Genomic DNA, 60948 nt, shown 5'->3' on the forward strand with positions numbered 1-60948 from the left:
TCGAGCTCAGTGAGGTTGGATGGAGAGCATTTGTGAACAGCAGTTTTCAGTTCTTTCCACAGATTCTCGATTGGATTCAGGTCTGGACTTTGACTTGGCCATTCTAACACCTGGATATGTATATTTTTGAACCATTCCATTGTAGATTTTGCTTTATGTTTTGGATCATTGTCTTGTTGGAAGACAAATCTCCGTCCCAGTCTCAGGTCTTTTGCAGACTCCATCAGGTTTTCTTCCAGAATGGTCTTGTATTTGGCTCCATCCATCTTCCCATCAATTTTAACCATCTTCCTTGTCCCTGCTGAAGAAAAGCAGGCCCAAACCATGATGCTGCCACCACCATGTTTGACAGTGGGGATGGTGTGTTCAGGGTGATGAGCTGTGTTGCTTTTACGCCAAACATAACGTCTTGCATTGTTGCCAAAAAGTTCAATTTTGGTTTCATCTGACCAGAGCACCTTCTTCCACATGTTTGGTGTGTCTCCCAGGTGGCTTGTGGCAAACTTTAAACAACACTTTTTATGGATATCTTTAAGAAATGGCTTTCTTCTTGCCACTCTTCCATAAAGGCCAGATTTGTGCAGTATACGACTGATTGTTGTCCTATGGACAGAGTCTCCCACCTCAGCTGTAGATCTCTGCAGTTCATCCAGAGTGATCATGGGCCTCTTGGCTGCATCTCTGATCAGTCTTCTCCTTGTATGAGCTGAAAGTTTAGAGGGACGGCCAGGTGTTGGTAGATTTGCAGTGGTCTGATACTCCTTCCATTTCAATATGATCGCTTGCACAGTGCTCCTTGGGATGTTTAAAGCTTGGGAAATCTTTTTGTATCCAAATCCGGCTATAAACTTCTTCACAACAGTATCTCGGACCTGCCTGGTGTGTTCCTTGTTCTTCATGATGCTCTCTGCGCTTTTAACGGACCTCTGAGACTATCACAGTGCAGGTGCATTTATACGGAGACTTGATTACACACAGGTGGACTGTATTTATCATCATTAGTCATTTAGGTCAACATTGGATCATTCAGAGATCCTCACTGAACTTCTGGAGAGAGTTTGCTGCACTGAAAGTAAAGGGGCTGAATAATTTTGCACGCCCAATTTTTCAGTTTTTGATTTGTTAAAAAAGTTTTAAATATCCAATAAATGTCATTCCACTTCATGATTGTGTCCACCTTGTTGTTGATTCTTCACAAAAAAATACAGTTTTATATCTTTATGTTTGAAGCCTGAAATGTGGCAAAAGGTTGCAAAGTTCAAGGGGGCCGAATACTTTCGCAAGGCACCGTAAGAATGGTGGAAGCCACTGTGTTCTTGGGGACCTTCAATGCTGCATACATCTTTGGGTACCCTTTCCCAGATCTGTGCCTCGACACAATCCTGTCTCGGGGCTCTACGGAAAATGCCTTTGACCTCATGGCTTGATTTTTGCTCTGACATGCACTGTCAACTGAATTTACCACAGGTGGACTCCAATCAAGTTGTAGAAACGTCTCAAGGATGATCAATGGAAACAGGATGCACCTGAGCTCAATTTCGAGTCTCATAGCAAAGGGACTGAATACTTATGTAAATAAGATATTCCTGTTTTTTTGTTTTTTTATACATTTGCAAAATGTTCTAAAAACCTGTTTTTGCTTTGTGATTATGGGGTATTATGTGTAGATTGCTGAGGATTTTTTTGTGTTTAATCAATTTTAGAATAAGGCTGTAACGTAACAAAATGTGGAACAAGTCAAGGGGTCTGAATACTTTCTAAATGCACTGTTCATCAATTGGCGCACTAGCGCGCATTACATAAATTCGCTCGGAGGTGGTTTAAACTGCATTCTAATGTTGACTTCGCTTAAAGAAAACGATATCAAGCGAAGCGTTTTATGCATAAAGAAAACAGTATCAAGCGTTTTATGCATAAAGAAAACAGTATCAAGCGTTTTATGCATAAAGAAAACAGTATCAAGCGTTTTATGCATAAGGAAAACAGTATCAAGCGTTTTATGCATAAGGAAACAGTATCAAGCGTTTAATGCATAAAGAAAACAATAGCAAACGTTTTATGCATAAGGAAAACAGTATCAAACGTTTAATGCATAAGGAAAACAGTATCAAGCGTTTTATGCATAACGAAAACAGTATCAAGCGTTTTATGCATAAATAAAACAATAGCAAGCGTTTTATGCATAAGGAAAACAGTATCAAACGTTTAATGCATAAGGAAAACAGTATCAAGAGTTTTATGCATAAAGAATACTGTATCAAGCGTTTTATGCATAAAGAATACAGTATCAAGCAAAGTGTTTCATGCATGCTCAGTTTTTGGGTCTGGGGGCTGATCGAGTGGAAATTGGAAATGGAAGTTAAGGGACATCCCCCTTGGGGTTTTTTTTATGGGGAAAATTCTGCAATGAAACTGACATTAAATGTGGAGAATGAACATTTGCATCTGTTGTCCATCAAGTAGCCTATTAATTTACTGTATATGCAAATGCAATATCACTGGAGTCATTGCAAATCAACTCTGCCACTTGTGAAGCCTACCTGGAGCTGGCAAACCTATTTAATAAATAGCCTATAACTTCATTTATCGTTTATTGTTGTTGTAGCCTTATGTTATTATGCAATTATAATGGACATGTTTTGTTAATTAAATTGGAAGTTATCAAAGATCTATCGCAATTGCCGATCAGTTGTTAGAAAGCATTAGATTGACTGTAACAGTAGACAGATTAGGCTACAGGAGCAAAATTACGACCCCATCCTCAGTAGCCTATTCCAGCAGGCTATTGGGAAACACAAGCACTTCTTACCTCGTAATCACCTTGCTAATCATGTCGAATACATGTGTCTGTTAATTTGAACTAAGCAAGCTGCTACGTCGTTGAGTTCACATCTTGCCTACATCTTGCCTAGCCTACTGCAGACTATCTGAAATGAGTGAAATGAGATGTAGGCCTACCAGGGGCTATAAACTATCTGCCTTTATCGAAGCAAACCATGGCAAAGTTGAATTACAATCATAAACTCAGATTTTACTCTGTAGTCTATGCCTATTGAAATGACAAGTCAATCTCGCAAATGGGCCATTTATAACTGTTTAAAGTCTTAACATCTGGCACACAATAACAGCACAATTGCCAGAAAACAGCCTAACATTAGTTTTTTATTTTTTCCCAAGGGTTTTTTGCTCAGAGATTTCGAGATCTTCTGTCCAACTTTCATAACTTCAAACTCTCCTGTCAGATTGATCTATAGTTATGCACATCCGCAAAGGGGATTTATTTACAACTATAAACCTGGCTCGAGGCCTGAATGCTGATTGGCTGAAAGCTGTGGTATATAAAACCATATACCACGGGTATGACCAAAAAAAAAACGTTTTACTGTTTTAATTATGTTGGTAACCAGTTTATAATATGAATAAGGCACCCCGAGGGTTTGTGGTATATGGCCATGCTTAAGAACAGCCCTTAGCCATGGAATATTGGCCATATATCATAACCCTTTGTGCCGTATTGCTTCATCATAGCAGCCAAATGAGTTAAGTTAAATTAACTTCCAATGATGGAAAACGATCTGACGAGTTTAATAAGGGCGATTTGTCTTTTCTCTTACGACATTTTCAAATGCCTTTATTACATCATGTCATAGCTCGTAATTATTAATATTTTGAGGAAAACCTCATTTTGCTTCTAACGTCATTACAAGTTACTACGATATTCCTTTTTTATTTGCCTCAACAGCGTTATGGAAAAATGGTTTATTGTATAAAAATGGCAACTCCTCTCTTGCTGTTGGCCTAGTTTCCAGGCCTTTTGGGCTGGTTTAGTAGTCAATGGGCTTGAAATTATAGCTAGACCTGGCAACTTTCCTTGTAACTTGCTGTTTGGACAGTCAGTATTCTGTTTGGACAGTCAGTATACTGATATATATATATATATATATATATATATATATATATATATTATAGTATATTAGCATTAAGGCATACAGTGTGAACAAGGCTTAAGTAATGTTTGACATCCAAAGCCACTGAAGCGTAGGAGAAATGGAGTGTTGTACAGTAGCACAGTGAATTTAGACCAATTTCTTCCAACATGAAGAGTGAAAATCAGGATTTTCCCTGAAGGGGGCAGCTGTGAAAAACAAGACGAAGTTCTCTGTCAAGTGTGTGAGCAACAACAGACGGGGAGGGACTTTGATGACAGAGGTTCAACTCGAGTGCATCAGCATCTCTCTTCTCTGCAGTAGAACGTCTAGAGAGCTGATTATTTTGCCGCACAATGACTAAGTTGTCAAAAACAGAATGCAATTCATGGTCAAGTGATGTGATAGGGAATGAAGAGACAATGATGATACAGACAATGAAGACCAAATATGCCAGACATAACAAAATGTGTAGAGGTTCCCATGCTATATCCAATGTATGGGACCAGATCACCAGTTGACCGAAAGTATTATGAATTGAGTATTAACGTTAGAATTAACTTGATTTTACTTCTACATATTGAAAGTGCAGTGCACTTCTTTATAGACAAGCCTGTGGAAATAGCCTAATAAACGTCAAATAAAAAAAGTAATCACACATTTTGAGGAGTGCAGCTTGGTCACTCAAAACTGGGCTGTAATCCTGAAGACAGAAAATGTTCCATGCAAAGATTTATCTACAGGGTATAGTTAACAGAAATGTCTCAATTTAAGTCACTCTGACATGGCCTACCCTGATTCCCCCACTCAGTGTAATCGTCAAAGTGCTAAAGTTGAGCTTCTCTACAACTCTGTGCCATTTCCCAACATGTATTTCTAATTAACAACATCTGGATCCTACCTCCTTGTGGAAAATAATACATTATTTTTGTCAGTTCAATGCAAAAGCGAGCTACATATACCACCTGCTGGTGGTAATTTGTACAACAAATAATTTACATTCGGAAAGTATTCAGACCCCTTGACATTTTCTACATTTTGTTACGTTACAGCCTTATTCTAAAATGTATTAAATAGTTTTTTCCCTTCATCAATCTACACACAGTACCCCATAATGACAAAGCAAAGACAGGTTTTTAGAAATGTACATACACTACCGTTCAAAGGTTTGGGGTCACTTAGAAATTTCCTTATTCTTTAAAGAAAAGCACATTTTTTGGTCCATTAAAATAACATAAAATTGATCATAAATACAGTGTAGACATTGTTAATGTTGTAAATGACTATTGTAGCTGGAAACGGCAGATTTTTTATGGAATATCTACATAGGCGAATAGAGGCCCATTATCAGCAACCATCACTCCTGTGTTCCAATGGCACGTTGTGTTAGCTGATCCAAGTTTATAATTTCAAAAGGCTAATTGATCATTAGAAAACCCTTTTGCAATTATGTTAAGCACAGCTGAAAACTGTTCATTAAAGAAGCAATAATACTGGCATTCTTTAGACTAGTTGAGTATCTGGAGCATCAGCATTTGTGGGTTCGATTACAGGCTCAAAATGGCCAGAAACAAAGATCTTTCTTCTGAAACTCATCAGTCTATTCTTGTTCTGAGAAATTAAGACTATTCAGGGCACTGCACTGCAGCGCTAGCTGTGCCACCAGAGAGTCTGGGTTCGTGCCCAGACTCGGTCGCAACCGGCCGCGACCGGGAGGCCAATTGGGCGATGCACAATTGGCCTAGCATCGTCCAGGTTAGGGAGGGTTTGGCCGGTAGGGATATCCTTGTCTCATCGCGCACCGGTGGTGGGCCGGACGCAGTGCATGCTAACCAAGGTCGCCAGGTGCACGGTGTTTCCTCCGACACATTGGCTGGCTTCCGGGTTGGATGGTCGCTGTGTTAAGAAGCAGTGCGGCTTGGTTGGGTTGTGTTTCGGAGGATGCATGACCGCCGCGCACCTGGCAACCTTGGTTAGCGTGCACTGCGCCTGGCCCGCCACAGGAGTCACTGGTGTACGATGAGACAAGGATATCCCTCCCGGCTTGGTTGGGTTGTGTTTCAGAGGACGTTTGACCTTCATCTCTCCCGAGCCCGTACGGGAGTTGTAGCGATGAGACAAGATAGTAGCTACTAACAATTGGAAACCATGAAATTGGTGAGAACAAAAAGAACAGTGTCTCTGTTTGAGAACATGACTTTAATTTGAGAACATGACTTTAAATAGAACCATGAGGAAACTTGTAGGAAATGTTATGCTTAAGTACTGAAATTCCCACAGAAGATCACTGTTTCTTAATGTTCTCTGAACTATTTGAGAAAATTCCCAATGTCAAACCATTTGGGAAAAGTTTCTAGAACATTACCAAAAATGTAATTAAATATAACCATGTTTGAACTCTTAGGAAACGTTTTGTTAAAGTAATGAAATACCAAGAAAATAATGTTTATTTTGTCAAGTTCCTTAAATTTGTGAAGAATGCTCCAAAGACAAGCAACAATTCTCTACCATTCCTAGAAAGTTGTGGGACGGTTGTATGCAAAATCGCCATAGGAGAACCCCACTCTTACCAAACTCTAGAAACATATGATTTTCAGAACGTTATGTGCTAGCTGGGTCATTTCAGATTAAAGTCTCCTATTGGACTGTTGGTAGTACTTCTGTGGCTTTCAGTTCAACTAACACAGGAAGTGATGTCAACCAACCCAGGCTCTGCCTTTCTGCTGTCTTCATAATGATGCTATCACACAGGACTCTGTTAAAAGACAGCTTTAAACCAATTTAAAGCCAATTAAAATTTGCTTGTGGTGCTTTCCCACTGGGTATACACGGGTTGAATCAACGTTGTTTCCACGTCACTTCAATTAAATTCTGTTGAACCAACTTGGAATAGACGTTGAATTGACATCTGTGCCAAGTGGGTTTCTTCTCTTATGTACTTACTGTACGCACCGCACCACCTTTCCAAGTAAGCACAATTCATTAAAATAATGTTCTGTTGCAAAAAGATTAGAGAATGTCAATCAAAAGATAATGAAATAATCCAACTATCTTGTTCAGTTTTCACTATTGACTGTGCCTGCTAGTTGTAATTGGTTGAGGTCATGTCCTGCGGGGGGGTGGGGGGTGGGGGGTGGGGGGGGGGGGGGTGGTGGGGGGGGGGGGGGGGGCATGGTAAGTTTTGCTAGGCTGCAATGTGTGGTGAATGTGTTGCCTTACAGGAAGTAAAATAAACAGAACAGTGTTGAGAAAGCTCCAACAGGTATTGGCAACATGCTTCTGCTCTTCTCTGGCTTGTGCCTGTGCTCAATTGGTAAGCTCTTTTAATTAACAGGATGAAATTGTGTGTGTTCAATTGAAGTTGGAAGTTTTACGTGTCATGTTTGTGAAGCCAATTGGTTGTCTTGCTATTCTGAGGATCTGAGGGTTTTGTCAACTTCTTCAGTTTAACACTTCTGATTACTTTACCATAACATAACTACACCAATATCTGTTATTACGAAACATTTAAATAACGAAGTGCCTATTTGATCAGTAGCAATGCATGACAGTTAATGATCATTCTTATGCAATGTAATGGATTTATATCCTGCTTGATTTCTGTGATCGTGTTCGGGTTAGGCCCTTATGGCTTGGCTTCAGTTTGTGTATGAGGAGTCAGATTTCTCTGCTCATGTTGACTGACTATTTATCAGTATGAGAAAAATATATTGTGTGCCACTTGTCTTTGGCTACAGTTCTGACTGTCAGTAGTAGCACACAGTCGAGTGTGTGTGTGTGTGTGTGCGTGTTTCTCGCGCAAAGGCTGTGAAAATGCAGTGTAGATAGGGATGCCAACAACCACGTAGATGAGTTACAACCAACAAAAAACAAGTAGGTCTATATAAATGAAAAGAATAACACGCCAGGTACAGTACATGTCCACTGCCCGAGCCAACACCAAACAATGGATACCTTGTTTATTTTTATTAATCATTAGTATTACTCTTTTTTTTAGTATTAGTTCTTAGGGTCAACAATTACCTGTCTCATGTTACTAATTATATTGCCTTTCAATATGCTGATTGTTGGCCTGTTTACTTATGTTTATTTAAAATATATATTTTTGTTTATTATGTTTTGTTTTTCAGGCTAATTATTATACTTGTTTTGGGGTGGGGCGTATATTTATTTTGTTGTGATTTTGTTGTGATCTAAAAGCATTAAACACAAAAATAGAATGTATATAAAAATGATTTACTGTTTGTAGGAGTGTAAACAGACTGTTACTCTAATTTAACAAACATTTGTGAATGGTGTTGAGTAAGCACTTTTATTTCTTTCTAGTCAGTTGCCAAAGGTATACGTCTGTGCCTGGCTCTCCCTATAACATCAGCACGGATAACAAGGGGGTCCTAAAGGCGGTGCTTCACGGGGCCTATTCATTTAACAACCAGACCAATGATGCTTTTCTCTTCAAGCCATCTGCAATTGAGAAAGCAGAAAGACAGGTATGGGGGGGGGCAGACAATAACTTTGACCTTCATGCTGAACTTCTTTGGCTAAAAACCTGTTAGTGATCATATATAAAATGTGTGGCATATGGTATGGTTCACAATATACTGTAGTTGGACTTTACCAGCGAGGCATAAACGTCTTCAGTTCAACATAGCTTTCTGTTACAGCTTGTGAAGGGGTTCAAATACATTCTGGAAGTAGACCTCTCACGGACTGTGTGCCTCAAAAAGGGGCACAAAGAAGCAGACCTGGCCAACTGCAAGTTCCAACCAGATGGTTTGTTACAGCAGGTATTGTACGGTACACATTATGTTTTTAGTGCAGAATGAACAAATGTTGGAAGAACCGCAGTGTGGATTGAATTTAAATATGATACAGTATGTCGAAGTTGTATGTATAGCAATTGGGTAAAACCAGCACTCATTTTGGCTGACAAGTGGAATGGATCATGGCTAAAAGTCATAACATTGTAGATTATTATTTTTAATAGAGGGCATGTTTGTCTTTCAGACATTCCACTGTGACTTTGAGGTTTGGACTATGCCTTGGCTCCGCTTCATGAAGACTACCTATTTTGTTTGCAGTCCATCTGACCGACCTTCCACTTCTTCATGAAACCCAATCCTTCCTCATTTCAATATTCTGAGAAAATTACTAAACTGGTTAGGTGCCTTTCGGTTGTTGAAGCTGTGTAAATTAGACTTGAAAGGCCTGAAAATCATATTGCTACTCAAGACATGGAAATGGCCATTGTTTGACTATACATTAAAGGAGTAGTTCACTATTTTACAAATTGATGTTAGATGGTTCCTCACCTTGAAAATAGTATACAGGCCAAGAGAAACTGTAATCCATGGTTCAGTTTTCTTTAAACAGCCACTACAAACTTCAGCTAAGTTTATCCACTACAAGATAACAATCAATGGAAGTGATGGGGTCATGTGAGCATGTTTTTTTGTTTGTTGAACTGGCCAAATCACCTTTAAGTAACATCAGAACAAATATGGAGTTGATTTGAATTTGGACATTTAAAAAATCTTCCATCACTTCCATTGATTGTTAGCTTGGGGTTGGTTAAGGTTAGCTGAAGTTTGTAGTGGCTGTTTAAAGAAAACGGAACCATGGATTACAGTTTCTCTTGTCCCATAGACTACTTTCAGGGTGAGGAACTGTAGTGTGATCTAAAATAACCTAACCCTTGCATGTCCTACATAGGTACGGATACCCCCAAGGGACATCCTACTACAGGAACCATCTAACATCAAGTTGTAAAATAGTGAACTACTCCTTTAATGTATAGTCAAACAATGGCAATTTCCATGTCTTGAGTAGCAATGTGATTTTCAGGCCTTTCAAGTCTAACTTACACAGCTACAACAACCGTAAGGCATCTAACCTTGTATTTTATCCTATAATAAAATGGTAGACTGCTTTGACCCTTGCAATTTATATACTGAATTATAAATAATCACATGTTGGCCTGAGTTAGGGTCTGCACAGACTCTAATCAACAAGCTCTGATAAAAATATTTAAAAAAACGTATTAACAAGGATTTGACAACCAAGCACGATTATATAAGCCCATGTAAACATAAACCTTCTACAGTGTCCATCTGAAGGCTTGCTCCACCGGGCTGGTTTAACAGCTAGGGTTATCATTCTTCCTCAGCACTCAGTGACCTGAACCCTGACCTTGTGTCTAATAGTCTGTGATACACCTTAATTATTCAAAGGATCTTATGAAACCAGTGCAGCAGCATCTGATCTTGAGGAGCGAGTAGAGAGCAGAAGAGGCTGACAACTGTAGCAGCTGGCGGCTCTTGGGGTCGGCACTCTCCTCTCAGAGCTCCTAGCACCCTCATTGATGCAGCACTCTGAGCACCCTCTTTTAATGAGCTTCACTGGCTCGGAGGCAGGGGCAGGTTTCGATCTGCTCTCATGTAGATGTCTCCTGTACTATACATTGCTGAGGCGTACACCGACACTCGTTTCTCTCATTTAAGACATGTAGTCGGTCAGTAACAGGCTAATCTTTTATGGCAGTAGTATGTAAACACTGGTAAGTGGCTAAACAAATTGTAGAAATGTGGCACCATGTTTTTCATATTAGACAAAAGCCCGTTTTAAAACATTACTGTTTTAATTCAAAGGAAACTCAGCTGAAGGCCAGCAGCATTCAACATCGAGCAAAACATTTACATTACGTAAGGTAGTTGACAGTGCAATATACAAAAGCAGATGAAATGTATCACAACAAGGGGAAATGATTCATACTTATTTTGGAATCTTTTTGCATCACCTTTATTATGATGAACAAGATCTTGGATTTCTAAATACACACAAAATAAATCAGTTCAAAGTGGCACTCCTAAAATAATACTCGGTGTGTATTTCAACTGATAAAATTAACTCTTTGAAATTCTCCAAGTACAATAATAACATTGTCAGTTATATTTAAGGGTGAGATGAGAGCTTAGTGCAAAAATGAAATTAAAAGTTGAGATACTGAATGGTTTAAACAAACAAAACAAAAATAAGAACAAATTTGGCACATTTCAACAACCTAAAACACAGACCTGAAAGACAATGTACTTACATGGGGATTTTTGGGCAAACTATTTGGCCCAAAGACTGTTTGGTTAAATAAAAAACATTCATTGAGAAACTACTGAGATGCACTGTCAACAGAAATTAAAGGGTTAATAGTTAATTGTAGGCTGTTAAGACTAGAAACGATGGATATGCATCCCAGTCAAATGCGCCTTAATAGTGCAGATACTTAATGAAGACTAGTCCATTTTTTCCTGAAGCTGGTGAAAAGCAATGCAAATGCAGCATATCAAGCATGAAGCCATTCTTTTCAATTCTGATGTATTTGCTGTTATTGGAAAACAGACTAGGTAGTGAGGTGTTAGGTAGGCAGACAGCAGTCTCATATATGGGTCGTGTCTGAGAAAGTGGTTGTGCTCAGCTCTCAGCTCACACCTTGCTGAGATCCAGCTTGCATAGGTAAGGGGAGCGGAAAGAGCCTAAGTAGAGGTGGCCGTCGTGCTCGTGTGCCTCACTGACGTAGGCCGCCACCATGCCGTGGGGGTCATGGAAGCTACGCACGCACGTCCCGCTCTCCTGCAGCTCTATCACCAGGCTGTAGCGAGGCACAAACTTCATCAGCATGTCTTGGCTGAAGAGCTGCAGGGAGAGGGAGGGAGAAAGGAATAAGTCATAGCACCAAAACACGACTGAAATAGACAACATCACACATAAACAAACAAACTGGTCTCATGGTCACAATGAATGAGGTATGTGTATTCCTTTAATATTTGTTAGGCAAGTTTCCAGCTGGCAAGATCCTACAGTGGCTTGCGAAAGTATTCACCCCCCTTGGCATTTTTTTTTTAATCGATTTTTGGGGGGTTTGTATCATTTAATTTACACAACATGCCTACCACTTTAAAGATGCAAAATATATTTTATTGTGAAACAAGACAAAAAAACAAAAAATGACAAGAAAACTTAAGCATGCATAACTATTCACCCCACCAAAGTCAATACTTTGTAGAGCCACCTTTTGCAGTGTTTAAAGCTGCAAGTCTCTTGGGGTGTCTTTATAAGCTTGGCACATCTAGCTGGTGGGATTTTTGCCCATTCTTCAAGGCAAAACTGCTCCAGCTCCTTCAAGTTGGATGGGTTCTCTGGAAGACAAGCAGGTTTCCAACAAGAATTTCCTTGTATTTAGCGCCATCCATCACTCCTTCAATTCTGACCAGTTTCCCAGACCCTGCCAATGAAAAACATCCCCACAGCATGATGCTGTCACCACCATGCTTCACTGTGGGGATGGTGTTCTCAGGGTGATGAGAGGTGTTGAGTTTGCACCAGACATAGCATTTTCCTTGATGGTCAAAAATATCAATTTTAGTCTCATCTGACCAGAGTACCTTCTTTCATATGTTTGGGGATTTTCCCACATGCCCTTTGGCGAACACCAAACATGTTTTCTTATTTTTTTCTTTAAGCAATGGCTTTTTTTCTGGCCACTTCCATAAAGCCAATCTCTGTGGAGAGTACAGCTTAAAGTAGTCCTATGGACTCCAATCTCTGCTGTGAAGCTTTGCAGCTCCTTCGGGGTTATCTTTGGTCTCTTTGTTGCCTCTCTGATTAATGCCCTCCTTGCCTGGTCCGTGAGTTTTGGTGGGCGGCCCGCTCTTGGCAGGTTTGTTGTGGTGCCATATTCTTTCCATTTTTTAATAATGGATTTAATGGTGCTCCGTGGGATGTTCAAAGTTTCGGATATTTTTATTTTTATAACCCAACCCTAATCTGTACTTCTCCACAACTTTGTCCCTGACCTGTTTGGGAGAGCTCCTTGGTCTTCATGTTGTCAGTTGCTTGGTGGTGTTGCAGACTCTGGGGCCTTTCAGAACAGGTGTATACTGTATATACTGAGATCATGTGACAGATCATGTGACACTTAAAGTCCACCTGTGTGCAATCTAACTAATTATGTCACTTTGAAGGTAATTGGTTGCACCAGATCTTATTTAGGGGCTTCATAGCAAAGGGGGTGAATACATATGCACGCACCACTTTTCTGTTTTGAATTTTTTGAAACATGGAACTTTTTTCATTTCACTTCACAAATTTGGACTATTTTGTGTATGTCCATTATATGAAATCCAAATAAAAATCGATTTAAATTACAGGCTGTTATGCAACAAAGTAGGAAAAACGCCAAGGGGGATGAATACTTTTGCAAGGCACTGTAAATCCTTGTATGCAAAAACACCGAAAAAAATCAGACTAACAGGAATGAATACCAGACTCAGTCACAGTAAATTGGACATGCAAATTGTTCTCCCTGTAGTATTTTTTTTACTTCCATGTAAATGGACAAAGCTATTGGTTTTATATAATATAACACCATATGATATCACGTCTTGTCATATCATCTACCTTAAAGATGAGCTTCTTGATCCAGGGCTTCTGGGACAGGAAGTCCAGCATGGAGAAGCCAGGGTTGGGCCGCACCGCTGACATGGCCACCCAGTACCCTCCAGAAGAGCTGCGACGGATATTGTCAGGGAAACCAGGCAGGTTGTCAACAAATGTGTCCATTCCTCCTTTATTTAGACCTGACACATGGACCCTAGGAGGGACACGGACACACAGTCAATTGAATGGAAATTCAGGAGATGAGGGAAAGAAAGTCCATTGCCTCATGCTTGCGGTATGTGTGACAGACAGAGGTATTATGGGAAACAATTCAAAACATTTGACAAAAAAAATTAAAATAAAACTCTTGTACGAAGTCTTCACAATATTTTGAAGTCTGTGTTATGGAAAGACCACCCAGATTCAGAGTTTTCAACAGCACCAGGGAATTTCTCTCAGCCAACTGCCTGCATTGATAAACCAAAAGAAAAATGACTTATGACTATTATAAACTAGTTATGGGAGGGAGGAAAGAATCTACTTGCTGAGAAAACCGAAAAGAACATTTCAAATAAATACAAAATAATGCCCCGTTTTTCAAAAATCAATTTACTTTTTTCCATTCTGCACGGTCAGCAAATAGAAAACGTCCCCAAACAGTCTGTATTACCATACAGGCTGAAATGAACAAAGAGTTATCACCTCCCTTCCACTCATTCCCCCTCACCCCCAAAACAAATTCAGCAGGAAGGAGCTGCCTCCCCCTTTCTCCCCCCTCTACCCACACTAGCATTACTACAAGAGAAAGGACAAGCTAATTTTGGAGCTTGGTGAAGGGGCTCCGTTACAGAGGTGTAACAGTACAAATTTAAACCGTCCCCTCGCCCATACCCGGGCGCGAACCAGGGACCTTCTGCACACATCAACAGTCACCCTCGAAGCATCGTTACCCATCGCTCCACAAAAGCCGCGGCCCTTGCAGAGCAAGGGGAACTACTACTTCAAGGTCTCAGAGCAAGTGACGTCACTGATTGAAACGCTATTTAGCGCCCACGCTAACTAAGCTAGCCGTTTCACATCCGTTACACTGGCAACAGTCTGCTTGCAATATTTATCCAGGCGAGGCTTGGGAGAATTGACTGTGTTCCTTGCAGGTTTTAAAAAGTGTGATATTACAAAGGCGAAATATACCCATGAAATATTGTTACGGTGGAAGGAAAATAATGAAAACCAGAGAAGAAGAAAAAAACCTTGTGGGCGCACTTTGAGTACGTTCAAAAAGCGGCCACCACAACAACTTAGCATCTGATGAAACATGAGATCGTTCCAAAGGAGGAAGAGAGAGAGAGATACGGGGGGATCCCCTGTGGGTAGCATTTCTTCACTCAGTGAATTAGTTAAATAAGGCTGGTCGTGTTGCTCAGGAGGATCAACTACAGTACCTGCGAATCCTAGCCATGGTAGTCTCAGTCACCAGCACAGACTCCTCATCAGGGAAAAGCTGGATCCCGTTGGCAAAACGAAGGTTCTCCATCAACACGGTTACCTCCTTGGTCTCTGTGTCGTACTCTAACACACTGAAAGACAGAGGGTTACATATGGACAGCTTTTCTCAGACTTCAGGTTGTTGTCTTTATAAACAGTTCCTTTTCTTAAAAATGAAAAAAAGTACCCACATCATGTACACACATGCTTTTAAGGCCCTATACTGATCTAAAATCTATAATCAACTATCAATAGAAACTATTTACAAAAGGAGACTAGACCTTGCTATTAGAATGTGCTCAAAGCTCTCCCTAAGGTAGGTGGTAACAGTTACCGTCCATCTGCTGTGGCCTCCATGATGAGATGAAGGTAGTCTCTGCGCTGCCACCTGCTGCTAGAATCTGTGAAGTACACTTTTCTCCCATCCTGTGTTACATCCAGGTCATTGACGAAGGAGAGCCTCCGGCCCCCAACCATCTGCCCAGCCGACACCAGGTTGGTCACCTCACCTTTACAATGAGTCAAGGAGTGAGAGTTACATCACTAAAATGTCTTGCATAATACCACACTTTTATTTGGAAGATATTATATGCAACGAAATTGATTATACTGAGTAAAAGGTGAAATTGTTGGGAAATTCATAAACAAATATTTAATTCCTTGCAAAAAAAAAACAGTCTATGTCACATTACTGATATGAAAATGTATCCTATAAAGGAAATACAGCCATTGCTATGTAGAAGCTTGCCCTTGGCTGTGTGTGCTGCTGACCTGTGACAGGGTTAACCTCGAACAGCCCCAGATAGGCGTCAGCTACAAAAAGGGTACCGTTAGGACCCACTCTGATACCCAGGGGTCGTCCACAGCTAGGCTCCTGCTCACGGGATCCATCTAAAACATACCACACAATCCCAGTGGATATGAGGTATCTGAAGTAATTCCTTATTTATTGGGTGCTATTTATTATTTTGATCATTTTGAACAGGCTAATCTGATTAATATGAGCAAATACTCGAGTTCGAGCTCGGCCTTTTCTTGACATGTCATTTCAGTTTTGAGCCACACTGCTAGGCCTGTAGTGCATTAAGCCATCCTTGTTGTGCAAGTATAAAAACAATCCATAAAAAGGCATGTGTGAAATGTAACTGCTAAGAGTTGCTTATGATTGAACTGTTGGGTCATTTCTGTCTAAATCATGTCATGTTGAGACAACATTGTGAAATTAAAGCTTGTGAAATCAGGTCTAACGCAATGAGTGAGGAATCAATCACAGCTCTAGTCCTTGCTCACTTACCACACGGTGGCTTGCCAAGTCTGGCTATAACAGTGATGCTCTTGCCTTCAATCTTCACTATCTTCCCATCAGCCGTACCTGTGTAAATGACATCTAGAGAAAGGAGATAGACAATAACAATTAGCATTTAGAAACGGAAAAAAAACACCAGGGCAATATGTAGGACACGGTTCACCATTATGACCTCAGAAAAGCAAAACAGTTGCAGAGGAATAGTAGTCAAGCACAAGTCATGTCATGTGTGAATACATGTGTCATCTCAAATATCCGTCTGTCACTAAGAAATCAAATCAAATGTTATTGGCCACAGACACATGTTTAGCAGATATTATATCTAACAAGTAATATCTAGCAATTTCACAACAATACACACAAATCTAAGTATAGGAATGGAATTAAGAATATATAAATATATGGAAGAGCAATGTCAGAGCGGCATAGACTAAGATACAGTAGAATAGAACATATGAGATGAGTAATGCCAAATATGTAAACATTATTAAAGTGACAAAGTGTTCCATTATTAAAGTGGCCAGTGATAAGACCACGCTTATCATAGCTCATTTGGAAAACCTAAACATCTGCTATTATTGGTCAACAGCGTGTCTGCAATCCAGACGACATTGCCCTATCACTTTTGATATATCAGGCTGCGTTACTGTGGTCACACCATACATCACACAAGCCCAAACAAACTGGGTGAAGGACATTGTCATGTGGCGAGACTCCAGCTGGAATGCTTTACCCCCATACTGACCTCCGAAGTTGGCAATGGACTCTGGGCCAACAAGCTGGTCCTCAAACAGCCGCTGTGCTTCCCTCAGCTTAAAGTTGGGCTCGTAACACCCAGACATAAGGGGAGGCTCATTGAGGCTAAAAAAACAAACAAGAGAAAACAAATTAGGAAACAGAATCAGTATGAATCACTGATCAACACCCTTGCCCTAGACTAGCCTGTACCCTGAAGCCTAGTGCTGTGGAGAAAAGGGAGAGAGGAAATCCTTGGCCCCAAGACCTCAGAATGGATCATTAACTGTGGATGCAGAATTTAGAAATGAATTCTAATGAGGACAGGGAGTTGCATGCTATTTGTTCTGAGGGGCAGACACTGGTGACAAATGAGATCAGCCACTGTGCAAGGTGGGGCAGCAAATCACTCAATCTAATAGCATTAGTAGAGAATGCAGTACGGAGAAATACAGCTATGCAGTTGTGGAGAGATCAGGGTTGTGGCAGAGGAGTGGACAAGCGGAATTCTGAACTGACTGGTCTGAACTGACTAGAGGCGCCTAAAAGGAAATCGCACCCGTGCATTCAGACTATGAGCAGAGTGCCTTATCAATCTTTCCTCAATCAAAAATTAATCAATTATTGATATAAGATCATGTTTGGCTAAGCATTTTGTATTTGCATCAGAACACTACATGATGAACTATATTGCTTAGGGACGATTGAATCCATTCTACATACTAACGTATGCATGTTATAAAATGTATCTTATACATAATCTATGTTATACAGGTAGTATAAGCCTAGTCATTCAGTGGCGTAACATCTGTGAGAGGGACTTGTGGTAGAAATGTACAGAACAGTTTCCACAAAACTATTTCCAAAAGCTGAAAAGTAAGCAGAAATGTTGACTATGCAGACTGACTAAAGTATTTTGCAGTAAAGCTGATTAGCCCAAACATTCCTTGAAGTCCATACATTTCTGAGCTATTAGAATTAACATGATTCTAAAGACCAGGAGAAAAAAAAAAAAGAGAGGAGGATTTCAATTCTTGACATCTCACCTGAGCAGCTCAGGGTGAATAGGAGACTCGAGCAGAAAAAAGACTACAAGCAATGGAAGGATCAGGCATCCTCCCAGGGTCACCAGGGTCACACGGAATACCTTTCCACTGTAGGTACTGGGAAAAACAAAACATAGATCAATCAAACCCGCCCGACACCTTTCTATAGAGCTGAGGGATGAGGCTGAGGAAATGTAACCTCTCAAATTCATAGAGAACTCTAGATGCAAGGACTGACATCCACATGATAAATATTAGGATGCTTTACAGTACTAGTCAAAAGTTTGGGCACACCTACTCATTCAATGGTTTTCTTTCTTTTTTAGTATTTTCTAAATTGTAGAATAATGGTGAAGACATCAAAACAATGAAACAACCCATATGGAATCATGTAATAACCACAAAAAAAAGTGTTAAACAAATCTAAATATTTTAGATTCTTCGAGAGATTGCCAAGAGTGTGCAAAGCTGTCATCAATGCAAAGGGTGGCTACTTTGAAGAATCTCAAATATAAAATACATTTGGATTTGTTTAACACTTTTTTGTTGACTGCATGAGTTCATGTGTTATTTCATAGTTTTGATGTCGTCACTGTTATTCTACAATGTAGAAAATAGCAAAAATAAAGAAAAACCCTGGAATGAGTAGGTGTGTCCAAACTTTTGACTGGTACTGTACATAGCTTATGTTCTTGTTGTTTGTAAACAATGGAGTAGGCTTATAACCTTTATGTTGTTGGTTAAATACAGGTTTGATTGCTGTGTTAAACTCCTGAATCATAGGCCTAAGTGAAATTCTTCAAGAATCAATGGGTATTTTGAACAGATTTCCAGATCTCAAACTGTAGTTTTAATAATATCAATATGTTATTGGGTGTTTGAAGAGATCCATGAGGTCAACTCAGGTCAACAGTGGATGATGCAGTACACAAACATACACACAGAATGCAAATGCATATATATTTTTTCCAGAGAGAATGCATCTACGACAAACCTGAATAAGCCTTACCTTCACTCAGCGCATGCTGGCCAATGCTCTCTCCGCTGACTGGTTTGGTTCATACCATGCACGCATAATGCAAAGTAATTCATCCACTGTTACCTGTCAGTGAGTGGAAAACTGACCTAGAAATGGATTGTGTTTACCTCTGCATCTGTCATCAGCTAGCAAGTGGAAATGCGAATCATGCAGTCTGAAACACAGTGGTTGTCTGCATCTGTGCGTAAGGCAATACATACTACATAGCAAGGAAAGCAGTATCTGATGTTAATATAAATAGCGTATTATTTAGAATAGGCTAGTTTACCTGGTGCCCTTGTATTGGGGTTCCTGTAATTCGTCTGTGATAATCTGTGGTCTGTTCAGCCTCCTGAACCGCAGTCCCTCTGGCTCATTCATACTGAAATGAGACTTCTACTATCACTCTATCCAAAAATGAGGTTTCAGGTAAGCAGCTTGCTACATGAGAAGGTTGATAATTCGATAGCTTGTAAAGACAGACACATGCAGGACATCGTAGTGATAGCTACAGCATTCAACGACGGGCTTTCCCGGCCGTGGACAGTTTTTACGCAATACGCATTTTTTTATTCTACGTCAGACGACAGGTGCTGTCTCTAATCATTGATATTCAACGCCACCTGCTGTTGTGGAGTGTGCGCTACAGACCATTTTTAAAGGTCATATCAAACACGAAAGAGGAAGCGAGACATCCCACTCCCTCATTGTTTCTATTTTAACGGAAGTCCAGACCCTGCTACTATCGCATTGGAGTCTATGGAGAGCCACCGCCTTTTTTTCAAATGGTTTACCACCTGAGTTAATGATCTTAATTTAGCCACCGTCTTTGGTCATATGATCTGAGGAAGGTCTACATTGGTCCAAGGAGAACACAGGGATAAGCGTGGTCTATAGAGTACCACAGTACGAGTCATTATACCCCCCAAAACCAAGCATTCAAACAAGGAAATTGTTCCAATCGTTTTTTCACAATTTATTTTTCCCATATGGGATTTTAGAAACACTTAAAATAATGGCTGTGTTTAGTGTAAGCTTACCCTGGCCTGACGTTTTGACAACAGTGTCAACCTCTCTAAAACAAGGTGACTTTTATCAATATATTCGCCTCTATTTACCAAATTTTGTAATGAATAAATTGGCTACATTAAAAAAAAAGAAGATAATTCTGTCATCTGTCTTTAAATTGAAGTGTATGCTGTCGTAATTCTACTTCACCTACATGATTTAAATGAATGAATATCATGATAAGTATCATGATTAGATACCAGACCAATGTTTTTGTAACATTCACAAGACTTGTTTTGTATTTTTGTGATGATTTTCTCAAAATATAACCAGGTAGTGAGTGCATGACCAAAAAGTTACTGAGTTACAGTTCATATAAGGAAATCAATCAATTGAAATAAACGCATTTGGCCCTAATCTATGGATTTCACATGACTGGGAATACAGACATATATCTGTTGGTCACAGATACCTTTTTAAAGTGATGTTACTTTGATTGACGCATGGGTGGGTGGGGGGGGGGGGGGTGTACTAAGATTACATATGGAATTGTTTTATTCAGCTATTTGATTTTGATTTTTAGGACCCCTTTAGGTCTCCCCCCCCAAAAAAAAATATTTGGTAAAATACTGAATTTGGCCATTACTACTATAGAAATGCTTTGAATAACACATTCATAAATGGCAAGAAATACAGTCACAAAATATATCATAAGGAATACGGTTTTGAACTGTCTGTCCTACATCTAGGAGATATAAGAAAGCTCAGGAAATAAACTCAGCAAAAAAAGAAACGTCCTCTCACTGTCAACTGCGGTTATTTTCAGCAAACTTAACATCTGTAAATATTTGTATGAACATAACAAGATTCAACAACTGAGGCATAAACTGAACAAGTTCCACAGGCATGTGACTAACAGAAATTTAATAATGTGTCCCTGAACAAAGGGGGGGTCAAGATCAAAAGTATCAGTCAGTATCTGGTGTAGCTGCATTAAGTACTGCAGTGCATCTCCTACTCATGGACTGCACCAAATTTGGCAGTTCTTGCTGTGAGATGTTACCCCACTCTTCCACCAAAGCACCTGCAAGTTCCCAGACATTTATGTGGGAAATGGCCCTAGCCCTCACCCTCCGATTCAACAGATCCTAGACATGCTCAATGGGATTGAGATCCGGGCTCTTCGCTGGCCATGGCAGAACACTGACATTCCTGTCTTGCAGAAAATCACGCACAGAACGAGCAGTATGGCTGGTGGCATTGTCATGCTGGAGGGTCATGTCAGGATGAGCCTGCAGGAAAGGTAACACATGAGGGAGGAGAATGTCTTTCCTGTAACGCACAGTGTTGAGATTGCCTGCAATGACAACAAGCTCAGTCCGATGATGCTGTGACACACCATGACGGACCCTCCACCTCCAAATCGATTCTGCTCGAGAGTACAGGCCTCGGTGTAACGCTCATTCCTTCGACGATAAACTCTAATTCAACCATCACCCCTGGTGAGACAAAACTGAGACTCGTCAGTGAAGAGCACTTTTTGACAGTCCTGTCTGGTCCAGCGATGGTGGGTTTGTGCCCGTAGGCGACGTTGTTGCCGGTGATGTCTGGTGAGGACCTGCCTTACAACAGGCCTACAAGCCCTCAGTCCAGCCTCTCTCAGCCTATTGCGGACAGTCTGAGCACTGATGGAGGGATTGTGTGTTCCTGGTGTAACTCGGGCAGTTGTTGTTGCCATCCTGCACCTGTCCCGCAGGTGCGATGTTCGGATGTACCGATCCTGTGCAGGTGTTGTTACACGTGGTCTGCCACTGCGAGGATGATCAGCTGTCCGCCCTGTCTCCCTGTAGCACTGTCTTAGGCGTCTCACTGTACGGACATTGCAATTTATGGCCCTGGCCACATCTGCAGTCCTCATGCCTCCTTGCAGCATGCCTAAGGCACGTTCATGCAGATAATCAGGGACCCTGGGCATCTTTCTTTAGGTGTTTTTCAGAGTCAGTAGAAAGGCCTCTTTAGGGTCCTAAGTTTTCATAACTGTGACCTTAATTGCCTACCGTCTGTAAGCTGTTAGTGTCTTAACAACTGTTCCACAGGTGCATGTTCATACATTTTTTTATGGTTCATTGAACAAGCATGGAAAACATTATTTAAACCCTTTACAATGAAGACCTGTGAAGTTATATGGATTTTTACAAATTATCTTTGAAAGACTGGGTCCTGAAAAAGGGACGTTTCTTATTTTGCTGAGTTTATATTTGTATTTTTGTACACACATTTAACCCCTTATTTTTGTTGGCATAAAACTACCTCCAATTGTTTGTATGGGTTACCTTCAGACAGTCCCGTGACAGAGAACACCATCGGAGAACATTGTGTTCATGAGAGTCTCCCCTTTCCAAAAAGTGGTCATAATAGTTTGTAGGCCAAACCGTTCGGACGCTACAGACATGTATTCCTGAGAAGACTGATTTTCCAGATGTCTCATGGTCTGACAAACTGACTGCTGTAGCTTGGTCACCATCCACTGCAGATGCGGAAGGCCGGCATAGGCGGATGCGGTGGATTGAGATGCATTGAAGAGTTTGATGGGGATTTTAAAAAATATGTTACTTATAGACTCTTAAGGACTTAATCTGTGTTCGGGAAACTGGCCCTTAATGTCTTATCTGCATGACATTTTATCCATTCAAGTGAAACAACATTTTATTTTATTTAACATTTAGCTGTAGGATACAATTTTGCGATATAAACCTCTTCACTCTAAAATTGGCAGTGTAGAAATCCCCTACAATAACCCATGTGTATAAATGTATTACATTTTATTCACACTTAAGACAATCAACAATAGTTGAATTTGTTTGACAACAATGTTACAGACAAGACAAATTACAGGCTTTAACATTACAGTGGCATCTACACTGAGTGTACAAAACATTAGGAACATCTGCTTTTTCCATGACAGACTGACCAGGTGAATCCAGGTGAAAGCTCTGATATTTTATTGATTTAATTTCTTAATTAAATCCACTTCAACCAGTGTAGCTGAAGTGGAGACAGGTTGAAGAAGAATTGTTAAGCCTTGAGATAACTGAGGCATGGATTGTGTGTGGCATTCACAGAGTGACTGTGCAAGACATAATATTTAGGTGCCTTTGAACGGGGGGGGGGGGGTATGGTAGTAGGTGCCAGGCGTACCTGTTCGAGCGTGTCAAGAACTGCAACGCTGCTGGGTTTTTCAACCTCAACAGTTTCCTGTATGTATTAAGAATGGTCCACCACCCAAAGAACATCCAGCCAATTTGACACAACTGGAGTCAACATGGGCCAGCATCCCTTGTAGAGTCCATGCCCTGACAAATTGAGGCTGTTCTGAGGGCAAAAGGCAGTGCAACTCAATATTAGGAACGTGTTCCTAATATTTTTTTACACTCAGTGTATAAATGAATGTGATATGAGACACACTAATTTATTGTAAAATGTACACACATTTGATTTCAGTTTGTGAGTATGTGATATAGATAGGGGTTGGAGGCATTTTTATTTCAACATTATAAAATACAACATTTATACACGTTTGACATTGCAGGCGACTGATCTACAAATCACCATAAATAACTACACATCATTATTTGTAGATCAGTCAGTCCTTTTTCTCCCCAATTTCAATCTTGTCTCACCGCTGCAGCTCCCAAATGCGTCCTCCGAAACATGACCCCCCCAAACCACACTTAACACCCGCTCAAACCACCAATGCGCCTACAGGCGCCCGCCCCGCCACAAGTAGTCGCTAGAGCGCGAAGAGCCAAGTAAAGCACCCCCGGCCAAACCCAACAACGCTGGGCCAATTGTGCGCTGCCCTATTGGACTCCCGATCACGGCCGAATGTGATACAGCCCAGGATCGAACCAGGGTCTGTAGTGACACCTCTAGCACTGTCATGCAGTGCCTTAGGGCTCCCGAGTGGTGCAGCGGTCTAAGAGTGGTACAGAGAAGCTGTATCTTCCTCCATGAGACTATGATTTGAGGCCAGAGTGAGTCTGTTAGTGTCTGCGGAGGTTGGGTGCTAAACTGAAACATCTGCCGCAGATCTCACAGCAAAATCCTTTCTCACCGGTGTGAACTCTGTGGTGGGAATTAAGTGCACTTTTCAGGCTGAAGCCTTTTCCGTATTGATCACATATGTAGGGCTCCTCTCCTGTATGGGTCCTTTGAGCCTTGAGGCCACTTCTCTGAGTGAATCTATTGCCACATATGTCACAGCTGAAAGGTCTCTCTCCTTTGTGTACAGTTAGCACATGTACATTTAAACTGCGTCCAGCTGTAAAAGACTTCCCACACGTTGTACATTTTAAATGGTCTTCCTCCTGTGTGTACACATTGTATTATCAGGTCTCTCTGCCTGGCAACAACCTTCCCACACTGAGAGCACTTGAATCTCTTCTCTCCTCTGTGTACAGCTATTATGTGAGCTTCGAGGCTACATTTGGCTTGGAAAACCTGAGCACACAGAGTACATTTTAACACCTTCTCTTTATGTCTTTTGAAAACCACCTGGTGTTATTTAACCTGGCTCTGGGTGCCAAATATCTTCCCGCAGTACATGCACTTGAATTCCTTCTCCCTTTTGTGCACTATAATGCGGTGTACTCTGAGACTGCACTTTGCTGTGAAGCCCTTCCTGCACTGTGTGCACTTAAATGGCCTCTCACCCATGTGGACAACCTGGTGGGCTTTCAGGTTACATAGTTTACTAAAAGCCTTCCCGCACTGTACACAGCTTAAATGATTGTCTCTTGTTACAGATTTCTGGCACTTTGTGCATCTCACCACACGGTGAGAACCACTATCTTAGCATCACTGGATATGTCTGTAGGTGCATTAGGCTGTAAGTCTTGGTCGTCTTTGGTGTCTGCTGGTGAGAGTGGTGTAGTGATTTCCTCCTTCAAGTTGTGGTGAATAGTAGCATTCTCCCCAGCCACTGTCCTGGATTCTCCATCTGGGCAGCAGAAGGTTAAAGATGAATATCACTGCTGTTGTGCTGCAGGTTCAGCGTTTAATTTCAACAAAGTTCTGAATATGAGATGTAACAATTACCCATACAATGTCTTCCATGTTACACACACCTCTGTGCCAACACAAAGCTAGCTGGCTAGCTAGACAAATGTAAACACTACTTGTAACCCACTAACGCATAGTAGACCATATAGCACCAACCTCTGTCCCGGGGCAAATGCTCTGCTCTGTGAATAGGTGTCAACGTTTTGACTTGTGCACTTGTCAAACAATTGACTTATTTCCATCACTACTGCATATACTAAAAGCCCCATGACGGTGACCAGTTGATCCTTTAAACGTGACATTTTCCTTGAGATATAAAGTCAACATTTACACAAATAATACGTTAGGATTATGCAATTGATCCTGTCACGTTTTGATTTACTAGCTAACTATTATAGTAAACTAAACTCAGCAAATAGAAACGTCCCCTCACTGTCAACTGTGTTTATTTTCAGCAAACTTAACATGTGTAAATATTTGTATGAACATAACAAGATTCAACAACTGAGACATAGACTGAACAAGTTCCACAGACATGTGACTAACAGAAATTGAATAATGTGTCCCTGAACAAAGGGGGGTCAGTATCTGGTGTGGCCACCAGCTGCATTAGGTACTGCAGTGCATCTCCTCGTCGTGGACTGCACAGAGATTTGCCAGTTCTTGCTGTGAGATGTTACCCCACTCTTCCACCAAGGCAAGTTCCCGGACATTTCTGGGGGGAATGGCTCTAGCCCTCACCCTCCGATCCAACAGGTCCCAGATGTGCTCAATGGGATTGCGATCCGGACTCTTCGCTGGCAATGGCAGAACACTGCCATTCCTGTCTTGCAGGAAATCACTCACAGAACGAGCAGTATGGCTGGTGGCATTGTTATGCTGGAGGGTCATGTCAGGATGAGCCTGCAGGAAGGGTACCACATGAGGGAGGAGGATGTCTTCCCTGTAACGCATAGTGTTGAGATCGCCTGCAATGACAACAAGCTCAGTCCGATGATGCTGTGACACACCGCCCCAGACCATGATGGACCCTCCACCTCCAAATCGATCCCTCTCCAGAGTACAGGCCTCAGTGTAACGCTCATTCCTTCGACGATAAACGCTAATCCGGCTAGTTGATCTGGACATTTCTGACATTTCTGACAAGTTATAAATAGCTCTCTAAGGTATGCAACGAGTAACATGACAAGAGGAACTGATGATGCACTTCCACATTTCGAAATGGCACCTTGTGCATTCTACTATTACAACTATTACAAATCAAGAGTAAGTTTAAAGCTGAGTTCCACTGATTTACTGGACCTTTCCTCCCGAAGCTTCTGCCACAGATTATTTAATTATATTGACTAGATATTTAGTGGCCGTTCTAACAATGAAAATAAATGTCTTAAAAAATGGAAGGCAATCGGGCAGAGGTAATATCAGGTGCGACCATTCTAGCTATACGCGTGTGGAACAACAGGCACAACTCCGATATAAAGTGTTTTTTCTCAAAGTTTACCGTGATGTCACGTTTCGTACTTATATCGGTACTCTCACAACAACCTAAGCATTACGAATCTTATATTCGATCAAATAAGCCACACGTAGAAAATAAGCCATTACATTTTTTTGTTAACCAAATTCGACACTCATTGACCTCCATTCATAAACCAATCGCTTGATGAGCGCAAGCAACGCCACCTGCTGGAGAAGAAGATTTTTGGGCCAGGTACTCAAATCAGAGATATTAGGGAAATGAGAAGATAGGAATCACACTGGGCAAGGAATTGAGGAACGTAATAACGCCTCATCCAGCACTCTGTCGACCAATCACGTTCACGTTATCATGCTGCGTCACACGGTTGCTAAAACAATCGTCACGCAATCCCCACAAAGTCAGTGAATGAGTTAAGAAACCTGCCTATTTTCATCGAAAGTACGTATTGTCACGATTCAAAAGCTATAGCATATTACAAAGAACCAGTTAATTGTTTTATATCTAGGAAATTATTTGTAATTTTGCAGTTCTTGTTGACAAAAGACATGCTAATGTTGCGTTTTTGAGCTAGCTCCCAATTGACTCCCATTTACTCCACGAAGGAGAGCTCTCCTTGTGCCAGAATAGCCCAGAAAGAACCGCGCGGTCCATTGACGAGGCATTGGCAACGCACACAATGGCTTCAGTGCCATTCAAATAATGTCCCATCTCCTCAAAATTATCTCTGCCAGTTCTCCCTCTCGCTTCGCCTTTCCCTCCGTTTATGCGCATTTGCGGAATTCTCTACTTACGCTATTCTACTCTACTCATAGAGCGTCAATCAATCAAATGAATTCATAAAGCACTTTTTACATCAGCAGATGTCACAAAGTGCCCAAACAGAAACCAAGCCTAAAACAGCAAGCAATGCAGATGTAGAAGATTTAAAGAACAGGCTACTCTGGCGAATGATGGTTGTTAAATAAAGTTAGATCAAAGTTGAATCAATGTCTGCAAGATCACATTATGATAGTATTGTACATATAACCAACCGTATATAATTGCATAGTATAACATTACTGTAAGAGACAAAAAACAGCACCTTATATTTTATGACAGAGGTTCTTAAACTTTTTCAGCCTGGACCCAAATGAGAAATTCTGTGTTTTTCCTGGGGGCCCAAGCTTAGGAAAATATGCAACTATACATAAATATTTGTACATTTCATTGCCCTTATGCCTAAAACAAATGCAATATACAGTTATGTCCAAAAGTTTTGAGAATGACACAAATATTAATTTTGACAGAATGTTATGAAGAGTGATTAGATGAATTGCAATTAATTACAGTCCCTCTTTGCCATGCAAATGAACTGAATCCCCCCAAAAAACATTTCCACTGCATTTCAGCCCTGCCACAAACGGACCAGCTGACATCATGTCAGTGATTCTCTCATTAACACAGGTGTGAGTGTTGACGAGGACAAGGCTGGAGATCACTCTGTCATGCTGATTGAGTTTGAATAACAGACTGGAAGCTTCAAAAGGAGGGTGGTGCTTGGAATCATTGTTCTTCCTCTGTCAACCATGGTTACCTGCAAGGAACACATGCAGTCATCATTGCTTTGCACAAAAAGGGCTTCACAGGCAAGGATATTGCTGCCAGTAAGATTGCACCTAAATCAACCATTTATCGGATCATCAAGAACTTCAAGGAGAGTGGTTCAATTGTTGCCCAAGAAAGTCCAGCAAGCGCCAGGACCGTCTCCTAAAGTTGATTCAGCTGCGGGATCGGGGCACCACCAGTACAGAGCTTGCTCAGGAATGGCAGCAGGCAGGTGTGAGTGTATCTGCACGCACAGTGAGGCGAAGACTTGGAGGATGGCCTGGTGTCAAGAATGGCAGCAAAGAAGCCACTTCTCTCCAGGAAAAACATTCTGCAAAAGGTACGGGGATTGGACTGTTGAGGACTGGGGTAAAGTCATTTTCTCTGATGAATCCCCTTTCTGATTGTTTGTAGCATCTGGAAAAAAAGCTTGTCCGGAGAAGACAAGGTGAGCGCTACCATCAGTCCTGTGTCATGCCAACAGTAAAGCATCCTGAGACCATTCATGTGTGGGGTTGCTTCTCAGCCAACGGAGTGGGCTCACTCACAATTTTGCCTAAGAATACAGCCATGAATAAAGAATGGTACCAACACATCCTCCAAGAGCAACTTCTCCCAACCATCCAGGAACAGTTTGGTGATGAACAATGCCTTTTCCAGCATGATGGAGCACCTTGCCATTAGGCAAAAGTGTTCACTAAGTGGCTCGGGGAACAAAACATTGATATTTTGTGTCCATGGCCAGGAAACTCACCAGTCTTAATCCAATTGAGAATTTATGGTCAATTCTCAAGAGGCGGGTGGACAAGCAAAAACCGACAAACACAAATTCTGACAAACTCCAAGCATTGATTATGCAAGAATGGGCTGCCATCAGTCAGGATGTGGCCCAGAAGTTAATTGACAGCATGCCAGGGCAGATTGCAGAGGTCTTGAAAAAGAAGGGTCAACACTGCAAATATTGACTCTTTGCATCAACTTCATGTGATTGTCAATAAAAGCCTTTGACACTTATGAAATCCTTGTAATTATACTTCAGTATTCCATAGTAACATTATGACAAAAATATCTAAAGACACTGAAGTAGCAAACATTGTGGAAATTAATATTTGTGTCATTCTCAAAACTTTTGGCCACGACTGTAAACAAAAACAAATAACAATGAAATTAAATATCCATATAAATATCTATTAATGTTTATTTTCCCCAATTAAAACACTCACATATCTGTCTCGGTTGGAACTGTTGCTGTTTAAATACAAATAATTTGAATTCTGAACTGGAATAAACAGATTGATCACATCACACAGATGAATAACAGAACACACACATAGAGTAATCCTAAGTAACAGTACAGATGAAAAGTGATTAGGCCTACTGTAGAAATTATTGTTGAAAGAAAGTCTAGTTTGGAAGTGTTGCTGTTAAAATACAATACATATTTTTTATTCTGAACTGGAATAAACTGATTGATCACATCACACACACAGTCCTTTTCTGGTCTATATCTGTGCGATGTGATCAATCAGTTTATTCCAGTTCAGAATAAAAAATATGTATTGTATTTTAACAGCAACATGCCTATTCCGGGCTCTGTTTTTGACAGTGCAACACAGACGTCATGCTCAGCCTTGAAACTATTTATGTACTTGTTTTTTAAGTATGTCAGAGTTGAGAACCCTGACTCACATAGGTATGTGGTGCCAAACTGGACCAGAACATCTACTGCTTTCTCAGTCAGGCAGGAGACCGCTTCCTGTTGTAGATGAGCAACCCAGAACTGTGTGAGTGTGTTTGCCACAGTTTATTCCGGTTATTATTATTGTATTTTAACAGCAACAGTTCCAACCTAGACTAGTTTTCAACAATAATTTCTATAATAAGATGTACACTAGTAGGCCTGATCATTTTTCATCTTCATCTGTATTGTTACTTACGGTTGCACTATTAGTAGCTAGCTTGCTTTGGCGAATGTTAGCTGTGTACAAGGCCAGGGGATTGTTTGAAAGAGAAACTCACATCTACTACTATGAGAGTTAGTTAGTACTCCCATAGTTCTGCTATAAAATAACAATGCCTTGCTAGCGGACATACTTTTCCACTGTCGAGGCACTGTTTCCTGAAGCATTCTTCACTGTTCTGAAATAACTCCCTGGGTTTACCATCATGCTGTGGATGTTTGGTCAGGACGTGTCGTTTTATTAATTTGTTCGTAATACGAGACTCATTACTAAGCACTTCCACACTGACAGCGTAAGTGTTTCAATCAAGTGAACACGTCCTTGAGCATTTATTTTTATTTCATAACATTTGTTAAAATAGGACCTTTATAAAGATAACATATATAAAACACCATTATTCTGGATGAATTATTCATAATTTATTACAGCGCCTTTTCTTATTTAAAATATGTACTATGCAGAAATCGCCATTTCCTGGTTGATAAAAGTCTAATTGTTCGCCTAATTTCAGTTGATGTGACAAAACAAGCAGGTAAAGTAATTTTACCATCTAAACCCCTGTGAAATATATTTTTCATAAAAATATATTGTATTTTCAGCTGTTTGAAGCTGGTGAACAAAACTGAAAGTTAAAAGACCCAAAAACGAAACTTAAGAAGGGGAAGCATAGAAATAGCGCACAAAGAAAAAATACCACTTCTTAGACTTACATATTGCAGCTTTAAAGATAACTGCCTTTAAAAAGCAAGAATCCATTTGAAAACTGCATATGTGACATCTATATGAGTAAGAAACAGTTATTCTAGTGTCAAAATTGACTACAAAGTGTAAATCTGATAATTTTGTTCATAAAGTCAGTCTCTTCTAAAACAGAGTTTGGAACATCGGTGCATCACAACATGTAAATAAATGAAAGTTGTGTTTTGATTTTAAAATGTCCATTGGCCTACTAACATGGGCTGAACAACGGTCAGGAAACATACATCCCAGACTGAAATCTTGTTTTTCTAATGAGCAACAGAAAAACACCCGTGCCAATCGGCGTGGCTCTTTAAAAAACAAAGTTAAAAAATACTGTGCATTTGATAATCTTAATCTCTCACGAGAGATTAGCCTTATGATAATGATTCTTAAAGGGAAAGAAAGGGGTGTACTGTGTATCTTGAGTGTCTTGTGTCTTATATAAATGAGCCATACATAGTGAACAACTGAAGGACTGTGGTCAAAAAACTGACTCAGTTTCAGCACAGTATAAAATTCAGAATGGAGTGAGTGAAGTGAGCTGTTACTCAAGTGACCAGTGCCAAGTTGCCAACACAACGTCTTAGCAGTGATAAAGCCTACTTCATTATTTATTCTGAGATGTCAGGCTCTTGTACTGGGCATGGGCCTTGATGATCTCTGCGACAACAGATGGGTCATCCAGAGTGGACACATCGCCCAGGTCTCCTGTCTGCTCCATAGCCACCTTCCGCAGGATTCTCCTCATGATCTTCCCAGAGCGTGTCTTGGGAAGTCTCTTCACTAACTGAAAGAGGTCAAACGACAGATAGATGAAAGAAACCATCTATTATTAGTTTAAAACAAATGCCATTTCCATATAATAGGATCTTCAACAACAGCAATTTTACATACTGCCTTGAATAACAGGAATGCACAGTTTAGTAACCACAAACAGCGTGAATGTCCTCACCAGAAAGTGGTCAGGGACAGCGTACTTTGTTTGTTATCTTAGTGGCCCCAGGCCTCTCAGATCTTTAACGACTGCTGTCTGGTTCAGGGCATATACTAGGATCTTCAACAACAGCAGTTTTACATACTTATCATAAATGCACAGTTTAGTAATCACAAGCAGCATGAATATCCTCACCAGAAAGTGGTCAGGGACAGCATACTTTGCTATCTTAGCGGCCACCAGGCCTCTCAGCTCTTTAACGACTGCTTTGTGGTTCAGGGAAGGGTCTTCTTTCAAAACCACAAAGGCAAAGGGAACTGTTGTACAAGGGAAGGAAAACATGCAACAAAGCATTGATAGAATGTAACTATGAATTGCAAGTTGTAAATAAGCTTCAATGCACTTGATCGTCATATAGATGTACACATATGTAATTTCAGTGTACATAGATATATACATATGTAATTTTAGCAATCTTGATCTTCTTTTGGTTAGTATGTGGGTTGGTTTAATCTCATGAAGAGCACCACATATTCCCTTTACAAGGTGGTGCTGATTGTCAAGAGTTTACCAAGAACAAACTTCTAAGGACTTTCTCAGGGTATATCATTGACCTCAGTAACTGTTCGTTTAGTTTTGGGTATATTACACTAGTATTGACACACCTGAAGGCTAGTGCCTATTCCACTCAAGGGGAACAGTGGCTAGATTCAAGGAGAGATTTGACTCAAAGCTAAAAAGCTTTCCATTTCCTGGTGTACTATTATTCAACGGTTTAGAAGCCATTTCAAAGCTCCAGAAATATCCAATTCACATACATACTGTAACAAATGTGTATTGTGCGTGTTAATGTGGGATGATAGTGGTTTTGCACTGTATGTCTATATTTTTATTCTTACCCTCTCCTTTGATATCATGGGAAATACCAATCACCGCAGTCTCAGGAACTGCTGGGTGTTCATCCTAATAGACAGAAGACAACCATTCAAGAAATGTATAAGAAATCCCCATTGACAACAACAGTACAGTGACTCTTTCACATAATCATGATATTGATTTTATTAGTGAGTCAACTGAACATACAGCTGCCATTCATGTAACAAATAGGCTAGGTGTGTTAGTTCTTACCAGGGCATCCTCAATTTCAGCAGTACCCAATCGGTGGCCACTAATGTTGATTACGTCATCCATACGCCCAGTTATCTGATAGTAGCCTTCTTTAGACCGATATGCTCCATCCCCAGTGAAGTAATGACCTGGAATAGAATCAACTCCAAAGCTCACACTTGGGTAATAAACAGTGACCTAAGGTGTCTTAGTAATCGTTATCTTAACAATGTCAACACTGTTTGCCATGTTAGACAAATATACTGGTATTATTTTTTAGCCCGCTATCTCAAATCAAATCCAAATCAAATTTGATTGGTCACGTACACATATTTGCAGATGTTATTCGCAGGTGCAGCGAAATGCTTATGTTTCTAGCTCCAACGGGGCAGTAATACCTAACAATACACATACATTTAAATAAAACAATTAAGAAATATCATAATTAACAAGGAATCCAAAATATAAATAAACTGTATACACTGAGTGTACAAAACATTAAGAACACATTCCTTTAACCCGTCTCATCCCCTTCATCTACACTGATAGAAGTGTATTTAACAAGTGACATCAATAAGGGATCATAGGTTTCACCTGCATTCACCTGGTCAGTATATGACATGGAAAGAGCAGGTGTTCATAATGTTTTGTGCACTCAGTGTATAATTGTGTAAATAGACATTATGGACAGCATATGAATAAAAAAAAGTTGTGTAAAGCAGTAGTTATATAGGATGAGCGTAGACTAAAATAAAGTATATAAACTCAGCAAAAAAAGAAACGTCCCTTTTTCAGGTCCCTGTCTTTCAAAGATAATTCGTAAAAATCCAGATCTTCATTGTAAAAGGTTTAAACACTGTTTCCCATGCTTGTTCAATGAACTATCAACAAGTAATGAACATGCACCTTTTGAACGGTCGTTAAGACACTAACAGCTTACAGACGGTAAACAATTAAGGTCACAGTTATGAAAACTTAGGACTCTAAAGAGGCCTTTCTACTGACTCTGAAAACACCAAAAGAAAGATGCCCAGGGTCCATGCTCATCTGCGTGAACGTGCCTTAGGCATGCTGCAAGGAGGCATGAGGACTGCAGATGTGGCCAGGGAAATAAATTGCAATGTCCGTACTTTGAGACGCCTAAGACAGCGCTACAGAGAGACAGGAGGGACAGCTGATCGTCCTCGCAGTGGCAGACCACGTGTATTGCCGTACCAGGCGGTTATACAGCCCGACAGGATGCTCTCAATGGTGCATCTGTAGAAGTTTGTGAGGGTCTTGGGGTGCCAAGGCAAATTTCTTCAGCCTCCTGAGGTTGAAGAGGCGCAGTTGCGCCTTCTTCACCAAACTGTCTGTGTGAAATTTACCATTTCAGGTTGTCAGTGATGTGCACGCAGAGGAACTTGAAGCTTTTCACCCTCTCAACTGCTGCCCCGTCGATGTGGATGGGGGGGTGCTCTCTCTGCTATCTCCTGAAGTCCACGATCATCTCCTTAGTTATGTTGACGTTGAGGGAGAGGTTATTTTCCTAGCACCACTCCACCAGGGCCCTCATCTTCTCTTTGCCACTGTAGATTACGATCTACCATTTTCAAATTGATTTCACAAAAATACCTATTTTCTAAAGCTATAGACTTCTGTAACCATAAAAGCGTTGGTTTCATGCATGTTAACATTAGAAGCCTCCTCCCTAAGTTTGTTTTATTCACTGCTTTAGCACACTCCGCAAACCCGGATGTCCTAGCCGTGTCTGAATCCTGGCTTAGTAAGGTCACCAAAAATCCTGAAATTTCCATCCCTAACTATAATTTTTTCTGAGAAGATAGAACTGCCAAAGGGAGCGGAGTTGCAATCTACTGCAGAGATAGCATCCAGAGTTCTGTCATACTATCCAGGTATGTGCCCAAACGATTCGAGCTTCTACTTTTAAAAATCCACCTTTCCAAAAACAAGTCTCTCACCGTTGCCGCTTGTTATAGACCCCTCTCGGCCCCCAGTTGTGCCCTGGACACCATATGTGAATTGATCGCCCTCCATCTATCTTCAGAGTTCGAACTGTTAGGTGACCTAAACTGGGACATGTTTAACACCCTGGCCGTCCTACAATCTAAGCTAGATGCCCTCAACCTCACACAAATCATCAAGGAACCTACCAGGTACAACCCTAAATCGGTAACCATGGGCACCCTCTTAGATATCATCCTGACCAACCTGCCCTCTAAATACACCTCTGCTGTCTTCAACCAGGATCTCAGTGATCACTGCCTCATTGCTTGCGTGTGTACTGGGTCCGTGGTCAAACGACCACCCCTCATCACTGTCAAACGCTCCCTAAAATACTTCAGCGAGCAGGCCTTTCTAATTGACCTGGCCCGGGTTTCCTGGAAGGATATTGACCTCATCCCGTCAGTAGAGGATGCCTGGTTGCTCTTCAAAAGTGCTTTCCTCTCCATCTTAAATAAGCGTGCCCCATTCAAAAAATGTATAACCAAGAACAGATATAGCCCTTGGTTCACCCCAGACTTGACTGCCCTTGACCAGCACAAAAACATCCTGTGGCGTTCTGCATTAGCATCGAGTAGCCGCCGCGATATGCAACTTTCCAGGGAAGTCATGAACCAATGCTCAGTCAGTTAGGAAAGCTAAGGCTAGCTTTTTCAAGCAGAAATGTGCTTCCTGTATCACTAATTCCCAAAGGTTTTGGGACACTAAAGTACATGGAGAATAAGAGCACCTCCTCCCAGCTGTCCACTGAACTGAGGATAGGAAACACTGTCACCACCGATAAATCTAAGCATAATAAGCATTTTTCCATGGCTGGCCTTGCTTTCCACCTGGCTACCCCTACCCTGGCCAACATCTCAATACCCCCTGCAGCAACTTGCCCAACCCCCAACCCCCCGCTTCTCCTTCACCCAAATCCAGACAGCTGATGTTTAGAAAGAACTGCAAATCAGCTGGGCTAGACAATCTGGACCCTTTCCTTCTAAAATTATCCACCGAAATTGTTGCAACCCCTATTACTAGCCTATTCCACCTCTCTTTTGTATCGTCTGAGATCCCCAAAGATTGGAAAGCTGCCTCGGGCGTCCCCCTCTTCAAAGGGGGAGACACTCTAGACCCAAACTGTTAAAGATCTATATCCATCCTGCCCTGCCTTTCTAAAATCTTCGAAAGCCAAGTTAATAAACAGATCACCGACCATTTCGTATCCCACCGTACCTTCTCCACTATGCAATCTGGTTTCCGAGCTGGTCATGGGTGCACCTCAGCCACGCTCAAGGTCCTAAACGATATCCTATCCTCCATCGATAAAAGGCAGTACTGTGCAGCCGTCTTCATCGACCTGGCCAAGGCTTTCGACTCTGTCAATCACTGCATTCTTATCGGCAGACTCAATAGCCTTGGTTTCTCAAATGACTGACTCGGGCCGACTCTTTACTCTATATATATATCAATGATGTCGCTCTTGCTGCTGGTGATTCTCTGATCCACCTCTACGCAGACAACACCATTCTGTATACATCTGGCCCTTCTTTGGACACTGTGCTAACAAACCTCCAGATGAGCTTCAACGCCATACAACACTCCTTCCGTGGCCTCCAACTGCTTTTAAATGCTGGTAAAACTAAGTGCACGCTCTTCAAACGATTGCTGCCTGCACCCTCCCGCCCGATTAGCATCACTACTCTGGACGGTTCTGACCTAGAACATGTGGACAACTCTAAATACCTAGGTGTCTGGTTAGACTGTAAACTCTCCTTCCAGACTCACATTAAGCATCCCCAATCCAAAATTAAATCTAGAATTGGCTTCCTATTTCTGAACAAAGCCTCCTTCACTCATGCCGCCAACATAGGATAGTCAGTAAAACTGACTATCCTACCAATCCTTGACTTCAGTGATGTCATTTACAAAATAGCCCCCAACACTCTACTCAGCAAACTGGATGTAGTCTATCACAGTGCCATCAGTTTTATCACCAAAGCCCCATATATTACCCACCACTGCAACCTGTATGCTCTCGTTGGCTGGCCCTCACTACATATCCGTCGCCAAACCCACTGGCTCCAGGTCATCTATAAGTCTTTGCTAGGTAAATCCCCGCCTTATCTCAGCTCACTGGTCACCATAGCAACACCCACCCATAGCACGCGCTCCAGCAGGTATATTGCGCTGGTCATCCAACAAAGCCAACACTTCCTTTGGCTGTCTTTCCTTCCAGTTCTCTGCTGCCAATGACTGGAACGAATGGCAAACATCTCTGAAGCTGGCGTCTTATATCTCCCTCTCTAACTTTAAGCCTCAGCTGTCTGAGTAGCTTACTGATCACTGTACCTGTACATAGCCTACCTCCCTACTCTTCTACATTTCTGCTTTGCTTTATCTTGGCCAGGTCGCAGTTGTAAATGAGAACTTGTTCTCAACTGGCCTACCTGGCTAAATAAAGGTGATATAAAATAAATGTAAAAAAAGAGAGGAGCCCACAGGGAAATGGAATTAGGCCAACTCACCAGGATATGGTTTGAAGTATGCATCCACAAATCTCTTGTGGTCCCCAAAGATGGTCCGGGCCATTCCAGGCCATGGTTGGCCAATACAAAGGGCTCCACTGACATCATTTCCTGATATAGGCTTACCCTGTTGGTGATAAAAGGAATGAATCAAATGAATCAAACATTTTAATAACTTATTAGGTTCTCACACAATAAAACATTTGAATTAATAAAATGAATCAGTATAGAATGTAAACAAACATTATGTCATGTATTGTCATGTTGTGTCTTGTTTCTGTCCTTTCCCTTCACCCTGTCTCCCTCTGCTGGTCGTTATTAGGTTACCTTTTCTCCCCCTCTTTCCCCCAGCTGTTCCTTGTCTCCTCCTAACTACCTCGTCACCCCTTTTCCCACCTGTTCCCTTTTTCCCTCTGATTAGTCCTCTATATCTCTCTCTGTTTTTGTTCCTGTCTTTGTCGGATTCTTGTTTGTGTTATTCATGCCTGAACCAGACTATCGTCATGTTTGCTGCAACCTTGTCCTGTCCTGTCGGAATCTGCCGGTCCATCTGAGCCTACGTTTGTTTTGTTATTAAAGAAGCTCTGTTTACGTTAATTCGCTTTTGGGTCCTCATTCACGCACCTAACAGAAGAATCCGACCAAGAATGGACCCAGCGACTTCGGATCCTCTCCACTCAGCCGTCGAGATCCAGGGAGCGATGCTAGGCAGACACGAGCAGGAATTGTCTGCTGCTCGACATGCCGTTGAGACCCTGGCCACCCAAGTCTCCAACCTCACAGAACAGGTTCACCATCTCCGCCTCGATCCACCGGCCACTTCCAGGGCTTTCGAATCTCCGGAGCCCAGAATCAATAACCCGCCGTGTTACTCTGGGGAGCCCACTGAATGCCGCTCGTTCCTCACCCAGTGTGATATTGCGTTTTCTCTCCAGCCCAACACTTACTCCAGGAGCACTGCTCGTGTCGCCTACGTCATATCTCTCCTTACTGGACGGGCTCGTGAGTGGGGCACGGCAATCTGGGAGGCAAGGGCTGAGTGTACTAACCAGTATCAGGACTTTAAGGAGGAGATGATACGGGTTTTTGATCGATCTGTTTTTGGGGAGGAGGCTTCCAGGGTCCTGTCTTCCCTATGTCAAGGTAATCGATCCATAACAGACTACTCTATTGAGTTTCGCACTCTTGCTGCCTCCAGTGGCTGGAACGAGCCGGCTTTGCTCGCTCGTTTTCTGGAGGGTCTCCGCGCAGAGGTAAAGGATGAGATTCTCTCCCGGGAGGTTCCTTCCAGCGTGGATTCCTTGATTGAACTCGCTATTCGCATTGAGCGACGGGTTGATCTTCGTCACCGAGCTCGTGGAAAGGAGCTCGCGTTCTCCGTTGCCCCCCTCTCCGCATCACTACCATCTTCCTCTGCCGGCTCGGGTGCTGAGCCTATGCAGCTGGGAGGTATCCGCATCTCGACTAAGGAGAGGGAACGGAGAATCACCAACCGCCTCTGTCTCTATTGCGGTTCTGCTGGTCATTTTGTCACTTCATGTCCAGTAAAAGCCAGAGCTCATCAGTAAGCGGAGGGCTACTGGTGAGCGCTACTACTCCTGTCTCTCCTTCAAGATCCTGCACTACCTTGTCGGTCCATCTACGCTGGACCGGTTCGTCAGCTTCCTGCAGTGCCTTAATAGACTCTGGGGCGGAGGGCTGTTTTATGGACGAGACCTGGGCTCGGGAACATGACATTCCTCTCAGACAGTTAAGGGAGTCCACGGCCTTGTTCGCCCTGGATGGTAGTCCTCTCCCCAGGATTCAGCGTGAGACGCTACCTTTAACCCTCACTGTTTCTGGTAATCATAGCGAAACCATTTCTTTTTTAATTTTTCGTTCACCTTTTACACCTGTTGTTTTGGGCCATCCCTGGCTAGTTTGTCATAATCCTTCTATTAATTGGTCTAGTAATTCTATCCTCTCCTGGAACGTCTCTTGTCATGTGAAATGTTTAATGTCTGCTATCCCTCCTGTTTCCTCTGTCTCTTCTTCACAGGAGGAGCCTGGTGATTTGACAGGGGTGCCGGAGGAATATCACGATCTGCGCACGGTGTTCAGTCGGTCCAGGGCCACTTCTCTTCCTCCACACCGGTCGTATGATTGTAGTATTGATCTCCTTCCGGGAACCACTCCCCCCCGGGGTAGACTATACTCTCTGTCGGCTCCCGAACGTAAGGCTCTCGAAGATTATTTGTCTGTAGCTCTTGCCGCCGGTACCATAGTCCCCTCCTCCTCTCCCGCCGGAGCGGGGTTTTTTTTTGTTAAGAAGAAGGACGGGTCCCTGCGCCCCTGCATAGATTATCGAGGGCTGAATGACATAACAGTGAAGAATCGTTATCCGCTTCCTCTTATGTCTTCAGCCTTCGAGATCCTGCAGGGAGCCAGGTTTTTCACTAAGTTGGACCTTCGTAACGCTTACCATCTCGTGCGCATCAGGGAGGGGGACGAGTGGAAGACGGCGTTTAACACTCCGTTAGGGCACTTTGAATACCGGGTTCTTCCTTTCGGCCTCGCTAACGCTCCAGCTGTCTTTCAGGCATTAGTCAATGATGTCCTGAGAGACATGCTGAACATTTTTGTTTTCGTTTACCTTGACGATATCCTGATTTTTTCACCGTCACTCCAGATTCATGTTCAGCACGTTCGACGTGTCCTCCAGCGCCTTTTAGAGAATTGTCTTTTTGTGAAGGCTGAGAAGTGCTCTTTTCATGCCTCCTCCGTCACATTTCTCGGTTCTGTTATTTCCGCTGAAGGCATTAAGATGGATCCCGCTAAGGTCCAAGCTGTCATTGATTGGCCCGTCCCTAGGTCACGCGTCGAGCTGCAGCGCTTTCTCGGCTTCGCGAACTTCTATCGTCGTTTCATCCGTAATTTCGGTCAGGTGGCAGCCCCTCTCACAGCCCTTACTTCTGTCAAGACGTGCTTTAAGTGGTCCGTTTCCGCCCAGGGAGCTTTTGATCTCCTCAAGAATCGTTTTACATCCGCACCTATCCTTGTTACACCTGACGTCACTAGACAGTTCGTTGTCGAGGTTGACGCGTCAGAGGTGGGCGTGGGAGCCATTCTTTCTCAGCGCTCCCTCTCTGACGACAAGGTCCACCCTTGCGCGTATTTTTCTCATCGCCTGTCGCCGTCGGAACGTAACTATGATGTGGGAAACCGCGAACTGCTCGCCATCCGCTTAGCCCTAGGCGAATGGCGACAGTGGTTGGAGGGGGCGACCATTCCTTTTGTCGTTTGGACTGACCATAGGAACCTTGAGTACATCCGTTCTGCCAAACGACTTAATGCGCGTCAGGCGCGCTGGGCGCTGTTTTTCGCTCGTTTCGAGTTTGTGATTTCTTATCGTCCGGGCTCTAAGAACATCAAGCCTGATGCTTTATCTCGTCTCTTCAGTTCTTCAGTAGCCTCCACTGACCCCGAGGGGATTCTCCCTGAGGGGCGTGTTGTCGGGTTGACTGTCTGGGGAATTGAGAGGCAGGTAAAGCAAGCACTCACTCAAACTCCGTCGCCGCGCGCTTGTCCTAGGAACCTTCTTTTCGTTCCTGTTCCTACTCGTCTGGCCGTTCTTCAGTGGGCTCACTCTGCCAAGTTAGCCGGCCACCCTGGCGTTCGGGGTACGCTTGCTTCCATTCGCCAGCGTTTTTGGTGGCCCACCCGGGAGCATGACACGCGTCGCTTCGTGGCTGCTTGTTCGGTCTGCGCGCAGACTAAGTCCGGTAACTCCCCTCCTGCCGGCCGTCTCAGGCCGCTTCCCATTCCCTCTCGACCGTGGTCTCACATCGCCTTAGATTTTGTCACCGGACTGCCTTCGTCAGCGGGGAAGACTGTTATTCTTACGGTTGTTGACAGGTTCTCTAAGGCGGCTCATTTTATTCCCCTTGCTAAGCTTCCTTCTGCTAAAGAGACGGCACAAATCATCATCGAGAATGTTTTCAGAATTCATGGCCTTCCGTCAGACGTCGTTTCGGACAGAGGTCCGCAATTCACGTCTCAATTTTGGAGGGAGTTTTGCCGTTTGATTGGGGCTTCCGTCAGTCTCTCTTCCGGCTTTCACCCCCAGTCTAACGGTCAAGCAGAACGGGCCAATCAGACTATTGGTCGCATCTTACGCAGTCTTTCATTTCGCAACCCTGCGTCTTGGTCAGAACAGCTCCCCTGGGCAGAATACGCCCACAACTCGCTTCCTTCGTCTGCGACCGGGCTATCTCCTTTTCAGAGTAGCCTCGGGTACCAGCCTCCGCTGTTCTCATCTCAGTTCGCCGAGTCCAGCGTCCCCTCCGCTCAGGCTTTTGTCCAACGTTGCGAGCGCACCTGGAAGAGGGTCAGGTCTGCACTTTGCCGTTATAGGGCGCAGACTGTGAGGGCTGCTAATAAGCGTAGAACTAAGAGTCCTAGATATTGTCGCGGTCAGAGAGTTTGGCTCTCCACTCAGAACCTTCCCCTTAAGACCGCTTCTCGCAAGTTGACCCCGCGGTTCATTGGTCCGTTCCGTATTGCTCAGATCATTAATCCTGTCGCAGTTCGACTTCTTCTTCCGCGATATCTTCGTCGCGTCCACCCGGTCTTCCATGTCTCCTGTGTCAAGCCCGTTCTTCGCGCCCCCGCTCGTCTTCCCCCCCCCCCCCATCCTTGTCGAGGGCGCACCCATCTACAGGGTCCGTAGGATTTTGGACATGCGTCCTCGGGGCCGTGGTCATCAGTACCTAGTAGATTGGGAGGGGTACGGTCCTGAGGAGAGGAGTTGGGTTCCCTCTCGGGACGTGCTGGACCGTGCGCTGATCAATGATTTCCTCCGTTGCCGCCAGGTTTCCTCCTCGAGTGCGCCAGGAGGCGCTCGGTGAGTGGGGGGGTACAGTCATGTATTGTCATGTTGTGTCTTGTTTCTGTCCTTTCCCTTCACCCTGTCTCCCTCTGCTGGTCGTTATTAGGTTACCTTTTCTCCCCCTCTTTCCCCCAGCTGTTCCTTGTCTCCTCCTAACTACCTCGTCACCCCTTTTCCCACCTGTTCCCTTTTTCCCTCTGATTAGTCCTCTATATCTCTCTCTGTTTTTGTTCCTGTCTTTGTCGGATTCTTGTTTGTGTTATTCATGCCTGAACCAGACTATCGTCATGTTTGCTGCAACCTTGTCCTGTCCTGTCGGAATCTGCCGGTCCATCTGAGCCTACGTTTGTTTTGTTATTAAAGAAGCTCTGTTTACGTTAATTCGCTTTTGGGTCCTCATTCACGCACCTTAACACATTACAAGTGCATTAAAAAAAATCATGCAGCAAGCATGTCACAACAATAATAACAATAAGAATGTGTCTGTTCATAAAGATCAACCTCTACAGTAAAACACATTGCTAACAACAATACATAGAAATTCAGTGCATGAAGGTTATACAGTACTGCGTGTAGTTTTACTGTTAACTGAAATTACTAGTAAAAGACACGGAGAGGGGAAATAAAGTTGAGATCACGTTACCACTCCAACAAAGCCCTGTAAATGTGTTAATCAAGGAAAGGGAAGCATATGCTGGCTAGTTTTAATTGCCATGTGAAAGGCGGTAAGGCGGGTGTGACCCATCTACCACTGTCCCACAATTAGTGTCTAACGTACAGTACTTAGTGCTTTAAAATACCAGTTCAAATCCAAATCTAATTGTATTTGTCACATGTGCCGATGTAGAGCTATATACAGGGAGTACCCAATACCAGATCAATGTGGAGCTATATACAGGGAGTACCAATACCAGATCAATGTGGAGCAACATACAGGGAGTACCAATACCAGATCAACGTGGAGCTATATACAAGGAGTACCAATACCAGGTCAATCTGGAGCTATATACAGGGAGTACCAGTACCAGATCAATGTGGAGCTATATACAGGGAGTACCGGTACCAGATCAATGTGGAGCTATATACAGGGAGTACCAATACCAGATCAATGTGAAGAGGTAAATATGTACATGAAGGCAGGGTAAAGTGACTAGGCATCACGATAGATAATAATAATAAGAGTAAAATACATAACAGAGCAGCAGCAGCAAATGATGAGTGTAAAAGTGTGTGAGTGTGCGTGTGTGTGTAATGTGTACATGTGTTTGTGTTGTGTGTGTGTACGTATGTAGTGTATGTGAATGTGTGGGAGTGTCAAGGTAGTGTGTGTGAGTGAGTGTATATATGGTGTGTATATATAGTCTAGTGGGTGTGCGTAGAGTCAGTGCAGATAGTTCTGGTACCATTTAATTTACTATTTAGAAGTCTGGCTATAGCAATCTTATGGCTTGGGGGTAGAAGCGGTAGCAGAATGAATAGTCTATGACTTGGGTGGCTGGAGTCTTTGGCAATTTTTCAGGGTTTCCTCTGACACCGCCTGTTATAGGGGTCCTCGATGTCATGGAGCTTGGCCCCGGTGATGTACTGGGATGTCCCTACCACCCTCTGTGGCACTTTGCGGTCAAGGGCGGTGCATTTGCCATACCAAGCAGTGATGCAGACAGTCACAATGCTCTCGATGGTGCAGCTGTAGAACTTTTGGAGGATTCGAGGACCCATGCCAAATATTTTCAGCCTCTTGAGGGGGAAGAGGCTTTGCCATGCCCTTTTCACAACTGTGTGTGTGTGTGTGGACCATGTGAAGTCCTTAGTGATGTGTACGCCAATGAACTTGAAGCTCTCGACCTGCTCCACAACAGCTCCGTCAATATGGATGGGGGCGTGCTCTCCCCTCTTTGCACTATAGTCCACGGTCAGCTCATTGGTCTTACTGACATTGAGGGAGAGGTTGTCGTCCTCGCACCACACTGCTAAGTCTCTGACCTCCTCCCTGTAGGCTGACTCATCACCTTTGGTGATCAGGACTCCACCGTCATGTCATCAGCAAACTTGATAATGGTGTTGGAGTCATGCGTGGCCACACAGTCATGGGTGAACAGGGAGTACAAGATGGAACTAAGCACACACCCCTGAGGGGCCCCCGTCTTTACGGTCAGCGTGGCGATGGTGTTGATGCCTACCTTCATCACCAGGGGCCGAGCCACCAGGAAGTATAGGATCCAGTAGCAGAGGGAGGGGTTCAGTCCCAGGGTCCCTAGCTTGGTGATGAGCTTGGAGGGAACTATGGTATTGAACTCTGAGCTGTAGTCTATGAACAGCATTCTCCCATTGTTATTTCCCCTCTTGTCCAGGTGGGAGAGGGCAGTGTTGAAGTGCAATTGAGATTGTGTCATCTATGGATCTGTTGGGGCGGTATGCAAATTGGAGTGGGTCTAGGGTGTCTGGGATGATGGTGTTGATGTGTGTCATGACCAGCCTTCAAAGCACTTCATAATTACAGATCTGAGTGCTACAGGGTGGTAGTCATTTAGGCAGGTTACCTTGGAGCTCTTGGGAACCGGGACGAGGGTGGCCAGCTTGAAACATGTTGGGATTACAGACTGGGACAAGGAGAGATTGAAAATGTCTGTGAAGACACTAGCCAGCTGGTCTGTGCATGCTTTGAGAATGTACCCTGGTATTCCGCCTGGTGGCCTTGTGATTGTTAACCTGTTTTCAACTTTTGAACGACGAACGAGGTCACACAGTTGAGGAGGGGAAGAGTGGAATTTCCTTGGAGCAGTTGGACATGGTCCAGCTTGAATTGTTATACTTTTTATGGCTTCTGAAGAACGAGAGTCCAAAGTCCCAGAATGCCGTCAGAGGAGAATGCGGTAATACCACTGACTACATTTCACAAGGACTTGATTCACAAAAATGGAAGGTAAAACATTTAAGGTTGCGTCTTAATGATGAACATAGAACAAATACATTTGATATTTTTCTCTTAAGTTTTCTCTTAAGTAAAATCTGTTAAAAAAAATTATACAAATTGACCATTTCATTCAGAAAAAGCAAGACAGTTGAATTGATTTGAATTCAGCACAGACAGGTCACCTTCTCCTCCATGAGAACAGGCTGAATGCCAAAGAAGGGCCTCATGGCCATGGCCGGAACAATTTCAGCACCCTTTTCAGCTGGCCTTGGAGCAATACACACACCTCCCGTCTCTGGGGACAGAGAGAGAGAGAGAGAGGAGATGCATGGAGAAGTGCAATAAGGAGGGTTAAAGGGATGTGCAGCTGACATATTGGAGAGTAGTTGATATGTACTGCATTTGACCTAAGTCTGGCTGCGCTACAGATTGTCTATGTTTTGCTGATGGGGAAGAGGGTGAGGGTTGAACCCCTGTGGTTATGGCAAATTAGTAATAAGTGATAATCACCTTAATAAAAAAGGAATTGCAGTACTGTACAAGACAATTACACCTCATTTTGATATTAAGCCTTTGGAAGAACCTCACTCTCCAGCCCCCCTCAAAAGACTTAGCACATACGCCCATGGAGAAAACCCCAGAAAGTGATTTTTGAGGAATTAGGTCATGACCCTCCCCACTTCACTCCTGCCAGTCCTCACTGGAGAGCCTCCACCCGCTGGCGGTTGGGAGAGTCGGGGAGAAGGGGGTAAGTGTGTTGGGGGTGAGGGGGGGGGGTATTTTAATTCATTTTCAGTGCAGATGTACATTGTGCTAATCACAAATTAGGGTTAAACCACCAGTAAACAGAGTATCAGACAGACTTATTGTCTAGATCAGCACAGAAACCACCATAACAAATCAAGATGCGCTTTAGAGGCAGAGCTTTCTCCTCCACCAGCATGCAACATCAGAGCACAGGCGTTGGCATTCATTTGATGCACAAAATAAGCTTGCTTTTCAAGTGATGATTGTCTCCTTCTTACAAACGTAACTTGACCTGATTTTTATATGCCTTTGATAAGCCCTTTGTTCCATGTCATGTAATGTAGCGTATTATGATGTCCTACATGGTAGTGCAATAAAACATGTTAGCTTAATTGTGCATTATAAAATCTCAAAGGCAATTAAAGTTGAAGCATTTACCACATCAAACAACCTTGGCCAAGACATTCAGCCGCCCTGATGTTACCTGTCTGCCACCATGTATCCACTAGGGGGCATCTTCCATCTCCCACCACGTTGTAGAACCACTCCCATGCCTCGTGATTAATAGGCTCCCCCACTGCAAGAAGACAGGTACATTCAATACAGTACACCCAGCTCTGGGCACACTCAGAGCTAGTTTAAGATATTGTGAAATGTACTCTAGGCATAAACATTCTGTATTATTTAGATAATGGGCTACTTTTTTACTAATAGAGTATTTCCGTAATAAGACAATAATAATAAAGATATGAAATGCTTTGAACTGATATGACTTATGAGCATGTTGGCCTATGAATGTGATGATAGCTATAGCCAAGAACTCTGAGATGAATTGCTTATTAAGGTCATTGTAACACTGACAGGAATCACTGGAACCAAGTCAAGTTTCCATAATGCGCAAAGCCACTGACTTTGAATTTGTAATTGAGTTGCAACAATGCAACTCAATTGCATACAGAGCAGTTGATCAGTTATTTCATTCATCTGGTAGGATCAACTGTGTGCTCATTGGCAAATTATTATGCAGGGGGCACTGATCTAGTGTCTCACCAGAGCCGAGGGTCTTGAGGGAGGACCTGTCGTACTTTTTGACCCAGCTCTCCTCATATTTCAGCAGCAGCCTGATGGCAGTGGGAGCACCGTAGAACTGGTTAATGCCCAGACGCTGCACTGTTTCCCAGTATCGCCCTGAGGGGACAAAGGCACATGGTCATTATGGTAAAGGAATACACACACACGCAAAATATATCCTTCCTGTTTCCATAATCCACTAAATAGTGACACAGAAACAAGAACAGGAAATGTCCTATTTTGCCAAGGCTATTGAGGGCATGGGCCAATGTCATATCACTACAAAGTTGACAGCAAACCTTAACAATTAACTATATCACTTTGAAGCACTCCTTCAGTCGACAAGCCTTGGTAATAAACAAAGAAGAAAATTGTCATCAAGACAGTTAATGAGTCACGCAACACTGGAGAAATGCCAGCGAAGCCAGTTACAACTACAGTGATCCACTTTATTCACATTTCTAAGGTTTTCTTGTTGTCCCAAACACTACATATACAAGTTATCCGCGGGTTATAGAAAGAAAAATATTGCGTATTACGGTAATAGTTATACATTAGTTCTAGCACACATAGCAACAGAACGTCTTAACACCTGCATAAATAATATAGAACTTCTAACTTGTCTATAAAAATAGAATCAAAAACAATAATGAATTTTGTCCCTTATTGCCCCTAGCCCAGTGAATAAGTATTCCAATACTGCCAAAAGCTGTGACACCCACCCAGCTGGTAACAAGTCACCTGGCTATCTCTCTGTGGATACGACCTGTAAAACTCTATGACCTCTGGTAAAGAGGACAAGTGAGTAAAAAGCACCAGAAAATAAGGGACAAACTTTGATGCTGTATGTCAAAGTCTCCTGCCAAAGTATCATCTGTCTCAATGTAACAGTTGTAGACACATCTTAATGATTAATAGTGGACGAGTACGTCAATCAGATATTGTCAGGGTGCAGCCCTTGTACTTGTACTGTTATAGCTCACCGGGGTCTGGGTACACAGGAGTGCTCTCAAAGAGGACCGTGGTGGCACCATTACACAGAGGACCATACACCACATAGCTATGACCAGTCACCCAGCCAATGTCTGCCACACAGCCAAACACATCGCCCGGATGGTAGTCGAAGACATACTGCAAGAACAAGAGCACGTAAGGTTAGAGACAAGGTCCATTGAGCAATGCTGTACTTTTCCAGACAATGAAATCATCAAAATTACAAGATTGCGAAATTCTGACTAATTCTGGCTAACGTATACAGGCTTTCCCACACAACATGGCTGCCACATTGATAGTTCTCTGGGCAGAACTGCTTAACAGCCTGGCAACAGCAACAGGTCTCTCTTTGGCATGGTCCCAAGAGGCCCAGTCTGTTTCAGGGGGATACAGATATAAAGCAGCTTTGTCTGTTATTTGAATCTAAACAGCCAACATGCCAAAAAGAGACAGTGCGAGCAATTGCCAAACGTCTGTTCGGGTCTGAGCTGGTAAGCTACTTAGAAATTAGCAGCACATCTCGTGCAGATTCATAGCTGTATTTTCATTCTATTATTATCACTAACAGCATGTAAGCTTTGTGTCTGTCAATCCCACCAAGCACAACATGCTCACCAGCATCGAAAAGCAGGGAGAAAACAGATGTTTTTATTTGTCAGTCAAAGGGGGCTAATTTTGACCCAGAATATGGAATGGGGCTTCTCTCACGAAAGGGGAACACTGAATTCATTGTTCTGATCTAAGCTATGCCAAACCATGTGGCAGAATATTGATATTGTTCAAACTGCCCTGTCTGTAGCCCCCTTTCTGTAGCCCTCATCAAAACATTCTCAGACAACACAGTAATTGGGCCTTCCTCCTCCTTTTATAGTCGGTTCTATTTATCAGCTAAACAGATGCATATTTTCTGCCACATCACCATTTTAAGGAAGGCACCATACCTGCATTTGCTTCTCTAAAGTAAGAAGTATTCCGTAGAGGGGTTAACTGAAGACATACCTGGTGAGTCAGTGCAGCATAGAGCAGATAGCCAGCCTGTGTGTGGACAATGCCCTTGGGCTTGCCTGTACTGCCTGACGTGTGGAGCATAAAAAGCATCTCCTCACTGCCCATAGGCTCTGGAGCACACTGTGCCGACTCACTGGCCATCGCCTGAGACAGAGAGGGAAAGAGTGGGAGACTGGAGGTATGGTTTGGTGATAGGAATGTTTCTTGCAGTGGAATTACTAAATGCAGTGGGATTACACTTGATTTGCTTCAAGTTAAATGTGTGTTATGTCATCATGCTCCTCTCATAGTAGGTCTGTCTATGCACTTTGTTCAACGGGACTGTACACAGGTTGTTCTTGAAGACAAAACACCTCAAGGTGTTTCATCTTGTCAGTGACAATGGCAGATGAAAGGAAAGACAAATAAAGAGATCTTTCATAACAGATCTTAACATGACAGATGACATCGCAAAACGGTTCTCTCAGTTCCCCACTTCCATCTGTGTGCAGAGCTTGGCGGCAATGCAATCTGATCCCGTTACAGGACTGCCACTGGCTTGTCCCGCTACTCAGACTCAGTATTACCTCCTCCATGGCACAATAAGAAGAATGAAGAACAAGTATTACCTCCTCCAATGGGATGTCTAGTTTGCCCATGGGAGTTGGGTTAGTGGTCCTCTGGGCCAGAAACACATGCTGGACATTGGGGCAGTTCTTCACTGCAGCATCTACTGTAGGTTTCAGGTCTATGAACCGGCCTCCCCTCACACCTTGGTTACACGTGATCACAGCTTTACACTGGGCTGCAGGGAGATGGGGAACACAGTCTGAGAGATCTGAGATCATGCGGACACATCACTACACAGTCTAATTGAGAATATGAAGTACTTTGAGAAAATGCAAGCAGCTTCTAACAATTGCAAGATGTCAATAGGCCTAATTGCTATCTGTTGGTTCTCTTTGAGGTTCCACCCCGTTTTTCCTCAGAACAGCCTCAATTCGTTAGGACATGGACTCTACAAGCGTTCTACAGGGATGCTGGCCCACGTTGACTCCAATGCCTCCCACAGCTGTGTCAAGTTGGCTGGATGTCCTTTGGGTGGTGGACCATTCTTGATATAGACAGGAAACTGTTGAGGGTAAAAAACACAGCAGAGCTGCAGTTCTTGACACACTCAAACCGGTGCGTCTGGCACCTACCACCATACCCCATTCAAAGGCACTTAAATATTTTGCCTTGCCCATTCACCCTCTGAATGGCACACATACATGATCCGTGTCTCAAGGGTTAAAAGTCCTTATTTAACATGTCTCTTCCCCTTCAAGAAATGGATTTAACAAGTGACATCTATAATGGATCATAGCTTTCACCTGGATAGTTTGTCATGGAAAGAGCAGGTGTTCCTAATGTTTTGTACACTCAGTACTGTACTGCACATGTTATAAAGGTTTGAGATGACATGCTGCTCCTAGCTTTCTGTCTCATCCTTCAGTTTGTGTCCTAAACTGCTGGCCTTGTGTTTGATCTTTCTAAATTGGCCTGGTTTCTGTCTGACCGCAAAATGCAGCTTGAAATTAAACAGCCCTGCCTAGTCTCATGATGTTAGTAGCATTTGAGTAAAACAGGTTAGTTTCTCACTGGAGTTAAGTTGGGAAAAAGGGGAGGAAACTTGATGACTGGTGTATCCCAGATACAATGGCCAAGAGCATGTTCAATTTAAAAAATCTGACATTGCTCTATGCATAATGACTCACTTGGGAGTGCAGAGAACTTGGCAGCCATTCAGTCAAGCCATTTTAGGGGTCATGGCCATTGGAGCTATATCCTGTTTAACTATCAGACATTCATCCCGTGCCTTTGAATAGAAAAGCTGAAATTCCTGTAAACTCTATGATTACGCTTTATTTAAAGGTGCAAAGCTCAAGTATTATGTCAGCTTTGTATGATTACAGATAACAACCTCGAAAATCTCTCATTTTTTATTTTAACTTGAATAGCTACATGCATGCACAATTTAAATGCCCTTGTGCCCTTCCCTTGTGTTCAGTCAACCATTCAAATGTCATGTTTGGGCTTTAAAGGGAGCATCTGTATACAAAACACAAACGTCCTTGAAATACATTCTTGGGTTACCAACTGGACCATGAGATTAGGAAAGCTAAGGTTAGCTTTTTCAAGCAGACATTTTCTTCCTGTAGCACTAATTTCCAAAAGTTTTGGGACAATGTAAAGTCCATGGAGAATAAGAGCACCTCCTCCCAGCTGCCCACTGCACTGAGGATAGGAAACACTGTCACCACCAATAAATCCATGATAATCGATCATTTCAATAAGCATTTTTCCACGGCTAGCCATGCTTTCCACCTGGCTACCCCTACCCTGGCCAACATCTCAGCACCCCCTGCAGCAACTAACATTTCTAAAGAGTTCATCTCAGTCAAACATGAGTCCAGGCCCAGTATCACTCACCATCCTGAATCCTCCCAGCCAGGGCCTCTGAGCTGAACCCAGCAAACACCACCGTGTGCACAGCACCGATACGAGCACACGCAAGCATGGCAGCCACAGCGATGGGCGACACTGGCATATAAATGGCCACCCGGTCACCTTTGTTGACCCCATGCCTCTTCAGGGTGTTGGCTAGGCGGCAGGTAGTCTCAAGTAGCTCCCTGTAGAAAAGTTGTATAAAGTTCAGACAGAAGTTATTACTTGGAGCAATAGTTACCTCAACTATTGTTGTGTCTGTAAGTTATGTATTCTGTATTGATTCCATCAAACACTATCTGAAGTGTACACTCTTAGGAAAAAAAGGTGCTATCTAGAACCTAAAAGGGTTCTTCGGCTGTCTCCATAGGAGAAGCATTTGAAGAACCATTTTTGGTTCCAGGTAGAACTTTTTGGGGTTCTATTTAGAAGCCTTTCCACAGAGGGTTCTACATGGAAGCCAAAAGGGTTATCCTATGGTGACAACCGAATAAGTATTTTGTTGTAAAATGAGAGTCTTTGAGAACTACTTTAAATCCCTACTCCTTGCAAGCCATATAGGAAGATGTATATTAGTGACTTTGAGGCTCCTTTGAGGCACTGAACAATGGATAACTATGATTAATAATTTTTGGGAGCACTGAAATTACCTTCCAGTACACTTTCAGTTTCATGTCTAGTGAACGTTCAGTTGGACACCCCACAGCTTCCTGTTTACATTCTGATCCAGGAAGCAGCTTTATTGCTGAAAGGCCTCATTTTGAAATCTCACACTACCACCTTACACAATAACTGTGACACCCAGCCAAAAATGATTTTGCAATTTCAACAGCACTTCCTTATAATTTAATCTCATCAACAATAAAGTACATATGGTGTCTCATTCATAATGCAAATTGTAATGGAAGTATTGAAGCCTTCGTGATTTGCTGATTGTTGTAACACAGGACATCATTGAACAAGAGACCCTGGTATCAATTGGTATTCCCTGTATCAATAAAGGTTTAATGTCATGCTATTTATGTACTATACAATATTAAAGTTAACAATATATCCATGCAGATCCAGAACATGGTTCTTATCCAGTTCTTCTTTGGCACAGCTGAACATCTCACTGTGCATATCTAGAGAACTGTTTGGAATATTGTAAATATTTAGATATTACTGCTGAATCTCTGCCATGTTTCCTCCTACCCTTTACAGTATAGCATAAACTAAAAACAAAACAGAACCTAACATGGATACTTGACAGAGGACAAGATGATATTTTTACAGGATACAGATGTAGGATCTTAATGTGATTACCCAGGACATTTTAAACTTGTAGTGTATTTGAGGTTAATAATTCACAATTCCTGTTGCCGCAGGATTATTTTCATGCTGTAGCAAACTGGCTGAAATGAAGATCCTACATCTGGAGGCAATCATCTCTGGTTAAACATCAGTGTGGAATGTGGAGTATTTTGGTTTGATACCTCCTACTCTGTTGCACAGATCAGTATAAATTCCAGCTCCTCTGCTGAATGATGTGGATTAATTCATTCAGATGACTCTAATCTATATCATATCTCAAGCTTTCCAAGATAAGCATTACTTTATAATAGTCCCCCACCCTGTTGAAGGTCCTTGCATAGGCATGAACTTACCTATAGGTGACCTTTACCTCCGTCCCAGGTTCATCCCTCTCCCAGACCAGGGCGACTCTGTCAGGATGCTTGGCAACATGCACATCCAAACAATTCACTGCCAATTAAATGGATGAGCTAATGTAACTTACTGTCCAGTATTTGGGGGGCTGTCCAGTAAGCATAATGTACATTAAACATAGTTAGCAAACCTTAAGATCCACACAAACAAAAACAATACAATAACTTAATCCTAGAAGAAAATAAGGCTTGAGCACGCACTTCCAGTCTATGTAGAAAGGCTGTAATGCAATGGGGTAGTAAATATTTAGTGTTGCCAATAATAATAATAAAAGGGGATGGCAATTCTTACCAGAAACGTTCAACTGTCCCCCAAGAAACCAATTGATTTTCCCACTAGTAATTTCGCAGTCCCTCACTTGATCGAATGGTTTATTCCATGTAAGCCTCTCTTTAGCAATTGATCCCCAAAAGGTTTCCGGATCTTTCACAGACAATTCGTACAACTCGTTGTATGACCATCCAGCGAGATTTGAGCTCAAGTGCGGTGTCAAGTTCGTGTTCCTATCGCCGATACTGGAGACTGTTCGCCTCTGACACTGAACAGGTTTCAGAGAGGTCAATAAAATTCTCTTTCGGTAACTGCCGTTTTTGAAGAATACACTGGCTCTATTTATTATATGTATCAAACTCCCGTTTTTATGTGCAGCCATATTCTGCTCCCCTGCTGCACGCAGAACTTGACCAGAGCCGGATCCTTTTCTTTCAAGCTTCCTTGAGTGGTACAGAAAGGGTGGGAACAAGTCGTTGATGAAAATGTATTATGTAAAGGTCAGTGTTCATGACAGAGGACAGTTAGTTTCAGCACTCACTATCACTAAAGTGTAGCCTAGCCCACTGTTTTCCAAACTGTGGGTCGGGAGTCGGGACATTTTTTGTGCATTGCAACCCCAAAAGTACAAAAAAAAAAAAAAAGAATAGTTAAAATTGGGATGGAAAAACGCTTTCAGTGTAAACTTAAACCACTAAAACCAAATATAAAGTATATAGAAATAATAAGGGACCTATAGAATTGCAGGAAATGTGCTTTAAAACTGCTAAACATTCTCTCTGCTGCCAAGACAGGTTTTACTTATTCTTTGGTCTGTGCATGTGTTTTTAAATGTTTCTATTTCATGTATTGATATGTCCTAGTAGATTGTGGTACATTGTGGTACAAGACTCAAAACTCATCATATTAAAAACAATATGTGTGAAACAAATCATGATTAGCCTATTGAATTTCTGCATATGTGTGATAGTACATTTTAATTCGAATTTTTCATCACCATCTCTTGTAGTCCCCTATAATTAAAAAATAACAACTTTTCAATTTAAACTCTTAAAATATGTTCATATTGGCCACTACTCTGTTATTACATGTATTCTCAAATTCAAGAATGATGCTGCCTCCTAGAGGACCATACAGAAGGGTGAAATTATATTTTTATTTCATCCTGAATGAAATCTCAATCCCATCATCTGGATTAGGGGAAAACAAATGCAATAGTTTCAATGTAACCTGCAAACACACTCCAACACATTGTTCAACAACAATTCTCTGTTCAGTGTGTGATAATATTAGACTGTTTACTCAAATCCCCAGTTGAAATATGAAACTGTATTGGGTTTGGCAATAGTCATATTGTCTAAAATACACTAATATATTAAGCTATGGACAATTATTTCCAGATCTTGCATTAATAGTATGAATTCTAATTAAACCAAAGTGAATAGTTCATTTGTTTAAAAAAAAAAAAACTTTCCAATTTAGACAGAAACAAACTTTTCATCAACACACTGCATAGGCCTATCTACTAAATACGCTTTAGGCTCATAATCTCTTTATAAATGATGTATGTGATATAAAAACACACCATAAAAGATGAATGCTTGTGAACGGAGTAAAACAAACATTTGACAGGCGGTTCCTGCTTGACAAAACAACTGATATTCTGATTAAATTCTGTTCTATAAACGAACACTGTTTTCCATTAGCAGACAATTCCAACAAAAGGCCAGATTATTTGCCCTGTTTTCAATAATGCTCTAACATAGTACCATCATATAATTGTAGTTTAGTTTGGGCGAAGGGGTGTAAAGGTATGAACGTGACTTGTGCGATAAATTCTGATTGATGACATTTTAATAGATTTTAATACCCCTCATTCTTAACAATGAGGTGTCTCTAATCTCTTTGTGCTTTGTTTTTCTCCCTACTGCTAATCTGTTTGTTCAATCCATGGGAAAAGCAATCACTCACATAATGTGACCACTGATTGGTTCACTGAACATGATCAATGGTCTAATACTAATACAATGGTTGTAATTGTACTGAATAATATTATTCTGAGTTACTCAGCCTGTGTAGCCTAGCTGTATTGTTTTTGTACGTTTGCTAAAATTCAGAGGTATTCTATATTGATGAGGCTGTGGAGATAAACATAACATAATGACATTTAAAAAATATATATACTAACACCCTTGCCTTTCATGAACTCACACTTGACCTTTTCCGACTTGACTTTACTGACTTTGCTGATAGCTACTTTATTGAGGAAAAATGTACTTACTATGACTGAGATATGTGGCTATCTCACCAGGCTATCTTAAGGTGAATGCACTAACTGTAAGTCGCTCTGGATAAGAGTGTCTGCTAAATAACTAACATGTAAACGTAAGTATTCTGCTTGTTGGATTGCAGACAGAAACAAAACAACAGCATTGTTTGATGAACTCTTTGACACCCACCTTATCATGTTATAATCCATCTGAGTAGTATTTGTTTATAACTATTGTTTGGAAATGTGTGTTATTTATCATATTAAAGCTGTTGTTGTTGATATTGTTAATCATGGGATTAATATTACAGGATAAATAAACCATTATTGAGCCCAAACCAAAATACAATTTCATTTGGAAATCTACTACCCTGTTTGCTATTCAAAAACATTGTAATCTCAAAACAATATCAGATTAAAGGCAGTGGGCCATTAGACTATAATGTGGAAAAGAAGGATAAGGCAGTAGAGCAATTATATGGTTTGTGAACCATTAAGTGGGAATTATATGTGATTAAGCAGGATATTAAGGCTTAAACTAGACATGAAATACACAACTAGATATTAATATGAATCTTAAGAACCATTAACCAAATAGGGCAACTGTGATGGTGTTTTGCATTTCCAATACCCACTCAAGCCATCACGATGAGGCATATAGGCGAAGCAAAGCAATGTCAACAAGATACCTGTTTGACTAATTGTATTGCTGTTTTCTCACAGAAAAATGTATCTAAAAGTAAGATGTTGAAATAAAAAGACTGTTTGAAAATACAAACTGTATTTAAATCTGTGTAATTGCCAATGGTGTGCGTACTGGTAGCGGAGTCAGGTGCAGGAGAGCAGAGAGTTGTGAACAGGCGCACACTTTATTGAGACAGGAGAAACCAACAGACGGACGCCACTGTGTCAAAACCTCCAGCCGATTGGCAAAAGTGCAAAACGCGCAAACAGTCACAATAATTATGTTCAAACAAATAAACATACCTCGTGACAAAATACGGAATCTACGAACACCAGTCTGGCGCGTCAAAAAATGACACGTATAACACAAACAATATCACACAAAAACATGAGGGGGAACAGAGGAATAAATACATGCAGTGTGATTGGGAAATGCAAACCAGGTGTGCAAAACAAGACAAAAAACAAATGGATCAATGAAAAATGGAGCGGCGATGGCTAGAAAGCCGGTGACGTCGACTGCCGTACGCCGCGCGAACAAGGAGAGGAGCCGACTTCGGCGGAAGTCGTGACAGTAATAATAATTCATTAAAATGTTTATTGACATGAACTTAGGCCCTAGAAAATATACATAGGTTGAATTTAATAAACAATTAACTTTAGTTTATTTTTAGTAATGTAGTAGTAATGTTTTAGTAATGTAAAGTATTTACTAATTTAACATTCAGTAACCATAGTAGGCATACTGTACATATATTCACCTGAAAAGCTAAAACAATTCTACTCAAACTGTGGACCTGCCTGTGGGTTTTCTTCAAGCTTCTTCATCAGTGTGAGCAGTCCTCATCTTCTGTTTTGTGTGTCTCATGTGTGTCTTCATAACTGGCAGAGACGTAATCTATTTCCACAAGGGCATTTCACCTGTGTGAATACTGCTGTGCCTGGAGATTGACATCCGTGAACCGAAATCCTTCCCACAGGTGGCACATTTGTATGGGTTCTCAGCTGGGTGGACATTATGGTGCTCCTTGAGATTCCAACAGAGACTGAATTGCTTACCACAAACATCCCAAGGGTGTGGCTTTTCCCCGTGTGAGTAAACATGTGTCGCTTGAGGCTAAAGGCATGATAGAATATCTTTCCACAGGTCAGTGTCTTTCTGGGACCCTCTGCGTGTCTTACAATAATGTGTAACTTGAGTTCGGAAGGTTGGTGGAAATGCTATCCACAGACAGAATCTCTTCCCACAAGTCTCATAGCCGAATGCGTTCTCCTCCTTGTGTGTATCTAGATGTCGATTCAGATGGGCAGCATAACCAAAACCAAAGTTTTTATGCTGCGGTGAGTGTGCTGGTGTTATTTGAGGGAATGGACTTTGGCAAAACCTTTTACACATACAGTTGAAGTCAGAAGTTTACATACACTTTGGTTGGAGTCATTAAAACTAGTTTTTCAACCACTCCACAAATTTCTTGCTAACAAACTATAGTTTTGGCAAGTCAGTTAGGACATCAACTTTGTGCATGACACAAGTAATTTTTCCCAAAATTTTTTACAGACAGATTATTTCACTTATAATTCACTGTATCACAATTCCAGTGGATCAGAAGTTTACATACACTTTAAACAGCTTGGAAAAATTCCAGAAAATGATGCCATGGCTTTAGAAGCTTCTGATAGGCTAATTGATATAATTTGAGTCAATTGGAGGTGTACCTGTGGATGTATTTCAAGACCTACCTTGAAACTCAGTGCATCATTGCTTGATGTCATGGGGAAATCAAAAGAAATCAGCCAAGACCTCCACAAGTCTGGTTCATCCTTGGTAGCAATTTCCAAACGCCTGAAGGTACCATGTTCATCTGTACAAAGGATAGTACGCAAACACCATGGGACCACACTGCCGTTATACCGCTCAGGAAGGAGACGTGTTCTGTCCTAGAGATGAACATACTTTGGTGCGAAAAGTGCAAATCAACCCCAGAACAACAGCAAAGGACCTTGTGAAGATGCTGGAGGAAACAGGTACAAAAGTATCTATATCCACTGTAAAACGAGTCCTTTATCAACATAACCTGAAAGGCCGCTCAGCAAGGAAGAAGCCACCGCTCCCAAACCACCATAAAAAAGCCAGACTACGGTTTGCGACTGCACATGGGGACAAAGATCGTACTTTTTGGAGAAACTTCCTTGGGTCTAATGAAACAAAAATAGAACTGTTTGGCCATAATGACCATCATTACCCCGTGAAGCACGAGGTTGGCAGCATCATGTTGTGGGTGTGCTTTGCTGCAGGAGGGCCTGGTGCACTTCAAAAAATAGATGGCATCATGAGGAAAAAAAATATGTGGATATATTGAAGCAACATCTCAAGACTTCAGTCAGGAAGTTAAAGCTTGGTCGAAAATAGGTCTTCCAAATGGACAGTGACCCCAAGCATACTTCCAAAGTTGTGGCAAAATGGCTTAAGGACAACAAAGTCAAGGTATTGGAGTGGCCATCACAAAGCCCTGACCTCAATCCTATAGAAAATGTGTGGGCAGAACTGAAAAAGTGTGTGCGAGCAAGGAGGCCTACAAACCTGACTCGGTTACACCAGCTCTGTCAGGAGGAATGGGTCAAAATTCACCCAACTTATTGTGGGAGGCTTGTGAAAGGCTACCTGAAATGTTTGACCCAAGTTAAACAATTTAAAGGCAATGCTACCAAATAATAATTGAGTGTATGTAAACTTCTGACGCACTGGGAATGTGATGAAAGAAATAAAAGCTGAAATAAATCATTCTCTCTGCTATTATTCTGACATTTCACATTCTTAAAATAAAGTGGTGATCCTAACTGACCTAAAACAGGGAATGTTTACTCGGATTAAGCGTCAGGAATTGTGAAAAACTGAGTTTAAATCTATTTGGCTAAGGTGTATGTAAACTTCTGACTTCGACTGTGTATTACATTGGCACACAGTCTCTCTTGTGTGATTGATATCGTGTCTGGCGCGATGGCGCTTTAGACAAAACGTGTACCACAGTAACCACAGACGAATGATTTGGCCTTAAATAGGTGTACTATTCACTGAAGATTCCTGAGATCAGCCTGGGACGAAAAAATGCATTCCTCAAAGTTAGCATGAATGCCGTTTTTTTTGTGTTGACTGTCGTCTTGCTTCTGCACTTTTTGCTCTGCTCTACGGTAATACTATCCTTGTCTTTGGTGTCTGAGGTTGGGCCTGGGGAGGGCAGCAGTGTGTCTGGTTTTTCCAGGCTCTCTGTAGGGGTGAGCTGAGATGTTGATCCCTTTTCATTGTGCTGAGGCTCATTGACCTTCTCTCCTCCATACGAACTGGACTCAGCTCCCCCTGTGAGGTTAGAGGAGCAAAAACATGCGCAATCATAACGTAATAGCATTTCACTTTTCAAAATGTTTGACTTTTCTTTGGTATGAAAGACAATATTTCTAATAAATCTGTATTCATAAGTCCTTCTCCATCATCAGGATTCTCCATATTTTGATCTGAGATCCACACCAGTCCTCATTTATGACTGCACTCCCAAAAAACATGTTATGATAATTTCAGTCATACAGAAACCCTTCACTTCAACACTTTCGGTCTTGCAAATAACATATTCTAATGAGTAGCTAGTGCATGAACTGACCCCACTAATCAGAATGAAAGTCTGGTAGTCCTCTCCACGGCTCCATGGTTCCTTAACTGAAACAGAGGGAGAGATGGATTGAATGAAAACCAGTAAAAGCTAGGCTTCACCTGTAGAAAAATCTCTTATTCTTAATAGTATGGAAGTGTATAGTCAACCGGCAGTAGGAACATTACATTTCGGCATAGGGGTAAACATTTATTAAGGTAAGATTTAAGGTTAGGTTTAAGAATGAGGGTTAGGTTAAAGTTGTTAGGTATATTTTCAGTGGTTAAGGTTAGGATTAGGGAAAGGCATAACAAAATAAAATGGGTTAGCGATAAGCCATCCCCCGCCATTCATTTCCTGCCAGTCGAATATACACTACTGGCAAAAAATATTGAAAAGGCAGATGTAGGACTATTTCTCAGGCTAATGATTACAACTTGTAGTATCATAACAAGGTTTAATAAGTATTAGAAAGTTACATGGTTAGCGCTCATAGCTGTCAGCTAAGCTATCCCTTAGCTAGCTTATTTGTCTCAGTTCGGATGTTAACAGTTACTTCTGTTAATATGAACATTGGTAATTGTGGTCCTATAACTAAACTATGAGCTATGTAGTCAGACCTACATTTCCCCCTTCTTTAACTAAGAGCCTAAGTCAAGATAAAGTCATGGAGTCTAGCAGGTATTCTTCTTTCACGAGCTGGTCACGGCTCTGCTTGATGTTCTTTTTGTGCTCTTGCTTCTGGCATATCTCCATGAGCAACTTCTTGCCTTTGACCTTGAAAGTTCTGCTCTTGACCTTGAATATGATCAGGTGGTGAAATGAACACCTCAGCATCCATTTCTTCTTTGGTTTTTGGTGATGGTGTGATGGTGATAAGTTGTGTAAGCCATGTGTTTGTTGTTGCTGGTAGCATTATCCGTGCTGGTGCTTTATTTATTTTTATTTTACCTGGCAAGTCAGTTAAGAACAAATT

General features: G+C 42.1%; 3 protein-coding genes across 6 annotated transcripts; 1 reads left to right on the top strand and 2 right to left on the bottom strand.

The window, feature by feature from the left end:
• The first annotated feature begins 7126 nt into the window (after positions 1–7126).
• Positions 7127–9859, top strand: cytf (Cystatin F). 2 transcript variants are annotated; one of them, NM_001165189.2, is given in 5 exon segments: positions 7146–7239; positions 8253–8416; positions 8591–8713; positions 8934–9075; positions 9796–9854. In NM_001165189.2, coding segments are annotated over 4 exon segments (432 nt in total). In that variant the 5' UTR covers positions 7146–7199; the 3' UTR covers positions 9039–9075; positions 9796–9854.
• A 685-nt stretch (positions 9860–10544) lies between these two features.
• On the bottom strand, positions 10545–19810 carry apmap (adipocyte plasma membrane-associated protein). The gene is made up of 9 exons (XM_021608822.3): positions 19235–19810; positions 17928–18044; positions 16892–17007; positions 16135–16227; positions 15612–15731; positions 15175–15349; positions 14798–14932; positions 13377–13569; positions 10545–11612 (listed from the first exon to the last, which is right to left on the bottom strand). The coding sequence occupies exons 1-9, from the start codon at positions 19324–19326 to the stop codon at positions 11403–11405; spliced, it is 1251 nt and encodes a 416-aa protein (XP_021464497.2). The 5' UTR covers positions 19327–19810; the 3' UTR covers positions 10545–11402.
• A 10525-nt stretch (positions 19811–30335) lies between these two features.
• acss1 (acyl-CoA synthetase short chain family member 1) lies at positions 30336–54841 on the bottom strand. 3 transcript variants are annotated; one of them, XM_021608834.3, is made up of 14 exons: positions 53400–54841; positions 53048–53144; positions 51387–51586; positions 49544–49719; positions 48927–49079; positions 47918–48065; positions 46914–47051; positions 46348–46440; positions 45299–45411; positions 37336–37462; positions 32843–32970; positions 32614–32677; positions 31910–32031; positions 30336–31567 (listed from the first exon to the last, which is right to left on the bottom strand). In XM_021608834.3, exons 1-14 carry the CDS (start codon positions 53758–53760, stop codon positions 31388–31390), a joined length of 2100 nt encoding a protein of 699 aa, XP_021464509.2. In that variant the 5' UTR covers positions 53761–54841; the 3' UTR covers positions 30336–31387. The 3 variants fall into 3 exon arrangements, with proteins under 3 accessions (XP_021464509.2, XP_090094042.1, XP_090094046.1); XM_090237916.1 differs by having other exon boundaries at positions 31733–32031; XM_090237920.1 differs by having other exon boundaries at positions 53048–53196; positions 53400–53910.
• Positions 54842–60948: the final 6107 nt, after the last annotated feature.

The sequence above is a fragment of the Oncorhynchus mykiss genome, chromosome 1, assembly GCF_057628025.1.
Source record: "Oncorhynchus mykiss isolate SJ-2025 chromosome 1, ASM5762802v1, whole genome shotgun sequence".
Lineage (NCBI taxonomy): Eukaryota > Metazoa > Chordata > Actinopteri > Salmoniformes > Salmonidae > Oncorhynchus > Oncorhynchus mykiss.

Coding starts and splice junctions, on each gene's coding strand:
- apmap (XM_021608822.3), bottom strand. CDS start 19,326: ATGAATGAGCCAGAGGGACTGCGGTTCAGGAGGCTGAACAGACCACAG. Junction 17,008..17,927: donor ATTCACCCTGAGCTGCTCAG/GTGAGATGTCAA, acceptor TTGTTTTTTTAG/CCTCAATGAGCCTCCCCTTA. Junction 15,732..16,134: donor ACTTGGCAAGCCACCGTGTG/GTAAGTGAGCAA, acceptor GGTATGTTTTAG/ATGGATCCCGTGAGCAGGAG.
- cytf (XM_021564847.3), top strand. CDS start 7,200: ATGCTTCTGCTCTTCTCTGGCTTGTGCCTGTGCTCAATTG. Junction 8,417..8,590: donor TTGAGAAAGCAGAAAGACAG/GTATGGGGGGGG, acceptor TTTCTGTTACAG/CTTGTGAAGGGGTTCAAATA. Junction 8,714..8,933: donor CAGATGGTTTGTTACAGCAG/GTATTGTACGGT, acceptor TTTGTCTTTCAG/ACATTCCACTGTGACTTTGA.
- acss1 (XM_021608834.3), bottom strand. CDS start 53,760: ATGGCTGCACATAAAAACGGGAGTTTGATACATATAATAAATAGAGCC. Junction 49,720..51,386: donor GGCTGGGAGGATTCAGGATG/GTGAGTGATACT, acceptor ATCTCCCTGCAG/CCCAGTGTAAAGCTGTGATC. Junction 32,678..32,842: donor CTGAAATTGAGGATGCCCTG/GTAAGAACTAAC, acceptor TCTGTCTATTAG/GATGAACACCCAGCAGTTCC.